This window comes from Castor canadensis, chromosome 14, assembly GCF_047511655.1.
Source record: "Castor canadensis chromosome 14, mCasCan1.hap1v2, whole genome shotgun sequence".
Taxonomy (NCBI): Eukaryota; Metazoa; Chordata; class Mammalia; order Rodentia; family Castoridae; genus Castor; species Castor canadensis.
In genome coordinates, this window is record NC_133399.1 from 1,998,002 (window position 1) to 2,055,434 (window position 57,433).

Consider the following 57,433-nt stretch of genomic DNA (forward strand, 5'->3'; position numbering starts at 1 on the left):
ACTGTTCTTTCATTTCTAAAATATGGTTTTGAAACCTGAGGCAGTGTGTAGGTTCAACTTCCAGCTGTCCACTCTCGCAACTTGGAAAGCAGTGGACAACAGCAGCTCTTTCCGAAGTTCACCCTCGGAGCCTCAGCAGAGGATGAAGTCTTCCTTCCTCATCCCCACTGTCTCTCCACCTTTTTTTAGGTACTCTCCCACCCTTTCTTTTTTACATGGCTTCTCCAGGGACCATTTCCCCAATTGCTGAACCTCTGCCCAACACCCACCTTCAATTTTGGTGAGTTTGCCCCTCCATTCGGGTGCCTCTTCAGCCCTACCCTGGACATACTACTGTGGGCCATGACAAAGTTCTAGCAGGGGGAGAGACTCCCTCCATATACCAACTGGGTAGATTCACCTGCTATTTTCTGGGGACACCTAAAAAATATCTATGCACATGCACAGATAGGGTAGGAGTTGGCAGTGGTGATGCTTCTGATACCTGATACATCTATCCTTCTGTTGAGTCTGAATACCTAAGGCAGATGAGTGAGTTGCCCACCCCCCATGGACAGAACCATGAGCCCTGCACCTAGAGAAGGAGTTATAAACCTGCATTCTTGCACCCTGAGGAGGAGATCCAGGGTCTCACAAATCTGCCCTGGGGCTGATATGCAAAAGGCTGTCAAGGTTGTTCTCCTCCCCCCCCCCCCCCCATAAGGGGCAAACAGACAAGCTCATCTAAGAGAGCTCACATGCAAAGACATGGCCAATAAAAAAAAACCCACCTAACCAATACCTTTACCCAGAGTTAAAGTGTCCATAAAAAGCCCAAACCTTCATCTGAGCAGGGAGTTACCGGCTTCTGGTCTCCACTACACTTCTCTATCTGTAGCATTTCCTTTCTCTCTAATAAATCCTACTTCATATACCGGCTTTGGCTCTTCATTCGGCGCCTCACAAGCCAGTTTCCTGGCCTGTGAAGGCAAGGACCCTCAACCCCAACCTGCAACAACTTGACACGGCAGATAACATTTGGTGATGCATGATGTGACATTTCCTCTGAACCAAGGTCAGTATAGGTTGTGCCAAACTGGAAAAGGCTGCCTAGGAAGTGACTGTGATTACCCAGCACTCCGGGCACTCCGGTGGAGTCTACTTTCCAGGAGAGCCCCCCACCACGGTCTAGCTACTGTGGACCTCTCAGGATGACCCTCTGTCTCTCTCTGTCTGTCTGTCTCTCTCTGGTTAAGGAGGGTTTCTTCCTTGGGAATCTGAGGGAAATCTCCAAGCCCTATACAGCTGTAAGGCAGGAAACCTGAGGGAACTCAGGTGCTGGCTGCAGATTTATACTGGACTGCCAACACTACCTGGGCAGATCCAGACTTCAGTGCACCAAGTGTTTTTTTTTTTTCCTCAAACTCTCTCTCTTTCAAGATCTGACCTGCTTAAAATGAGGTGCAAAAACAGATGGTAGAAAGGAAAGTTTCTCTTAAAGGTATAAAAGATGTTCTGGCCAGGGTACTCCTTGGTGTCACCAGAGGCTAGAGATGCAACTTCCTGACCTGACCTGAGGCTCCAAAGGCATCTAAGTGTCAGATCCCTCCATCCATGTCTGAGGTAAACAGACAACCAAATCTCTTATGCTTCCTTCATGGTTTCTGTGGCCCAAGAATGGAGGTCACACATTGCTTTCAGTGTTCCATTACTGCTGTTAGGCAGGATCCACCTGGACAGCTGTGGTTACCAATAATCTCTCATGCACTGAGCCTGGAAACACTTTTCCCCAGTTCTCAGCCTCTCCTTCCTCTTTCCCAAGCAGTTCAGGATAAATGGCCTCCCCCTTTTGTTCTAAACAGCAGTGAGCTTCCTAGAGCGAGTTTGGAAAATACACATGTTCTGCTCCCTCCCTGCTCCTGCCTTTTCCTTTATCTCTGTCTGCCTTCCCTCCCTGGGCTTACTGGGACCCTGGCCTCTCATGGGAAAAACACACAAACAAACTTGTACCATGGTACCTTATAACTTTCTTAAGTTATTCCCATGACTAGTTTGTCAGGCTTCTCAGTCCAAGGCAACTTTAAATCAGCTGCTAGGCACTGGCGGGGGCAGAAGTACTTACAAAAAAAAACTATGGCTGCCACCCTCATGCCCTAACTCCGCCCCCTCAAGGGGAGAAAGGAAAACAAACAGGCACACTAATGCACGGCGATGCCAGCCCCTGGGCACAGCAGAAACACCTGCATAGTTAAAAAAAATAATCCATAGAGAGGGCCCAACATACACTCAAAGCCACCCGCCACACAAGGCAGGCACTGGGACCTGCTGCCACTCCTCCTAAAAGGGATGAGAGAAAAAATAAATGCAGGCAGGCATGCATACACAGGAAGGGGAAAAGGCGACGGGCCACAGGATGGGGTCGCTCATCCCAGGCATGGAAGGTGGCAGCAGCATATTGCTCAAGCCCACTCCCAGCCCCACATTACACCTTGGGCCTGATTGACCCAGCCCTTTTAAGCTAATTGTTATCTCAAGGTTATAGTCTCAGAAACAGCAAAATGGGCATTACTATGGTCTCTAAACTTCTCATTTAAAATTTCCTATGCTTTTGGCCTCAGCATAAAAACTTTCTTTCCCTCCAGACATTAGCACTAGTCATCCCTTATGGTACTGTTATTGCTCCAGGATGTGCTCTAAATGCGCTTCTCTAACTTCACAGATGATATATTCCTTTGTTTAAATTGTAGGCTTTATTAAAGAGACTGCCTGCTGTTAGTTAAAGGCAGGATTCTAGAGCTTTTCTCACTGTGTCGGTCAGGTGACCTAACCCAACCAGTTCACATTCCTCAATCCTGGTCCCAGATGTGGGGAAAGTCATGAGACAGTGTCACCTGGTTTCATTAGTGAGGTCATTCCCAGTCAGGATGCTGATGAAAAGGGATGGAACCTGCCCATTTCAGTCTTCTGACCTCAGCATCCAAGCAGTCCTTGCTGGACTGTCTACTGAAACATTGGAAGGACCTTGACCCTATTCTTAAAAAAACAAACAAACAAAAAAAACTCCCAAAACCCCCCTCATCTTTCTTTGTACAGAGGCTTGGCCTCAGTATCCCTTCACAGGGTTCCTTAAATTACAATACGATACTCCAATTAGATCGTTTCTGTAAAAGGGAAAAAAAGTGCATCAAGGTACCCTACATACAACTCCTTCATCTCTGAGACCACCCAGAATGGCTCCACAATCGATATTTAGATATTCAAACACAGGCCATTCTTTGTAAGCCACAGGATAAACATGGGGAAGGAGTACCAGAAAAGCCCCTTATGAATGACAAGGCCACAACCCCTACTGCTCCATCCTCTGCCCTACCTGCTAAGCCACCCCAATACTCAGAACCTCCTAATGGGTGCTTCCCCCTTCAATAGGGAATGGTAGGAAGAGGGTGAATCAATGTCTCCTTCCAGCTATCAGATCATAGGGAGATTAAAAAGGGTCTGGGCAACTATACTGATGCCCCAGGCCAATACAGCCATGCCTTTATCTCTGTGATCCAAACCTTTGAATTGGCATGGAAGGATATTATGCTTCTACTAGACCAAACTCTTTCCTCATTAGACGAACAACGGGTTCTGGCCCAAGTCACTCAGGTTGGAAATGATTACCATTTACAGTGGGCCCCAATACCTGTGGTGCCTGAAAATGAGGAGATAAATGTGCCCATACCCACAGGGGCACAAGCAGAACAAAATGATGAGTGACGTCAATGCCACTTCATCCATCTGGTAATAGAAGGGCTAAAAAGAGCCAAAGTCAAACTTCTAAACTATTCCCAGGTGACTATAGTACAACAAGGCCTTGAAGAAAATGCCCTTACCATTCTACAGTGTCTTAAAGATGCTATCATAAAGCATACCACAGTGGACCCAGAATCACGGGTGGGAAAGGTTCTCAAAGATGAATTAATAGCACAGTCAGCCCCAGATATTCATAAAAAACAAAGTCTGTGGCTGAAGGAGAGAAATCATTGGACCAGTTAATGCATCTAGCCATGTCTGTATACTATAACTGGGACATTACTTTAAAAAAAAAAAAAGACAAGAAACACCATGATCTCATTGCCGCTCTCAGAGAGGGCCCAACCTGACTGGGGCTTGCATCCTGAGTTTGCTACCATTGTGGACAGGAGGAGCACTTCCGCAGAGAATGCACAAAAGGGGGACAACCCGGGAGACAGCCCGCCCCCTTCCAGAACCCTGCCCTCTCTGCAAGGGTAACCACTGGAGGTCTAAATGCCCCATCTCCAGATGGAAGGTGTGGTGCCACCTCCTATGGATTGATGGGTCCTGGGCCCTCCTATGCAGGCTCCACTTAACATCGATGTTGAAGAGCCTTGGGTAGCCATAATGGTAGAGAAGGGGAAGGTCATTTTCCTGCTAGACAGTGGAGCCTGTTTCTCTGTCTTACCTTTCTCTCCCAGTCCCCAGTCCAATGACAAGGTTATTGTTCAGGGCATATCTGGCAGGCCCCTAGAATGCTATTTTACCTGGCCTCTGGCCTGCTCTTGGGGAGACCTCTTCTTCTGTCATACTTTCCTCATAGTTACTGAATCTCCAGTGCTCCTGCTGGGACAGGATATCTCAACTAAAAGCTCAAATTTTCCTCCCCCCAGGTGACTGTCTCTGCTGCTCCCTCCTTCAGGACCAAATAGATCCCACAGGGTGGACTGATGGGATAGCTATAGGGCAAGCTAAAACATCCCTCCCTATTCAAATAAAACTCAAAACTCCCTCACAGTTTCCACACCAAAAACAGTATCCCCTCAAGTCTGAGGGAAGACAAGGCCTCTTACCTATCATAAATTCCTTTATAAAACAAGGGCTGCTAATTAGTTGCTCCAGCCCCTATAATACTCCTTTCTGTCCACAAGGGGCCAAACAATTGGAGATTGGTTCAAGACCTCTGGCTCATTAATGTAACAGTCATTCCCCTCCACCCAATTGTTCCCAATCACTACTCTGTTAGCTCAAATAACCTCAGCAGCCCAATATTACTCTGTACTAGATTTAAAGGATGCTTTCTTTTGTGTTCCTAAATCTTAAGTTTTCAATGTCCAAGAGTGCACTCAAAATTAATGTAATTGTTTTGTGTTTCATTGTGTAAGTTTTGTGTATGTGTATGATATGATTAATTTATTAGAGACAAAAATCTAATAGCTATGATATCAGTCTTATTAAAAATTAAGACTGACTCAAAACACTATTCCTAAAATTGACTCTTCAGCTATCAATCTACTCAAAAAGAGTCCTAAAAGAATGAAATGGGACACTCCTCAATCTGCCCCTAAAAGTTTTTTTTAAGAAAAGTAACTACTAATGAATGTACTTGTGGCCACTTATTGTTAATTCTTACATGGTCTTGAGTTCTTAAATCTATGCATGCTTAAACTGACATTTATGGCATGCCTAATTTAAAACTTTCTACATATGTACATATGTAGACATCTTTAGGATGATTATTATAAAATTAATGTAAAGAAATGCAAGGCTTCTGTTCTATCCCCCACCTCTTCTGCTGCCACTTTTAAGAAAAATCAATTTTTTAAAAAGTTACATCAATCAGTTCTAACTAAATTATAGGCATTATTTTATGGACAGTAACTTTAGTCTCTTTCATTTCATCATAAGTAATTTAATTTAAGTTCTATAATTAGATCTATTAACAATTGGTGTAAATTTAGAATTCTTATAAAAGTTATTTTAAAATATAAGTTACAAAATAAATGAGTAGAAAGACTATAGGTAGATGTTGAGTGTATTTTTTTGGGGGGGGATGTTTAAAGGAAATAACAAATGCTTTTTAATGAGAAAGGATTTTGTAAAATGTTTCTCTTAAACATTGTTCCAAATATGGAGAGGAGGGATAAGGACAAACGATTAAAGGGTTGAGAATAGTATATAAAGGTTCTGGGTAAATCTTTAAAATGTATAATAAAAGCTTCAGTGTGTAATAAAGTTAAAATTGACTATAAGAGTTGCCCAAAAGATTTTTTAGGGTCATGTCAAGCTCTGAGTAACATCTGCAAAAACCTGTTATAGGGAAAGATTTTATCAAAGAAATTACTTGTGTTTTCTATTAGTCTTGTCAAGCTTTAAGTACTACTAAGTCAGAGTTCATTTATGTATTTCCTCATTTGTCTTAAATGACCACCTTATAACTGTGTTGTGTCTATACTTTATCTAAATATGGTACAAATGTTTAAAAAGTTAAAAATGTCAATTTATGTAAAATGATGAGCTAAAGCTCTCTTTTATCCAAAAATGTTACATTTAACCTGCATCCTGACAGTCAGCTCCTGTTTGACTTCGAAGATCCCACAAGCCCTTCACAGCAACTAACTTGGACAGTTGTGCCACAAGGGTTTAGGGACAGCCCCCATCCTTTTTGGACAGGCCCTAACCAAAGACTTATTAGATTGGCACCACCCAGAGGCCACCCTTCTTCAATATGTTGATGACCTACTTCTGTGCAGAGCCACAGAGCCCCTTATCTGCAGGGCAACTGAGTCCCTTTTGAAAAGGCTTAATTATGCCTCCCAGAGGTCACCTACCATGGCGTGGTCTTAAAGGGACAGACTCGCTCCCTGAGTCATGAATGAATCGACCCAATCCTCCATTTTCCACTTCCCCAGACCATAAAGCAGCTTAGAGCTTTCTTGGGAGTTACAGGATCTTGCAGGATCTGAATCCCTAAATATGCAGCCCTTGCAAGGCCCCTATACCAGCTCCTAAAAGATGCTCAGCAAGGCTCTCAGTCCCCTTTAGAATGGGATCCTGAAAACACAAAGGCTTCTCAGGCCCTCAAACTGTCACTCCAAACTGCCCTGGCATTGAGCTTGCCTAACCAAGACTGTTTTCAACTGTATGTCTATAAAAAGGGGGGAGAGCCTTAGGAGTACTGACCCAGTCTGAGAGCCAATTCTACAGCCAGCTAAGCAAAGAAGTAGACACTGTGTCTAAAAGGTGGCCTGGGTGCCTAAGGGCCCTGGCAGCAACCTGCCTCTTGATCCCAGAGGCCCAAAAATTAACTCTTGGATGGCCCTTAACCATATATACGCCACATGATCTAGGGGTCTTCTAGCAGCTAAAGCAGGACTATGGTTATCAGACAACAGGCTACTTAAGTATCAATCCCAATTGTTAGACTGTCCAGATGTGAGCCTTTGGGTGTGCTGTGCCTTAAATCTGGCATCGCTCCTCCCAACTGAGGGGGAGCCACTCATGCATTCCTGTGAAGAAGTACTAGCCATATGTTATTCAGTTAGGCCCGACCTCCTTGACCAGCCACTCCTGGACCCTGACCTTGTCTTCATGGACAGAAGTTCATTCCTCTGGGAGGGAAATAGATGAGCAGGGGTGGCTGTGGTCTCTCTCACTGAAACCCTATGGGCTGAACCTCTGCCTCCTTCCACTAGTGCCCAACTGGCTGAGCTGATGGTTCTCACTAAGGCATTACAACAATCTGAGGGAAAAACTGCCAACATCTATACAGAGTCTAAATATGCTCTCCTGATCCTGCATGCTCATGCTGCCCTTTGGAAAGAGCAAGGATTGTTAACTAATGAAGGATCTCCTATCAAACATTCCAAGGAAATGTTCCACCTCTTAAAAAGCAGCTTTACTTCCAAAACAAATAGCAGTAATTCACTGCCCTGGACATCAGAGGTCAGAGGATCAGGTTGCTAAGGGAAACCAGAGAGCTGATATGGCAGCAAAGGAGGCCACTAGGAGACCTTGTGTTCAGGCCCCTGTCTTGTGGGAACAATCCCTCCTCCCTTCTGAATGCCTCTTGTACTCACCTGTCAAAGATTCACAGGTCTCAGAGAGAGGTTAAGGCTTAGATCATAGAGGATGGTGGATAACTCCTGAGGGCAAATTATTTCTCTCACAGAGTAGTCAATGGAAGGTCCTAAAAACCCTACATCAGACCTATCACTTGGGGGTCCATAAGACACTGTCTTTGGCAGGGAGACTATTTGAGGGAATAAAACTCGGAGATGCTCTCCAGGATATGATTAGAGGATGTGAAATCTGTCAGTGTAACAACCCTCATACACTGCTCTGCCTATCCCTGGAACTCAGAGGCAGGGGACATATCCAGGGAGGACTGGCAGCTTGACTTCACCCTCCTACCAGGGGTCCCAACCTTTAGATTTTTCCTGGTTCTGGTGTATACTTTACTGGATGGGTTGAAGCAGTCCCCTGCTCCTCTGAAAAGGCCTGAGAAGTAATTTAGGTGCTAATTAGTGAGATTAACCCTAGATTCTGACTCCCTCAGACTCTCCAAAGTGAAAATGGGCTGCCCTTCCAAGCCAAAGTCACTCAAGGAGTCTCTAAGGCTTTGGGAGTCAAATATCATCTCCACTGTGCCTGGAGACCCCAATCCTCAGGGAAGCTTGAGCAAGCCAATGGATTACTCAAGAGACACCTGTCTAAGTTGGCTCAGAAAACTCACCTTCCCTGGCAAAACTTACTACCTCTAGCCTTAATCCAACTCAGAAACCTCCCAAATAAAATGGGCCTTACTCCCTTTGAGGCCTTGTATGGAAGACTCTTTCCCCAAAAAGATTTCATTTTAGACCCTGAAGTAACAAACCTGGTCTCTCATATCACACACCTAGCCAGGTTTCAGCAGGTTCTCTCTGAAGTAGGGAGGGAGGAGACTCAAGGCCTCTGCCCAGCTGCCTGTGGTCCTTATCAAACTTCCCCATAACTTCCAAGGTCTCTCTGAGCCCCCTTGGGAAGGGCCACACCTGGTCTTGTTATCTACCCCCACAGGAATTCAGGTTGCTGGGTTAGACTTCTGGATTCATATCTCCCGAGCCAAACGCTGGACACCAGAGCCTGATGCACTCACCCCGGAGCCACACCCTGCTCCACCAGCCTGCTCCTGTGAGCCAGTGGAAGACCTCAAATATCTTTTCAAAAGAATCACCTCGAACTCGTAAACTATGCCTTCACTTCATCCCTTTTCATGGGCTGTTTTTATTCTTGTCCCTTTCCTTCTGAGTGTTGGCTTGTGGGCAACTTTTGCCCCTGAATGGGTATGGCCCCAAGGAGTAGCCTTGAGTGATGGGCATCTCATCCTGTGTACCCTGCTCTTTGTGCTCTCCTTCCTCTTATAGTCTGTGCTCTGGCTGCGGGTCCCCCTCCCTGCCCTCATGACTGCAGTTACTATAATGATGCACCGGTTGTTCCTACAGCAACCTTCACTGTTTAAAAGATGACAGGCATTAGGCACAGGTTTTGCTGGCATGTATGGTTCCACCAAATGCCTAGGAAGAGCAGGCCAATGGGTTTGTTGGGCACAGGAGGGACAGAGAAAAAAAATCAAAAACCAAAGAAAGTATAAAAACAAAAGTTGAAATACTTACTGACATGTCACAGTAAACTATGTGTGGCAGAGACATCCACTTCTCACTCCCCCTCCCAGAAAAAATTACAACCCCCACAGCCTCAGCCACACATGGATCTAAATTCCCAGCTGTTCAGGTTACTCAACTCTGCCCATCATCTTTTAAACTCTACAAACCCCTCTTTAGCTGAGGATTGTTGGCTTTGTCTCTCTCCAAGCCTTCCGCAGGTATTGGCAACCCCATGGACTCACTTGAGGTCTCACTAGGTAATAAACTAAACCCTCCCTTAACAAAAGCTAATATTACCCATATAAAAGTATCCCTTCCTTCCCCTCAGTGCCTCCAAAGCTGTATTACAGGGGTCAATTACACTGGAGAAAATTTCCAAAAACTTTTGCATCAATATCACGCAGTCAACAAATAATGCTGTGTTTATTTTCTCCTGGAACTTATTTTGTTTGTGGAATTGCAGCCTACACTTGCCTACCTCCTGGCTGGAAGGGAACCTGTACTAAGGCTCTCTTAACCCCACAGCTGATACTGTCCTTGGTAACCAATCCCTTCCTATTCCTCTAGAGGCATACACTCAGTCAAAAAGAGCAATCCAAATCATTCCCCTACTGATAGCTATGGGGATCACAGCTGGAATACGTACTGGCACTGGGGGCATTTCTTTGTTAATCTATATCAAAAGCTGTCAACAGAATTTAATAATGACATAGAACAGGTCACTCAGTCCATAGAGGCTTTACAAAACCAGGTAGATTCACTTGTGTCAATAGTGCTCCAAAACAGGCATGCACTTGACCTATTAACTGTTGAAAAGGGTGGAATGTGCTTTTTCCTAAATGAGGAATGTTGCTTTTATGCTACCAAATCTGGGGTGGTCAGAGACATGGCCCGACAGTTAAAAGGACGTGTTACAAGAAAGGAGACAAGAACTACCCAATTCATGGTCCTTTTGGGACAACATGTGGAGCTGGTCTCCTTGGGCACTACCCCTGGCTGGTCCTTTTTTTATGCGCCTTCTGATACTCGTATTTGGCCTTGTATAATAAGATTAATATCTCAACAGGTCCAGCAGATCAAACTCCAGCTTTTAGTCAAGGAGTACTCACCTCTGCCTGTACATGAGCCCTCCAACCTATTCTATCAGGGGCCCCTAGAGACTACATCGGTCAATCCAAGAGAAGTTCCACCTTCCCCACACCCCATCTCTCCAACAGCAGTTGGTTGCTTGTCTCAGAGGGGGAACTTGTTGGGTCTGGATACCTAAGGCAGATGAGTAAGTAGCCCATTCCCCACAGACAGCCCCATGAGCTCTGCACCCTGAGGAGGAGATACAGGGTCCCACAAATCTGCCACAGGGCTGATAAACAAAATGCTGTCAAGGTTGTTCCCCACCCCACCTCAATAAGAGGCAAACAGACCAGCTCATCTTAGAGAGCCCACAGGCAAATACATGGCCAATAAAAAGAAAAAAAAAAAAAACCCACCTAACTGATACCCTAACCCAGAGTTAAAGCATCCATAAAAAGCCCTGGCCTTCACCTGAGCAGGGAGTTACCAGCTTCTGGTCTCCACTACACTTCTCTAGGTGTAGGCTTTCCTTTCTCTCTAATAAATCCTACTTTATATGCTGGCTTTGCTTCATCATTCAGCCACCTCATGAGCCAGTTCCCTAGATTGTGAAGGCAAGGACCCTTGATCCCAGGCCACAACACCTCGACACTGGCAGGTAACATTACCAAGTAGGGCCATGCAAGGACCTACCCACCACCTCTCAATCTCAGTCTATGTCCCACAGGAATTGTCCCAGTATTGGACATTAAGTCCCATGGAAATTGTCTCAATTTGGATCCTTGGACCCACTGGAACTATCTTGATTTCTGACCCTCTATTTCCAATCCACAAAATGGCTCAAAATCATCCAAGGCCCTAAGGGGCCGTCCACTGGCATGTCTCATTCAAAGCCTTCAGGCTCTGGAGTTCACAAAGAGCATTAAACCCAAATGGCTAATTTTATATTGTAAGATGATTTGTTCCCTATATAACTTAGACAATAATAACCATTGGCCCAAACAGGCCACTGTCTATTTCCAAATTCATCACAATCTCACAAACTTCAAATGATGTGGGACATGGTCTGAGGTTTCCCTATATCCAGTTCTGTTCATCTATGCTCCAGTGTCTCCCTTTCTCTGTTCTTAACAAAAATCCTCCCACCTCCCCGTTTTTCTGTCTTCCATTGAAAACCGCCTTCTCTGACTTTCGCACATCCTTACGTCATCCTTTCCTCTTTCCTCATCTCACAAGATTAAAAAAAGTGTTTAACTTTGAAACTCTCCTCTCTAAATCTTTCTCAGCCATGATGGAGATTAATTTTATCTCCACCCCTCCCACTCTACAGCCTCCTCCTGTGTCTTTTCCCAGACTGGCCATCTGTGTGAGGACAACAGAAAGAAATGCCAAGGAGAAATAGAAAGAAAATCCTGGTCAAGTCACTCTGTCATTTCTCTGGCCTCATGAGTGACTGACATGGTCCCAGCACTGCAACATGGAATCAATTGCAAATCTAAATGACATGTGGCTGATGATGGGAGCTACTTTTCTGTCCTGACCTCCTGGTCTTCCACCTAAAACAAAGCCTCTAAATGTGACTAAACACATTAACAGTTTTTCTCCTTTAACTCTTGCTTTGGAGAAGGGCTGATTTACCACTGCAAATATGTCTAGACCAGGAGAGGGAACAGGCCATGTGCAGGTTGCTGCAGGTGATGACCCTGGGGTGGTCTGTTCATTCTTTTTATCAAGGCACCATATGGTCTGGATTATGGACCCACACCCTCAGCCTCACTTGCACACAGGCTGGGGTGAACAAAGTCAGAGTTTCAATTCTATGTCTAAAAATGCCCCGTGTATTTGAATTTAAAATCTCAGTTTCCTAGGTTATGGCATTTGCTGACAAGCAAAACGACAACCTTCCTGAGTTCTGCTATGGATTCAATAAAGGCATTGGGACTTTTTTTTACCAGGCCCCTTACCTAAGATTAACTCTTCAGGAGTTAATTCATTTTACCTTTTCCATGCTTCCTAGCACCAGTTTCAATGGAGATGTAATCCTTTTTACCACAACTGTCTGCCCCTTTTTCAGCCTGTTATACAAATTCTAATTTAAAAGTTTTTACTATGAAATAAGGAGGTGGATTTGTGCATCCTATATCCTTTGTCCTTGCAAGTATATGGGATGCCAACCCTAGACAAGACTAGGATCCCTAAATTTACTTTAAAGGTTTGCCTACTAACAAAGCTACTGTAGCCCAAGGTAAACTACTATTAGAGATTATTAAAAACATCCTGAAGTTGTAAATGTAAAGCCTTCAATATCTTTGAGTGCATTCAGAATTAATGTAATTGTTTTGTGTGCCATTGGGTGAATTTTCGTATGTTTGTTGTATGATTAACCTATTAGATACAAAAATCAGATAGTTATGGCAACAGTCTTATTGGAGACTGAGATTGACTCAAAACACTTTTCCTAGAATTGATTCTTGCTTTAGCTATCAAACTGCCCAAAATGAGTCCTAAAAGAACAGCTTGGGACACATCTCAGTTTGCTCCTACAAATTTAAAAATAACTGATCATTGTACTTGTGGCCACTTAGTTAATTTTTCCATGTTCTTTAGCTGTATGTGTGGTTAAATTGACATTTATGGCATGCCGAATTTAAAACTTTCCTGCATATGTATGTGTTTGTACATCTTTAGGATGATTCCTATTATAGGGTTAATGCCAAGAAATGAAAGCCTTCTGTTCTCCTCTCTCCCCCACCTCTTCTGCTGCCACTTGTAAGAAAAACCAGTTTTTCAAAGTTTTATGTCAATTAGGTCTAAGTAAAATACTGGCAATATTTTGTGGACACTAACCTCAATCTGTTTCATTTGTCATGAGTGTAATTTACATTCAGTTCTTTTATAGTTAGATCCATTAAAAACTGTCTTTAACTTATTATGGATAAAACAGTTTAAATTGCCTTTCTTCATGGGTCTGCATAGTAAAAACATAAAGATAATTGGAAAAAAGAGTTTTATTTAAATTTAAAATGCTTATAAAAGTCATTTTAAAAATACAAGTTACAAAGCCAAAAAGCAAGAAGTTGAAAGGATATAGAAAGGTGTTGAGCATGTATTCTGGGGGAAATTTGAAGGAAAAAGCCAGTAAAGTTGACTGTAATCTAAGAGTTGCCTAAATGCTTTTCCAGGGTCATGTTAAACTAAACTTGATTCTCTATGTCCCTAAAATAACAATGCTGTCTGAATATTGTTCTGCCCTGAGTAAGATCTGTAAACAATGGTTATACAGAAAGGTGTTTTCAGTGTAAATACTTGTGTTTCCTGTTGATCTTGTGAAGCTTTTAAACACTACTAAATCAGAGATCATTTAAGTATTTGCTCAGGTGAAGGTCCTTTAATTGACCACCTCATATCTCTGTACTGTGTCTAGACTTTATCTAAACATTGCAGAAACATTTGCAAAGTTAAAAGTGTCAGTTAATCTGAAAGGACCAGCTAAATCTCTCTTTTATCCAATAGTATAACACTTCAATTTAGGCTTATAAAATGGTTATTGAAACTTTTGACAGTTGTGCTGTTTGTAATCGGTAACACTGAGAAAAATTCTGCCTTTTGCGCAATGGTGCTCTTTCAAGACTGGCATATATTTGTCTTAGCCAAAGAAGCATTACTGTGTATATATAAAATGTACTTGTGTATTAGAAAATAAGGCTATTTGGCATCACAGGCATTGTCCCCCTAAGAGATCCAAAATTAATGATAGTAGACTTTTGCAAACTTGTATTCATATTTTCCTAATAGTAAAAAGGAACATTTAGTGCTGTTGTTTTAATGCTGTCAATCACAATTATTTTCCTAAAAATGATGTCTGCAATGGAAATAACTAAATGTTCTCACAATTGCCAAACTACTTTTCAGTACTTTAACTGTGGCTCTTCTAAGTCTTCTCAATTGCAGTCTGGGTCCATCTTTGGAGCACTTGCAATTAAACCCCTAAAAGGATTCTATCAAGTACCTCTTTTTCAGTGGACTTAGCTGACTCCATAGGTGAACACCCTCCAGATAACAATTCTGGAACCTCTCCCAGAACAGGGACTGAGATGGTGACCAATCATGTCACATCATGGTTGGAACCTTGTGCTAAGCATGCCTTTGTCCCCTGCCCCCAGTTCTTTTGTGTACTTGAACATACAGCCAGTGTCTGTACCAAATTCCCTTGGTTTTTCCTTCTCATGCTGATTGCCATTGGCCCATATGCATTTCACTGTATGTGTCACTTTATCTCTCAAAGCCTACATTCCTTCACCAAGGTTGCCTCCCAAAACCTAGTACAAAGAATGCTGTTTTTATGTCAATGCTGCTTTATTTCAACCACACCATGATCATTCATGATGCCACTAAGAGACTTCAGGAACATGCTGCCAATGTTCAACAACAAACAATGCACACCTGGGAACAGTGCTGTTCCTGGGCTAAGTGGATACCATGCATCTTCAGTCAGCTGGGACTCCTTATTTTTTCTCATTGAGACCTTGTCTCTTCAAACGCTTTTTCACTTTATTTCCCTGAGGCTCCAGGCTTTTGTCCACAATAAACCTTGTGCTGGCATTAGAGCCATCTCCCTGCCTATCCATTCTGCACAATTCTTTCATTTCTACCTCATCCAATTTCCAATTTTCTACCATTGTTTTCTTTGCCTAATTTAAGTTCATTGCTTCTATCTTTTTTTTTCTATCATCATTAGAGAACTCTGGTTAACAATTTACACAATTCAGACACTGATGACTTATTCTGTGAATTTTATATACTGTTTTTTTTCTCTTCAGGCTGCATAATATTAATCATTTCTGTTCATGCTGATTCTTGGTCTTCCTTCTCCAGTTCACAAAGGAATACCTATAGTGATGATTTCATTGAACTTGTTTCACATACATCTTCATTTTGTTGGTTTTTTGTTGTTGTTGTTTTGTTTTTTTGCTGTATCCAGGGCTTGAACTCAGGATCTACACATTGAGCCACTCCACTAGCCCTTTTTAAGTTAGATATTTTAGAGATAGTGTCTTATGAACTGTTTGCCCCAGATGACTTTAAACTGTGACCCTCCTGATCTCTGCCTCATGAGTACCTATGATTACTGGCATGAACCACCAGTGCCAGGCACATATTCATAATGTCTATATAATCCTTTTGATAATTGGTAACTCTATAGATATTATCTTCTTCATTCATTGGTTTCACATTTTCCTGTTTGTATGTCATAGTTTCCTACAACCTTTTGATTCTACCTTAGACATTTTCCAGAAGATCTTTGTAAAATGAGTCCATGGCCTGAGATTTTTCACAAATTGATGTTCTGCATTGAAGAGCCACATGTCTCTGTATCTCCACATTTCCTTTTATTTCTTATCATTGTTTGTGGAATGCGCAGGTCAATCTTAGTGATACATGTGTTAGGTGTGAACTGAGTTCTTGTTCAAAATCAAAGAATGACTGGCTCAACAGTGAGCAGGTGCAAACCCACAGTTATTTATTAATGAAAGAAAGGGTAAAGACTCTACAAGGGAAGGACTGGAGGAAAGTGATCCAGGATATAGCAGGTGGACTGGTTAAGGGTATTTATACTACTTTTTGGGCAAGTTGAGGGGTTGAAACTCCAGGAGTCTTTCTGTCAGGTGGATGTTTGCATGGGTCTTCTTGACAGGTGGATTTTGAAAAACTCTTACATGGGTTTGGTAAGAAAGATTTGGCACTAAGGACATCCTTTTGAGGCCACTCCCTCCTACCTTTCTGTATCTGATTATTAAAGATGCATGTTGCCATGCCAACCCTTGGGTGATTTTTCAAGGTGTCCCTTCTCTATTCTCTGTTGTCTCTAAACGTTGTCTGTTTTGTGCAGAAAAGCCTAGCCTTTTCTGGCTAACATTGATGTGTGCTTCAGTCCCCACCCTACATATCTCAGGCTAACTCCTGAATCACATGTGATTCTCTTTATATAGTGCTGAGGTAGTGATATTAGAGTTTATTTGCCACTTCCCCTTGAAGTTTTGGTTGTAGAAATTTCCACAGTGATGACTTTGGGAAGTAGATTTTTCTCCCAGACAGAACTTGTGCAAAAATTTAAAATTTCAAAATGTATAATCATCCCCACCAAACAACCAGTGTCAAAAGTTGGAAGGATTCTTTGAATGTCACTGGGACATCCTGGTAGGGTTTTTATAGGTGAAACTAGTAAATTTGTAGATTCTGCTAAAGCCAGCCCTATGGAGATTTTGGCTTTCAAACTTGACTACTCTGACCTTTGTTCTTACAGATTTCTGGTGAAGGAAGTTAATGCTTCTCTGGAGTGCCTCTCTTACCTTCAGTTTTGACACAATGCATTGTCCATTCATCATAATTCTTGGAGTCTGGAAGTGTTGATTTTAAGTTTCTTATCTTTTTTCTTCTGTGTTTGGGGCTGTCTCCCTCTGTGTCCTTCTATGGAGAAATCTGAAGAAGTATGTGATTCAATCTTGGTCATAATGAACATGTAATCCCCTCACTGCCCCTTCCCTTCATGGACAATGTGGAGAGCAGCCTATCAAAGGCTATGAGCAGCCCAGAGTCAGCCTCACCACACCTTTGAGTATTTGTATAATTTGTGCTTCCCTACCAGTGGCCCAAATGGGAAATTTCCTCTATCACCTTCATATCTCATCAGTCTACCACCACATGGTGCTCTGCCCTTTATGTTATTTGAGGCCTTTTCCCTATGGCTAGACCAGCACTCACTAGATCAGCAACTGACCCTTGCTGGGAGTTCCCAGAGATAGAAAAATGCAGGGCCCTTTCAGTGCTAAGGTTCCAGACTCAGGAGCTTATCAAAATGGCCTCCCACCACTGCACCTTGAGAAAACCTAGCAGAAGAGAGAAGTTTCCTAGTGCCAGCCTGTTATGCAGAGTGTGTGTGTGTTTAGACTCTATGCTGAGAGCAGTGTTCATTGTGGTTCTTGAGTTTCTTGCTTCCTTCATTTCAACCCATCCCTGTGTTATACACTCAGGCTTTCTTTCTCTCCAAGAGCACACTATGTATATATTGTGATGTTCATATATTTGTATTTTCTGTTCCTAGCTACTCAGGATGCAGAGATCATGCGAATTGTGGTTCAAAGCCAGCCTAGGCAAATAGTTTGTGAGACCCTATCTTGAAAAAAACCATCACAAAAAAGGGCTGGTGGAGTGGCTCAAGGTGTAGGCAATGAATTCAAGTCCAAATACCAAAAAAAAAAAAAAAAAATCAGTAAATAAATAAGAACAGGGAGACTACAAATTATGTCAATATCAAACAGTGACTTCAAATCCAAAATGATGACTAGATATATGATGATATTTCAGATGGCATAGAAAAACTATCAAGAAAGTTGAATCAATAATGACAAGCAGTCAATGCAACCATGTTGCTGGAAACATGGTAAGCCAGAAATATTATCAAAAATGGTGAAAGTTGTTTCAAGATATTCTGAATCATGGACAAGTATAAAGCAGATACCTAGACATACTGTAATTAGAAAGGCTTGCTTTATATATTTATATATTTATTTATTTATATATTCTATTAAACCTCATATAGTATACCCTACCCTTGACCATTAACAGAAGCCCTTTTTGCCTTACTACTGGTAAGTAATCTAGTAATATTATTTCACTCTCCCTCAATAACTCCTGTCTTTAGATTTAGTAAACAATGAACTAAAAACATATGAGTGGGTACAAGGTGCTGTGTAAGAATGAACATGTCAAGACCAGTACATATCTACAATCAAAAAGGATTATGATATGGCAGTTTTATTTATCATCCAATTTTTTTGAAAGTATATACATATTTTCAATTAATTGGACCCAATTAATTGAAACTCCAGAGGTGAGTTAAAGTGAAGGGTTAAGGAATGGAAACTGTAGTGCATTAAGAGGATGAATGTCTGTGATTGGTCAACTCCTTCCTAGTCCATTATTGGGGACTACACCATCCTAGTCTATGGGTGGGGAGAAGACTCACAGAACTCTCCAAATTAAAAAAATTGGACGAACTCATAACTTAGCATTTACAGAGCAGGGGCTCAACTTCTTGAACCACATCTGCAGTCTATTTTATCTGATTCTTCTGGAGGTTGGGTCCATACGTGAAACAACTAAATTACTTTTTTTGGCAAGGTATTTTTATTTTCTTGGATGCTAATGATTAGGTTGAAACATGAGGTTTGAGAAATCCCTGGACATCTGCTTTACTCCAGCTTCCAGAGTTTGACCATCAGCCCAACATCAACTACCTGTGTCCTAGCCTACCTGAGTCTCCCCTCCTTAACAGACATGATGCATTTTCCCCAAGTCATATTGAGTCTAGAATTCTCTGAGCAAGCCTCTTGTCCCATTTTCAGGAGGAGTAAGCAAGAAGGTCACAGTGAGTATGAAAAGAGGAAGGCGCTGGGTACAGAGGGCAAGGACAAGTTCTGCTGAATGTAATTATCTGACAAAGTAAAATATACCTCCAACAAAGGAAGCCTGATTGGCAAGGGCTGCTGGAGTCTGTCATTTTCATCTCACCAGTTAAGCACCTCATCCCTCTTCACCTTCCCATCACTCAAGGGCTTGGGGGTGGGCCCTGTTTCCATTGGCCAATCAGAGTCGCTGTTCAATCGTCTGCACCTCCCGTCCAATGAGGAGCGACGGTGTTAGGCGATTCACGTTGCCTTCCTCATTATCGCCATATTTGCCATACGCCTGCTGGAGGGACATTGCTCAGGCTACACAGCTCAGGCAGCTGTGTGAAATCTTCTGACTGCAGGACCATAGGGACGTCACCTGGTCGCGTCAGAAGCGGGAAATGGTGAGAGGGGGCTGGGCATCTGCAGTGCGGGTGGAGGGAATTTTGGATCCAGAAGCTGCCGTGGTTTGGGGTCCTGTCCCTTCCGGAGTCTGCGCCCTGGTCTCGTGGTCGGGGCCTTAGGTCCGCTGCAGCCTGGAGGGTGCTAGTGAGCCTAAAGCCTTGCACCCTGTCCTAAACATAGCATACCTGTGTCAGCCTGAAGCTTCGTATTTTTTGTCACTTGTAGCATCCCTTTGTCCACCTGTCTTCCTCACTTAAGTCACAATGACGTGCACTTTAGATGTCACTTTAGACATAATCATCTCATGATGCTTTTTGTGTGACCGTTCTTTCATACCTGCATACAAGATATCTTCCTAAATTGAACCCATTGAAGTTGAGAAAAGAAAAGACCTTTGATCTGACAGATCGTAAAATATTTCTATGCCAAGAAAACCATGAGGCCGTCGATTTTGGCTGTCTGAGGATGAAAGAGAGCAGGGTACTGGGAGGACATAGAAGAGAGGGTTTGCAGATTGATAGGGTTAATTGAAGACAGGGCTTTATACCTGGGGGCCTGAAAGGATAAGAAACATTTCCAATCAATAATGCAATTGCAGTTCTACCAGAGGTGAGAGCTTGATCAAATATAAGGAGGCGTGCTGAGTATGGAGAGAAGACATCCTCAAAATATGAGCTAGAGATGCCCCACAAAGGGCCTGCCAACCCACACAGGATGTTTAGTCTTTGAGCAGGACCAGATGGGCAAAACACTGAGGCATCTTGTCGGGTGAAATTGAAAGTGGTGTCTTTCACTCCATGCCCCTGATGTCCTTGAAGCTCCATTCTGGGCTTGGTATGGACATGAGGAGATGGGGGAGGGAATTTATCTCTGTTTTCAATAATATGTTTCCTCAGCTCAGCAGAAATCTGGAGGAAACCTTTGACGTTTTTTGTTATTTTTATTTTAATTTGTCTTCTAGTTTCATTTACTTATTTTTCTTGCTCCATTTTTTTATGATTCTGCAATTTGAATTCAGGGCTTCATTCTTAGGAGACAGGTGTTGTACCAATTCAGTGACTTTCAGCCTGACTGCATATTTGTAATCTTTTTTTTTTTAAATCTTTTTCACATCATTAACCTTTTTTGCTGTCTTCAATCTTATTCTTTTTCATCTATAACATCCCCATTTATTTATTATTTCATTGTTCTTATTATTTTTAATTTCACTGTCTATTGTACTTTTTATTTTTCTGGTACTGGTGTTTCGACTCAGACCCTGCACCTTGAGCCACTGTACCAGCCATTTCTTGTGATGGACTTTTTTTTTGAGATATGGTCTTCTGAGCTACTTCCCCAGGCTATCTGTAAACTGCAGCCCTCTGATTTCTGCCTCCTGAGTACCTAGGATTACATGTGTGAGCCATTGGTCCACAGCTGTATTGTACATTTTTGCACAATATATTGCTACTGTATTGTTTTTTTTTAATAGCATTTTTTTTGGTGCATGCTTTAGTTTTTTTTTTTTTTTTTTTTGGCAGCTGTGTGGTTTGAACTCAGGGGTACTCTTCCATGTGAACCACTCTGTCAGATCTCTTTTTTAAAGGGTTTTTTCAACAAGCATCACCCAAACTATTTGCCCTGGGATAATTTCAAACTTTAATCATTCTGACTCTGTCTCCTGAGTATCTAAGATGAGAGGCTTTTTTCACTGATGTCCAGGTGCCAAAAACTTTTAAGAGATGCCAAGGCCCTTTCAATTGAAAATATGCTCAGATTCTTCACTTTAGACTGAGCCACCACCCCAATGCAGAGGACCACTCTTATCACTCATTTGCCTTTGGCCATCACATACTGCTCTAATCTTTCCATTCCAACAGGTTCCCAAGGGTTCAAAAGTCTTTGCCAGGTTCCAGTGGCTTGCACATGTAACCCTAGCTACTCAGAAGGCAGAGATCAGGAGAAGTGTAGTCAAATAAAGTGTCAACCCTACTCAAAAATAGCCTAATGGAAAAAGGGCTAGCAGAATGGCTCAAATGGTAGAGCATCTGTCCAATAAGCATGACACCTGATTTCCAACCCTAATACTTTCCCCCCTTGAAAAAATGTCTTGAAGCCTAAAGCACAGCCTTCTCTCTGCCCTGTTCCCTGCTGCTCTACTTTGTACCAAAGATAACAGGGCCCCTTGTGATACCTTCCTTCACTTATAGTAAAGTTTCTGGATGCATCCATGTGATCTGCCTGGTTTCTTCCCCATAGGACATGAAGATTCTGGGTGTTTTTATCAGTAACCTCATGGGATGACAACAGCAGGTCTTTCCTCCTGGTCCAGTAAGTCCTCAACTGACCTGGTGTGGGAACAACTCTTTCTCTGAGATCATAGGTTGTGCCCTTGGGAGAATGAATGTGGAATTCTCTCAGTGTATTTCTGGCCTCATTGCCTGGTGGAAAAAGCAGGGTCTGCTTGGAAAAGTGGGTTTTGCTTTACTGTCATGAACCCCCAAGCTGGGGAGTGTAGGAACCAGGGAGGAGGCCTCATCAGCTGAGAGCTGTGTGTAGAACCTGTTATGTTTGCCTGACACTGCCATGTGGGAGACACTTCTCATGTTATTTAGATCCCAGTTGAAGGCTCCAAACCAGTAACCAGTGAGAAGTGTTGGAGGGCGGAATCTGTGATAAATTATAAATCAGAGACTTGTACAGGGAGGACACGCTGCTTAACACAGGAAATGCCTTTTTGGCTCTGCAGTTTTGTGGATCACATTGAAAGCAGTTCTTCGTGACTTTGTCTCCTGTTCTGACCTGTGCATGGCACGAGGTTAGTGGGTAGAACTCAAGTTACCACAGAAACCTCTAATGGTTAGTTTGTGACCAGCGTCCCCAGTCCTGGGAGGATGAGGAGGATCCTACACATCCAGGTCTCCACTCCTCAGCTCTGGGATCTGTGTCTTGAGTTCCTGTTGGTGCCACTTTACATTCTTTCTTCTCTGCCCTGGTGCGGGTGGGGACCTGGCAGATGCCCAACCCTGGTGTCTTGTCCTCTACATTGGCGTGAAGTGGCCAAAGCTGAGAGCCCCCTCAGGGCAATTCTGCACCTGAGCCCTGTGACTTCTCAGCAGGCAGTGGACAGGAGGCCATGGCTTCCTGTCCTGGAGGAGCTGTGGTCCTTGTGGGTCCCTGCTTTCTCCAGTACCCTCAGGGAACAGCTGACTGCCCCAAGTATTCTAAATGATTGGAAGCAGGGTGTCAAATCCAGGGTCAGGGCTCAAGCCCAGTGTTTCCTTGGCCTGTAATCAAACCCTGAATTTATAGCTATCTTCACATTGTCCAACTCATTGGAAAGGCTGCGCACATGTCTTTGGGGTTCATGGAAATGGGAGAATTTGGGAAGGTGTTGAGAGTTTGTGGTTTTTTTCCCTGTCTGACTTAAATGCTGGTGTTTCTGGTCTGTATCTTGACAGCATGTTCAAAAATTAAATACAGATGCTGGCAAGACCTGAGCTTATTGTAGGAGGGATTTAAGGAGCAACTGGAAAGTCTACAGGTGTCTCAAGTGTGAAGTAGAGTAGAGCTGTGCTTTCTAGGGTGCAGCAATCAGTGTTAGAAATGAGATGGAAGAGGAGCGGTAAAATAGGCTCCAAAACCCTCTCCTGTACCAGAGATTCTTTCTCCTAAGGTGAGACTATTTGAGGTGACAATAAAGGATGGGTTGGTGTGATCAGGTCAGGCCTGGAGAAAGAAGACAATTTCATTAGGAAATTTTGCTTAATAAGTGTTCTGTTTCAGCTCTTTGAGTAAGCTAATGAATTTGATACTGAATGTGGAAAAATAGAAAGTGCTTCCTAGTAGTCCTTTTTATAAAAACGGACATTTCTTAACTTCATAGGTGTGTAATTGTTTGTAGTATTTCTGTATTGTGTTTTTAATGTCCATGTGATTAATGGAGAGACATCACTTTTGTTAGTTATATCAATAATTTTTTGTTGCCTTCTCTGGTAGTTTGACTTACAGAATTTTATTTAATAATACTGATGATCTTTTCAAAGAACCAGCTTTTCATTTTGTTGATTATATCTCTAGATTTCTTGTTTGTAATTTCATTATGTCTTTTATAGTGGATATTAGCCTGAGCTTCACTGAATATCATCTTGATCTTGTCTGTGTGGCATTATTAAGTCAAAAGCTAGAACTTGGGGTTGATTTCTTTCTTTCTGTTGTATGCATTTATTGCTTTACACTTATCCTTAAGAGCTTATACATATCAGAAATGATGCTAGCATATATTTTTATAGCAAGAGAGAGGCTAAAGCAGGTAGGAATGGAAGTTTGTTTTCAAGCTATAACATATGACAGAACTCTGTTTCTAAAACAAAAAGAAACACACACAAAGACCACACCCATTGTAACTTATCCTTCATGCACTATTAATAAAAAATATTTAAAAAATAAAAATACAAAACAGAAGAACCCCACCCACATCACCAAAAATATGTTCATTCATTTCCATGCACTTTGAAAAACTTAATGTCCTCTCGCTTCCCTTTGATACATCTGTCATTTAACATTTTATAATTTAATTAAGTCTGTGGAGGATTTCCAACTGTTTTTCTGCTATTGATTTGAAGTCCTATTGCAGTTTGACTTGAAATCATCCCTTATGTGATTTCAGTTCCTTTAGGTTAGTGTATTTTGGGTGGGAACATGGTCTTGGATCTGATGTGGGGAATATGGCATGTCATCTTGAAGGATGTGTACTCTGGGATAAAATATTCTGCATTATCACAACCACAAGATGTGTGAAAAGAACAAACTTTACTAAAAGAATGCATGAACAAATAAAAATTAGGAAAGAAATAAGCATTAATAAGACAGTTAACATTTAGATGAATCAGGGAGAAAGAAAATATCTGGGCCTGGTGTCACTTGCCTCTTAATTCAGGTCTAGGGTGATTGAGATAGGTGACTCATGAGTTTGAGGGTGATCCAGGTAATAGAGTGAATTTGAAAACAGCTCTGGATATATAGCAAGACTCCGCCCCTAAGCTGGAAAAAAAAAAAAGCTTGTTTGTGAAACTCATGTTAGCTACATTCAGAGTTCAATTTCTAGAACAAACGGTTGGAATGCAATATCATATAAGAATTTTGTAAAGAATTTTGATCATGTTGCTTTAGTAGTGTCAAATGCCATTGATGTGGACTTGTATTTTCTGTGTAAATGTTCAATTGTGATAGTCAAAACATGAAGTAAAAATTAGCAGAATACTAAGAGACTAGAATCCTCAGCAATGATTACACATGTGTAAGAAGAGGCTGACTACATGAAGAAAATGCCCCAAACAGTGGCATCACATTCAAAGTGATGTACACATATAATGAAACTTCAGATGGCGTAGAAAAACTGTCAAGAAAGTTGAATCAATAATGACAACCAGTCAATGAATCCTATTGCTGGAAATCATGGCAAGCCAGAAATATTGTCAAAAGTAGTGGAAGATTTTTCAAGGTATTCTGAATTATATTATTATAGAGAAGTATTAAGGAGGCTTCTAAAAAGATTGTAATAAGGGCTTGGCTTATCCACTTATTATTTCCTTCAGTTAAACTTCAGTGAACTCAAGGAATTGAAACTGCAGTGATGTTATAATGAAGGATTAAGTAATGAAAGCTGCAGTACATTAAGAGGGTTAATGTCTATGGGTGGTCAATATTCTCCTTGTGTAAGTGGGGACTACACTGTCCTATTCTATTTGTGGGGTAGAAGGCTAAAAGAACCCTCAATAAAAAAAAAATCACATGATAAATAAAACTATGCCCTATCATAATCCTTTTTTACTGTGGGTATATAGTGGTCTTGATAATGTATATTGCATTCACTGGTATAATTTTAAGAAATTGGTTATTAAATCTAAAGATAGAGTTACTGTGTTAGAGAGGAATAATATTACTAGATCAGTTGTCAATAGTAAGACATACAGGGCTTCTTATGGTCAGAGCCTTCAGAATACTATATGATAAATATGGGTTTAATGGGTTACTAAGTGTCATATCAACAGAGAATTATTAAGTGTATGGACTAAATCCTATAGGTATTTATTTATTCATTTATTGTAGTAAATTCCAAGTTGGGACCTGAATGTACATAGGTGTGAAAACATGAAGACACAGGATATAGCAAGGATGTTTTTAAAATTTTTATTTTATTCAGATGTGCATATAAATCCTATAGGTTTTAATGCTACAGCATTTCCAAGGAAGTCTGTAGAATTAGAACCATAAACAATCCGTAGAGTTGTAGGATTGATTGATGTGATATTTAATGTTGATCCGACAATGAAATCCATGAGCCGCTGGCCTCAATGATGATACCTGTTCATTGAATGGATAATTCCATTGGTGAGATAATTCCATTGTTATAGAAAAACAGTATTGCTTTCTATAACTACCATGGTAACTAGTGGGTTCAGGTACCTTAGGGTATGACATGGGCTTCCAGTTTAATATCAAAACTCAGTAACTACTACTGCAACTCAAAATGAAATGTCTGTACCTATGTGGATGGATTGTTGTGTAATAGGGTGTGTATTAGTGACATAATAGCCCTAGTAGACCTAGTAAGCAAAATAAAAGGTAAATTCATATGAAAGACAAAGACCTTTGTTCTTTTTTTCAGGGCAGGGGTATGGGTTTTGAACTCAGGGCTTCCCTTGCAAAGAAGGTGCTCTACCACTTGAGACACATCTCAAGTCTATTTTTCTCTAGTCCATGTTTGTCCTTCTACTCACTTCCCGTGTGTGCTCATAACTCATTGTTTACTCTTTCTAAGATGTTTTCAGTGGCAGGAGGCAGGCTAGAAAGGAGAGAAACTGCAGAGACCACCCAGTGGATCTTCCTTGCCCTCTATCTGCAGGCTCAAGTCTGCTGTCCATGTAGACTCATTGTCCTCATCCCTCTAGTCTCCACTGTAGGTTACTCATGCACATCAAACCAGCACTGATAATTCAATATGGACAAAAGCGACAATCACATTTTTGAATGAAGAACCAGCAATCTCTGATGCATCCTTCATGTATACATACAGTAGGAAGGAAATTTAGCCAAATACCTCATGTTGACTTAAGAAACATAAATAATTATCTTTTTAAATGACACTCTATCTCCTACTGTGACTTGCACATGGTGCCACTGTAGTGAGTAGAACTTCAGTCACCACAGAAGACCAAAATGCTGAATTTGTATCTGGCATCCCAGACCCTAGGAGGATAAGGTTAGAAGTGGCCTGAAAAGGTTTGTACAGACCTGGGTCTCCCTAGTACAGTGCTGCAGTTTATCTCCTGAGTTGCTGCAAATACAGCTTTGTACTTAATCTTCTCTGCTCTGGGGTGGGTCTGTCAGATGTGTGAACTCTGGTATCCTGTGCTCTGTGTTCAGTGACATGGCCCAGGCCCAGGCTCCTGTTCGGACTCCTCAGGACCTGAGCTCCAGGTCTCCCCAGCCTTCAGTGTGTGGGAGGTGTCATCCATTATGCTGGGGCATTGCTGATTGCCTGAATAAGCTAAGTGGTTAGAATCCAGTCTCACTCCAGGGCCACATCCGCAGTCCACTTCTTAAACTGAAGCTGTCTTCACATTGCCAAACTCACTGGAAAGGCTGTGAGTGTGCATGTGGGGCTCATGGTGAAGGGGAGGTGTTGGAAAGGTGTTGAAGGTTTGAGGATTTTTCCCTTTGTGACATAGTTGGAGTTGTCTGAATAATATGCTAAAAATTAATTTCAGATGGATGCAGGACCTGACGTTATTGAAATCGCAGTAGCAGGACAGCAGCAACTCTGAGGTCTGCAGGGTTTCAAGGGTGAGGTAGAGCAGGGCTGTGCTTTCTAGTGAGGAGCATACTGTAGAGGACAACTATCAGTGAGGAAGGACAACAGAAGGGGCATCATAAGCTCCTGATCAGAGATCCTTTCCCCTGAGCTGAGACTGTCTTTCAGGTGACCATAAAGAAGGGGTTTTTGTGGTGCGCCTCAGGTTGAGGGCGTGTCATAGACTTCAGGAGTGTAAGAAGGAGATAAAGTTGAGAAAAGTTTGCTTATTAAGTGTTCTGTTTCTTCTGACCAATTATGGTAATGTTTTTGAGGCAGAAATTGGCAATATCAAAAGTGTGAGCCTTACCTTGTTTTAGGTTTACTGAGGAAAGACATCTAAGTGTATTGGGAGCATGAAGTACAGTGTTCTTCCATCAGCAGTGTTTTCTAGGAATACATTGCTTTGATAAGATTTCAGCTGTTTGTATTTTCTTTTTTTGTGGTACTGTGGTTGAACTCAGTGTTGCACACTTGCTAGGTAGGCCATGTACCACTTGAGCCTCTGCACCAGGAAGTTGTTTGCATTTTCATTAAGGAAGTTGGTCTTGTCATAATGTACCATGTGACAATTGAGAAAGCCTCTGAAGTACAGTGGGAAAACCAGACACATTTGGTTCTGTCTGGTAGAACACAGTTTTTATTAACTTGAGGGTTTATTTGGGTGTGGAGCTGGCATGATAGCTACAGCTTCTCTTGTAGTTAATAATTGTGCTTCCTGTTGGTATGTTCTTACATTTTTTGTTTGGGTGTCCTTGCATCAAACCACCAGCCCTTTTTGGTGAAGGGTTTTTTTAAGATTCAGTCTCACAAACCATTTGCTCGGGCTGGCTTCAAACCATGATCCTCCTGATCTCTGCCTCCTGAGTGGCTAAGATTACAGCAGTGATCCACTGGGGCCCAGCTTGTTCTTGCTTTCTTGGGTGGTAATGGGTAGATTGAGGGACCAGGTGTGAGTGATACAAACATAATGTGACAACATCAAGCCTTTTGTCCTATTCTATTGAAGTCTCAGTTGCCCTGTCATAGATATTGGTCCTTGTGAAATCAGGGGCTATATCCTTAGATGCTGAGTGTGGAATATTCTGATCAGACTCTAGGGCCCATTTCCAAGTGAGAGACATAGAATTCTTTTGGAAAAGCCAGGTGCAGGTTCTGCGTAAATACAATACATCCCCATGCTGGGGAACATAAGGTCGAGGGAGGAGGGCTGGTCTGCTAAGGGCTATTCCTGAAATCACTTACTGGTCCTGGCACTCTACCAGGTGGAGTATCACTTCTCCTGTCACACAGATCTAAGGTGACAGGGCCCAGGTTCAATAGCCAGTGAAGAGTGCTGGAGGAAAGAATTGTATAGACTGACCAATCACAATCTGGTGGGAGGAGGGACCACCATCTAATCCTTGACTTTCTGGTTCCCATATTTTCTGAATCACTGAGATTTCTTCTGATATGGACTCTGTGGGACTCAATCTCACTCCCCTGTTATCTGCGCGCTTAGCTAGGGTGGTGGTCAGAATCTCAATAACCTTAAAAGCTGAAAGTAGTGTTTGTGACCAGTGTCCCCAGTCTCAGGAGGATGAGGAAGTTGGAACCTGCCTGAAGCAGTGGTAAGGGACCTTGGCCCTCCCACCACAGCACTGGAATCTGGGGTCTTAGCTGCCTGTCATGCCTTGTTCACTGGATCTTCTCTGTAGGGTGTGGAACTTAGTAGATGGGCAGAACCCTGTCATCCTGTCTTCTAACTTTCAGTAACCTGATCCATCCTGGAGTCCTGGGTGCTCTTCCCAGATGAGGTGATGATGGGAAGGTGGCAGGTTCCTATCAGAAGAAGCTGTGGTCCTTGGTGTCCCCGCTCCTTCCAAACTCATCAGGGTAAAACTGATGGCTGTGAATTACATAAAAAGTTAGACTCAGTGTCTTCAATCCACAAACACATCCCAGACATATGTTGTTTAGGGTTCTAGTAAATCCCTAAATTTATAGAGAGCTCACATTGTACACTTCACTGCAGTGGTGGTTCATTTGCAGTTGGGTTTCAAATGGTAGTGGAGAGATTGAAGACTTTTGTTAAGTTTGCAGTTGTTTGCATTTTCATTCATAAAATCTAAGAGAAAGACAACTTTGGGTACCTGCTGCTACCCGAATGCTTTTGTGAATTAGTGGGTATTTAGTCAAAAATTTAAAATTTAATTACTGTATCACTTTCTGGTGTTCATGTGATCACAACTTTTGAGATCTTTGTAACTTAATTATATGAAGAAACATAAACTTTTGACATTAAAGGTGATGTACAACAACAGACAAAAGACATAGGAAATTATTCCGTGAAATAATCTTAGGATAATTCTGAAACACATGGAAAGATCTGCACATATGTGCACAGGAGGTATATAGATGCCCTGGTAGATGTGAATAAAAAGGGTCTGTACACACGTTACTACAGTTGATGGCTACCACCTCAATCCTTTCCCTACTTTTTCCATCTTATCAATTAAACAGAGTTCTTCCATTTTTGCCTCTTTGAAATTTGAAGAAGTATAACAGCTATTGCACACAAAGGCCTTCTAGGTGCTGTCTTTGAGTGTATTTCACAATCATATGTGGTATTGAACTAAACTATTTTCACTTTTGTTTCAGTGGTCAGGGTTTTGGGATCTTTTCTAGATGTCTTCTCCAGGGTGTGGAGAAAGTTCTGATTACATTCATAGTACATCCAGTAGGTATTAGAAACAATTTCAAAACTTTATTTCACAATTAAAATTAGAGAAATGTCAGTGGAGATTGTATCAATTGCCACTCCACTCAAACATTACACTTTTCTTATGCATTTGGAATTTGAATCCTTATTTTACTCAGCTAATTCCTAAATCATGGACATAGATCTGCATTTGTATGTGGTGTTTTATGTGGAATAGACATGTGCATTTCTCAATCACGTTCTCATTCATTAGTATATGCAGTACACTAATCCTTTTGTTTGGCTCATATTGCAAATATTTAGCCTTATTGTTTTCCTTTTGCCAGTCTAAAGTATTAACATTCCACATTCATTTTGCATGTTCATTTGTTAGAGAATTTCAAAATGCTCTTCTTTTTGGGTTACTTTCAGACAGAGTCTTCATTCATAGCTCTTGAACTGGAAATGTATCCTGGGATCACATTGAACATATGCTATTCCTACCTTAGTTTTGCAAATGCTTGTATGACAGACATGTGACACCATGACTTCAAAAGTATTCAGATTTTATCTTTCGTATTTCCCATGCAATTGGATCATTGTCCATGACATTGGTAAATACAATGTGTGTTTTCAAGGAGATAGTGGGTTCCAGATTTTGTGATTTTAGCCACCGTTGTATGATGTGTCTTCTGTCATGAGTCAATTTTCTCTTACTTTAAAGCCAATGAAATATTGGTTCTCTTTCCTGTGAGGCCTATTTGCTAATCTCTTTCTTGTAATATGGTGTCCTTGATAATGTAGTTTGAGCATTGTTTATTAATATTAGACAGTAGGTCACTTCATGTTCTTTCCTTTCCTCTCTCCCGTCCGTCTTCATTATTACTCATTTTTGGCAGTGGTTCTTGAAATGTAGATTATTCTAGTGTTTAACCTGTGGTCCTGGTGGGATTACAAGATTAGGCCTTCAGAAGTTGTTCAAGAGATCATTTTCTTATTCCAGTCAATTTAAATTGCTGTTTCAATTCATGACCCCTATTATACTTTGGAAAGTAGTTTTTTTTTTCATGAGTTTTAAGGTGTATTTTGGAAATTCCAGAATTGTGTACATCTAGTTTGAAGTAATGACTTGTTGAAATCCATCTGTTTCTAGGGGCACATGCCATATTTCTCCTTGCCACATTATGCTTTTACATGATAAAGCAAAAACTAATTTTATTTGATCCTTCATGAGTCTTATTTAGCATTAAATTTGGGTTACTCTGTAAGAAACCAGGTAGAAACTTCCACGTGTCCTCTCTTCAAACGTCACCAAGGGAGAGCTCAATTTAAAAAAAAAAATTGATAGATATATTAAATATTTGTCATACCAATTATTATTCACAAGGAGTGCATTGCAGGTTGTCTTACTATAGACTACCTATGGTGAACATTGCCAAAATGTGCAAATAATCATAAATAGTGTATACAGAATAGGACATTGTTGAAATAAATTGCTTCAGGACACTCTTCTTTTTTTACAGTTTACATTTAGTTTGTTGAGGTTCATCCCATTAGCACTTCTACAATAACAGTAGACAAGAAACTTTTACTCATGCATTTATATTATTCAGGCAGTCTCTTTTCACCTGATATTATCTAATGGGGACTACATAGAAGGAATTTATTAGTAGATTGCTACAATCCAGTGTATAACATGTAATTTTTGTGACCATGATGTGCTTTGAATTCAACAGATAGGTTCAGTGAGATGTCAGAATTAGTATGAAGTTTCTGTGAGTGTACATGGAGAGTGAGAGTGTGATAAAAATAAAATGCATTGAATATGTGGAGACCACATCACCATGTGAATTTATTACACAAAAATTGTTTCCACTCACAACTTTTCTCACAAATGTGTGTGGGATATTTTAGGAGCCCCTGACCATTGAGGATGTTGCTGTGATCTTCACCCTGGAAGAATGGGGCTTTTTGGATGCTTCCCAAAAGAAGCTCTACAGGGAAGTGATGCTGGAAACCTACAGCAACCTGTACTGCATAGGTAAATGTGGCATCATTACCTTATTCAAAGTATGCACTACTGTATTGGCTGATTGGTGGTGTTGCCTCATTGGGTGCTTAAAAAGGGACAGTAATGGTCATATACATGCCAGATCATATTATACTATGAAAATAGCTGAGGTCTCAAATTGTTTTTTCGTTTTGATTAAATACTAATGATTTCTCTGTGTCTGTATCTCACAAACAAAAGAAGAAAATGTAAATATTGAAGAGGACTTCAGGAATCCCAGAAGAAATATGAGGTAATTTGTACCCATAAAGAAAACAGTGAACATCAGAAGTGGCATGACAAGAAGTTTGAAAACCAAGGAAATGAGACCCAAATTTCCAGTTGTAAATTGCTGAAATCAGTGAAAATTTTCTCTAAGATTGGAGAAATAAGTTAAGCATCAAGGATCAGAAAATTTAAAAGTTTATATGTGCCATTTTGTCCTAAGACATCACAATAGTCCAATTGCTCAATGTACAAAAATAACCCCTCTCTTTGCACAAACTTATTTAACTATGTTATGTCAAATTCCATCAGAGTGGGAATATCATGTTCCCTGGCCTAGACTGGCATGTTTTTCACCCTATCTCCTCATGTTCATTCTTGTATTTAATAATTGAACATGCTTTTGATGCAAGACATCTAAATAAACACTTTCAGCGTATTTCACTGTGGTAAAACTCATTCAGTGTTGTTAAACACCTAACATGGCAATACTATTATGGAAACACATATGAACACCACTGTTTTGATAATAGTTGTCCTCAAGTGTGTTCATAAGTCCTTCCAGTAATGAACACCATCACCTCTCTTAATAAATTATCAATAGGATAACAAGGGTATCTTTCTCTTTTTTATAGACCTGAAGTGTTAGAGAGACTGCATGAACATATGCAACCTATTCAATGTGGAGAATCCTTTCAACAGACTCCAGAGAACATTGTAGGCAAGGGAACTCTAATTAAAAAAACACCATGTAAAAGCTATATGTATAATGCTTATGAGAAAAACTTCACTGATTGCAAGGCTCTTGTAGTCCATGAGAAGAGGCACAATATAGTGAAGTCTCATGGATGTAAGCAATGTGGAAAAGCTTTCATTCAATATGCTACCCTTCATATTCATCAAACAACTCACATTACAGAGAAACCCTATGGATGTAAGCAATGTGGGAAAGCCTTTAGTCATACCAGTTACCTTCAGAAACATAGAAGAACTCACACTGGAGAGAAACCCTATAGATGTAAGCAATGTGGGAAAGCCTACACTACTTCCACTAACCTTCGCACTCATGAACGAACTCACACTGGAGAGAGACCCTATGCATGTAAGCAATGTGGGAAAGCCTTTACTTGTTCTAGTACCCTTCGTACACATGAAAGGACTCACACTGGAGAGAAACCCTATGCATGTAAGCAATGTGGGAAAGCCTTTACTCATTCCACTAACCTTAAAATACATGAAAGAACTCACACTGGAGAGAAACCCTATGCATGTAAACAATGTGGGAATGCATACACTTCTTCCATTGCACTTCATAGTCATGAAAAAACTCACACTGGAGAGAAACCCTATGCATGTAAGCAATGTGGGAAAGCCTTTGCTAATTCTGGTCACCTTCAGAGACATAGAAGAATTCACACTGGAGAGAAACCCTATGCATGTAAGCAATGTGGGAAAGCCTTTACTCATTCCAGTCACCTTAAACTACATGGAAGAACTCACAATGGGGAGAAACCCTATGGGTGTAAGCAGTGTGGGAAAGCCTTTGCTCATTCCAGTCGCCTTAAAATACATAGAAGAACTCACACTGGAGAGAAACCCTATGCATGTAAGCAATGTGGGAAAGCCTACACTTGTTCCACTACTCTTCGTGTTCATGAAAGAACTCATACTGGAGAGAAACCGTATAGATGTGAGCAATGTGGGAAAGCCTTTACTCGTTCCAGTCCCCTTCAGAAACATAGAAGAACTCACACTGGAAAGAATCTGTATGGATGTAAGGAATGAGGGAAAGCCTTTACTCATTCCAGTCACCTTTAAATACATGAGCGAACTCACAGTGGAGGGAAACCCTATGGATGTAAGCAATGTGGATAGGTGTTTACTCATTCTGGTAACCTTCAGGTACATGACAGAACTCACACTGGAGAGAAACCCTATGGATGTCAGCAGTGTGGGAAAGCCTTCACTCATTCCAGTCACCTTTGAAGCCCTGGAAGAACTCACACTGGAGAGAAATCTTATGGATGTAACCAATGTGGGGAGTGTTCACATGCCCCACTACCTTTAAAAGATAAGAAGGAACTTACACTAGAGAGAAAAGCTGTGGATATGAGCAATTTCCAGTGACATTAACAAATGTGAACTCACTCTGCAGAGAAACTATGAGTGCAAGGAATGAGAAACAACCTACACTGCGTCGAGTATCCTTCATACTCATCAAAAAACTCACCCAGAATAAACCCAGTGGAAGTAAATAATGTGGAAAGCCCTCCTTAGTTCTAGTACCTTTCTTGAACCTGAAAGAACTGATGATGTAAATAAACACTAGAGACATAACAAATGTGCTAAAGCATTCACATATGTCAGTTTTTTTGAAAGACATGAATGACATCAGAAACTTTATCAATGTAAACAATGTGGGAATCCTTTCACCTTTTACAATAATCTCCTTTGAAATGACACAATTCACATTAGATTTCAATGCTGTACATGTGCATAATCTGGCTAAGGCTAGCCTTGACACATTCCAGTGCTGCTCCAAAACAGAAAATTAACAATAGAGAATAGGACTGGATGGGATGTGTGGCTTCAAGGAGGATTCCTTTCAAGCAATATGGAAAGTCTTCACTCATTTCCATGACCTCAAACATGAATATCCTCATACTGGAGAGAAAATCTATATGTGTAAGCATAATGAAGCTGTCTGTATTCAGTTCACTATCAAACAAATGAAATACTACGATCTATGACAAACCTTACAAGTATAACATATATGGGAATGTCTTCTTTCAATTCCACTACCAAGAAATATATGCAAGGTATCATATTGGAGCATAACTCTATGTATTGAAGTAATGAGGGAAGGCTTCACTTATCCTGTTTCCTTTTAGCAACATGAAGGTACTCCACTCTTGCACTCATGAGACTGCTAACTTTTGTTAGCAATAACATGCCATGTTACCTGCTTTCCTCCAAAGACATGATGAAAAATGATATGAAGAGAAAGCTTGCCTTAACGTTTTGTGTGTGCAGGGAAGGGACTCCACCCTCAAGCCACACAACACATCCAATCCATTTTCTCTTAATTATTTTGGAACAAGGGCCTGGGCACAATTTGCCTAGTATGACCTCCAACCATGAATTGTCTTTCATTAGACTTGGTTGTAAATTTTTGATGCTTTATAAGTAACCATGTAGAAGCTTCCTAATATCTATTGGTACAGTCACAGGAGATGTGCTCAGTTCCTTTTTTCTCATGAAAGAACTCGAGACAATCCTTATGGATATGGGAAATGTGGAAAAGCATTCACATACTCCTACTGGCTTTATGGGACTCATACAGGAGAGAACTTCTATGGATATAAGTAATGTGGGAAAATTTTTTTTACTCCAGTGATTTTAAGAAACATGAACAAACTTATATTAGATAGTAAATATAGGAAAGCAAGATGGGAAAGTCTTCACTTACTCTCATACCATTAAACCATGAAAGTCCACACTGCAGAGAAAACCTATATCTTTCATCATCGTGAAAGTGCCACTCACCTTTACAATAACTCACAGTCACAAACCTTACATATGTAAGCCGTGTTGAGATGTCTTCATTATCAGAATATATATGAAAGATATCACACTGGTAAGTTCAAACCCCTGTATCACAAAAAAAATATAGTGTGGTGCAGGCCAGGCTTGTAACAACAGCAGCAAAAGGATCCCAGTGTCAGTGCCTCATACCTGTATTCCTAGATAATTAAAAGGCATAGATTAGGAGGATTGCAATTCAAATCCACCTCCAGCAAAATTGTTCATGAAACAAAATGTTAAAAGAACCCATCACCAAAAATTTCTGGTGGGCTGGCTCAAGCACTAAGAGTGCCTTGCTAGGAAGTGTGATTCTGTAAGATCAAACACTAGTCCTGCCCACCCCCCTAAAAAATAGAATTCCCTTAGTTTTCTTCCAATCCCTTTGCATATTCATACATGCATGTGAGAGGGGCAAATATACAAACATACATGTGGATTTCAATGTTCTATTGGGAGGCAGTAATGTGGGCAGATGTCTGAAATCATCACTTCTCATGAGACTCACAGAAAATGACCACATGACAAAAGTCCAAATATAACCAGTTCTTGGGATCACTTTAAATTTCCATAGGGCAGGAAGTGAAGTTATAGAGTAAGTCACATGCAGCCCTCAACGCTTTTATTCATGTACATGAGAATTGCCTAAAATATGTCTTCTGGACAGGTTTCATGTTCCAAGTGCTAAAGCACTTACAAGTATGCATAGGGTCCTAAATTCATCCCCAAATGGTGAAAAAGAAATAGGAAACTGCAACATGTGGTTCTTCTAGCAGTTGGGATCACTTTATAGGCTGAGCTCACAATTTTATAATAAATTAGCTTCCATGTTGCTTTTCTAGCTCTAATCTCCTATTACAATGTTTCTTGGCATTAAGTAGAACTTTGAGCCCCTGCTATAGAGCCTGCTATTTGTAAATCCACCATACCAACCTTAGTTTCATGATTTTCCAAAATATTGAGCTCAAGCACCACAGGGGCCAGATTTTCTGCATCCTTCAGCCCCTTCCACAGGGATTGCTATTTTTAGATCCACAGTAGCAACCTTAGCTTCATGATTTTCCAAACTCACTCTATCAGCCCATTAACAACTGCACATAAGGAAAATGATGAATGACAGTAACTGTATAGAGGATGGCAGGGAGGGCCATCCTCTATACAGTTCCTGTTCCTGCACCTGGATAATGTTATTTCACAGTGGACAGAAGGCCTGGAGTGTGGCTCAAGGGGTAGAGTGCCTGCCTACCAAGTGCAAGGCCTGAATTCAAATGCCAGCATAACAAAAAAGTGGATGAAGTGACTCCCAGCTACTGTGGAGGCTCTGGCCAAAAGATGACCAGTTGAGTTCCAGCTAGGGCCACTTAGTGAGATCCCATCTCAAAATATAAAGCCTAAGCAACGTAGCTCACCACTATATAACTCACCTAGCCATTATGAGGCATTGGGGTCAATTTATAATAATACACATATACAAACATTAACATATGAATCGAAATAGAGAAAGTGTAGTGACATAAGCTGCAAATCTACATTGCAAAGTGTAGGAAAATGAAATATAAGTAACAGGAAGAATATATTTGATATCCTAGCCATGAAAACAAAATGGAATGTAGAGAAAGTAAAAGTAAAATGAGAAGGCAGAGCTGGGAACTTGTGGTCCACATCTATAATCCTAGCTACTGAGGAGAATCATACATTGAAACTACACTCATACAACAGGGCTACATCAAAAAGTGCCCAAGACAAAAAAGGGTCATGGAATGACTCAAGTGGAAGCATGCCTGTCTCAAGTCTGAGGCAGAGAAAACCAAAGAAGATAAAGATGTAATGAAAGTTTAAAACCACAAAAACATACAACCATTGAAAATATTTACAAATATACTAGAATTCCATGTATATCCATTATCCCTTTAATTTTGAATTATCTAAATACATGAAGTAAAACACATGGTAGATTAAAAACCAAGACCCTATCTTGTGTTTAAGAAAGGCACCTTCATAAAAACCTTAGTGTGCCTGTGCACTGGTGACTTATACCTCTGGGCTACTAAGGACACAGAGATCATGAAGAACTTGATTTAAACCAGCCCAGGGCAAATAGTTCACAAGTCCTTGTCTCAAAAATACTGAACACAAAAAAGGCCTAGCAGAGGGGCTCAAGCTGTACAGCACCTGCATAGCAAGCATGAGGCCCCATGTTCAAACCCTACTAACGCCATAAATAAATTTTAAAAAGACCTAGTGTGGACTGTGTGAAGTAATTGGTGTAAGGACTAAAAGTTTCATTTCCATAGGAGAAATAATTCCCAGAGAGCCGTATGTTGATAATATGTAACAAATTGCAAGATGGCAAAAGTTTTTCAGACTGCCGGAAAATCATCAATCAACAGTTTCATTTGAGCTGTGTGCCTCTGTCTGTTATTTGTAATTCTAACTTCTAGACCATTTTGGGCAAATAATTCTTTATCTCCAAAATAACCCAAGAAAAATACACTGTAGGTGTGGCTCAAGCAGAAGAGTCACTGCTTTGCCACCATGAAGCCTTGAGTTCAAATCCAAGTCCCATCAAATAAAAAATTCATTTAAACACTTCAACACACCAGGAGGTGAACCATGAAGAAAGCAAAAATCAGGGAAGGGAAAGGTTAACTTTAAATTTCATCTACCAACAGGATTAAATTATTGTTGAGTATCATCTTTTTGTGATCGAGAGGAATAGTCACAAAGATTTGCAGCTTTCTGTGCAATAGCATGAACATCTGTAGATACCAGGATCTGGAGTTCCCTGAGGAGTGTGATGTTGCAGAGTCATTGAAAACAGATGAACCAAATGTGCATTAGTTGAGTTCTCTCCTTCCTGAGCCACCAATGCCTAGCTGCAAAAAAAATTTTAATAGCTTCAAAGTCTTTTTTGAACTGCAAATATGCTGATTGTTCAGAACTTTTACTGAACCAGCGAACTAAACTGCCTAAACTTTGACCCTCCCACAGGTTACCAGGGATTTAAAAGTTGTTTCCTAGCCTACAGTGGTTTACACAGGTAATTAATCCAGCAACCCATGAGGCAGAGATCAGGAGGATTGCAGTTTGTGGACCTTAACTTGAAAGTATCCTACAGAAAAAAAAATTGTTGGCCAGATGGCTCAAATTGTAAAGCATCTGAATTGCCCCGGAGAGAAAGTCTTGAAACTGAAAGTTCAGTACTCTCTCTGCCCTCCTTGTTGCTCCTCTATCTTGAGCAGAGGATCACATGGCTCTTTGCTTATAATAAATTTCCTTGATACGTATGTGTTTCTTCTAGAAAAATAGTGCCAGTGTGTGCTGCTCACCTAATATGGCAGAGAAATACATTATTCAGGGAATAAAAATGAGGTGTGTTTTAGGGAAGATACACCTCATCTATCTGAAATAATTCTTGAATATTTTATTATCAACTGAACACAACACACCTGTATGACAGAATTGAATGAATGTTAATGTCTGGAGGCCTGAAGAAAATGTTTCTGAGCTTGCTAAACTTAGGAAATGAAACATGTTGCATGATTTCACTACTGGGGGACTTTGGTCACCTGCTGCCTGCAGGATGGGGCTGGGCCATGAGCCAAGAACCCAGCTGTGGCTCTAGGCCCTGTGAGGTGACTTCATTCCACCCTGCAGCCCTTGCTGGGAGGTTCTTCCCCTAATCCATGTCTCTCAGGTTGAGTTGACAGTGGGGTGGCCATGTGAGACTCCTATTTTTCAGATTGTGTTGGGTTGGGGTCCTGTCATGCTGGTTTCCCTTGGGATCCTTGATGTTCAAAGAAAATATAGCTAAAATATTTGATTTATCCCCCCAGGAAATGTTTCTTAGCATCATCCATAAATCCCTGAATTTCCACAAATACAGCCTTGTCAGGTCATTGGAAGTGTGGATACAGGTGTGGATGTTGGTGGCTTCTGAGTGCAGGGAACACTTTTTGTCCTTCCTGACTTAACTGTCAATTGTCCACAGGTTGTTTCTAGACATTGTTTCTAAGGAAATGCTGATTAACTTAACATACTTTACCAATGAAATACTTTACCAAAAATGCACATACGGACTTTTGGCTATAATTAACATTCACCTTCTAGATGTGGAGATAACAGCAAAGAGCCCTCCCTCACTGTTCCAGTGACTAACTTCAGGAAGACACTAGCCCCAAGGAGTGGATTAATAAAGCTCAGTCTTCCTAAATTCTAACAAAAGGACATTTACTTTTGCATTATAAACTACTTCCAACATACTGTAGCTCACATTGTATTTCATCAGGTAGGAAAGAGGATGGAATAATGGTTGCTGTGGTGAGATTCGGCTAAGAAGGAGGAAGTCTCTGATGAAGGACTTATCAGGGAGTTAAGATGCCTGAGTATCATGGCTTGTCTGTTGATAAGCAATCACATGCTAGACTGCTAATACTAGCAAAATACCTGTGACATACAGTAGGGTATTGCTGACCTAAAAACTTGGAGCCCACCAAAAATTAACAGCCTCAGTCTGACCATCCAAAGCCAAAAACTACCCCCAACTCAGCATGTAGGACAAGTTTATGACATGAGATAAATTTATGAGAGGTTTTCTTTGGCATACTGGGATTTGAACACAGGGCCTCATGTTTAGGAAAGTGCTCTGCCAGGTGAATCAATCCACAAGCCTGTTTTCTGTTGGATCTCATGAAGCTGGTTTCAAACTGCAGTCATTGATCTCTGCCACCTGAGTACTTATTGTTAACCAGAAAAAAGCCATGTTGGACTGAAATACATGCAGAGATGGATGAAGAGACAGATGTTACAATGAATGAGGCACAGAGATGGCTCAATACATCAGTGCATGGTTTATCGGGAGGAAGAATCGTGTGGAGGAGATCTGCAGCAAGAGATATGGTGCCCACAGGTGCTTTCAGAGATAAGGGTAGATAAGTTAGTGGTTGAAATCCCAGGGAGGAGGGAGATCCAAGAAGAATCCAAGGATTGTGGCTTTGCAGGAATATCCTACATCTGGCTTCTGACATTCCTGAGATAATAGGGTCATTCTATGAGGCTGGGTGAGAAATTTCTAGGGAATAGCTAAAGGTGAATATTTTTTATTCTTTAGGGCTGGGTGGAGAGTTTCCACTAAGCCACCTGTAATGAGGAAGTCCTAATGTGGCTGCCCAATATTCACTCTAACAACTAGTATTATAGACTTCTGCCACCAGCATGCTGTTCATTCTATAATAGTTGAAAACATAAACAAGTTTTCCAGGAATGACCATTCCCATTTGTAATGACCATAATAAGTGCTTGAGTTCTCAGAACCCCAGTACAATATTCCTACTTGAGTTTTACCACCCTTCTGCTATTGCACCTTTTATTTTCTTTTGCTTTGCTTTGCATAAGTAAACCTGCTCAACCATCCTATTACAGAAGCAGCAGCCCTTCCCTGTATTCAGTTGCCTACTTCTCTGTCCAAATAAACCTCTTCCTTATTTTATTTTTTTTTTCTTGGTGAATTCTTTTACCGAGAAGTACCACCAAACATCCCCAGCTCTCTCCTTATATGTGCTATATTTTATGTAGAAATTCAACCATATGTGCTCTCTGCTGAAGAAATTCTTCTATATTCCTTTTTTTAAGGAAGTAATTTGGCTACCTTTTTTTTCCCATTTGTGGTGCCTATCAACCAGAAGGCATGGTTTGTGTACATAACTGACTGTTTACTCTGAGTTGCCCTGTTCTCAGAACAGTTAAGACATAAAGCTCTACATCTGCTTGTACTAGTTTCCAGCACCTAGAAAGTTTGATTGTGGGATCGGGAAGTCCTTTGAGGAGATGCAGTGACAAACATTGGAAGCTGTGACATCCTTAATGCTCAAGGCTATGACTTCATTCAATTTTACTTCCACAAATTATCACTTGCAACTGTTCATTCCCCCTTCCCAGATCTCAGAGATCTTTCCTACTGATGGCCCAAGTGGGAAGAGATTTCCTCTATCCCTTGGCCATCTGACGAGTTTCCCACCACATGGAGCTCTTCATTTAATCTTACTGAAGTCCTTCATCCTTGACCATTACTCCAGACCTGCACTCACTAAGTTAGCATCTGATATTGCTGGAGTTTCCTAAGGCAGGAAAATGCAGCAAACTTTCACTTCCAAAATGTTCTCCCACTACTGTACTTCAAAGGAATATGAAGAAGAGCAAAATTTCACAGAGCCAATTTGTTATGCAGACTAAAGATGTCCTTAGACTAAATTTTTTGTATATTGAGACCAGTGTTTGTTATTCCTGAGGCTCTTATTTCTTTCCTCTTGGACCCTATCTGATGCCACACAGGAAAGCTCTTTCCCTTTCAGTGCACATTATGACATGCAGGTGTTTTACATATTTTTGTCTATTTTCTATGAAGCTGCAGTGCATGTTTTCTGAAGTTCTTCCTTTTCTGTAAGTCTGTCTTCTGTCACCTTAAGTATTCCATGCTTAAGCTTTCTCTTCCTCTGCTGATCAGATTTTCTAATTTGTAGATGATTCTGTTGACAACTGAATATTCAATGTCTTCCCACCCTCACCCACCATGAAACATTCCTGCTGAGCAGGTTCTGCCTCTATGTCTCATAGATACTGTGGAAAGGCTGATGCCACTAGTCTACCACTTTTGCATTTATTAATGACTGTTGTGTAGTTACTCCTTTCTTTCAGTATTATAGTCTTGTTCCTTTTTTTCCCTATTTGTATGCTTTTTTTTCTTTATAATTGGTGCCTGTATTAAAGGTTTTTTTTTTTTTTGCAGTTACCACAAGTTATAAAGTCTTATGGTTATGTTACAATTTTAGCAAACAAAAACAACTGTAATTGCATAGAAATTTTCTGTGCTTTTTTCCCTTCCCATTCCACATTTAATACTTTCATGTTATACCTAAGATTTGAACTGAAAAACTGTGAGATTCATAAGTTCTTTTTAGATGAAACTGCTTAAATCTGTCTTTCTGTATGCCTGACCTTCAGAGATCTGTAATCCTATTGATATGTTGTCTGATTCCTGGATTCTATGGTTGCGAGAATGAACACTTTCCAGAAATCAGCCACAAGGTACTATGAGATAAAATCACAGAAATGACAGGAACACCCTTGTGGGTCTCCTTTCAAGTGCTCAGCAGCTTCCCACTGTCACTACTTCAGTAGCTGTTCTCAGCAGCTCTAGGATGGCAAGTGGGCAGAAACCACCAAGGGGAAATTCATTGTTCTCTGTTTGCAGGTCCAAGACTGACTTCAGCTTACAGTCATTGGCCTCAGCCCTGTACTATCTATTGCACATTATATGTGGTCATCACACCAACACTGATGACTTTTTTTGGTGGTGTGTGAGGTTAGATATTCATGCCTCCAAAGCATGAATGAAGCTTTGCTTCTTTAGCCACAGTCCCAGTGCATTTTCCTCTGGGGTCTCTGTAACTTATTTGCCTATCTTGGCCTCAAGTTGTAATTGTCCTGATTTCAGCATCCCAAGTAGGAAGCATTACTTATATGAGCCACCAGCACACAGCCCAAGCTGATCATTTAATGCAGAGAAAAGTCACAGCTGCTGCAGTGGTTTGGTCTTGGATGTGCTATAGTAGTTGCCTGAAACTTAGTCTAATGCAATCATAGAATGACAGTCACAGGCAACAGGGTATGGAAAAGAGCAGTGTTTTATTTAAGGAGAGAGGAAAGAGTAGTAAATCTGTATTCTTGGGAGTGGCTTCAGAAAGGCAAAGCTCATGAGACTCATTACATAGTGGTTGTTATAAGGATGTTATTTCCTAATGAAGATAAACTGCTTGTGTCTTTGTATTACTGATCCATTTGCCATCAGCAGCCAATGTGTTTCATGGTTGCACCATGCTTACCGCTCTTTCCCTATCCCATGGACCTTAGGTCTGGCATACTGGCTGGACATCAAGCATGGAATAGCTTACATATCAATTTTATTTTCATCTTTACATATTTTTAGATAAGGCAATCAAATGTTAAGTCTTCTTATACCCACTGGTTCATTGGATCCCTGACCTTCATTATGTTTGTCACTAGATCCACAGGCTTGATCACAGAGGAGACCTAGCTGGCTAAGGGATATAGCTGGAATCGGGTATGTGTTCCTGGCCCTCTGCCAGGAAGAGGATTCCTTCTCTCCCTTTACTCATGCTGGATCACAAGCCAATAGAAGTGCTGCAGGGAGTAAATTGTAGGGAGAGACCAATCAGAGGCCATTAGGAAGAGGCCCCACTGCTTAACACAGAAAATGTATTTCCTGGTGCCACATTTTCTGCATCAACCTGTGCTTTTGAGATCCATCTCTGTGACTCAGTTTCTCACTGTACTATGCTTGTGTCACTTGATTTGGGAGAAACAGGTAACCACAGAAGCAGGAAATGGTGAGTTTGTGGTGTGCATCCTAAGACTAGGTTGGAACAGGGGATTTATACCAGCCTTAGTGGCTGTGATGGAAATGAACCTCATCGTCACAGCTCTGAACTCTGCCACCTAAATGATTGCTGGTGCTGCTTGTCACTTGGTCTTCTCTTTTCCAGGGTTGGTGCTGATGGATCATCCTCCTGTTGTCTGCCTCCTGAGTAGCTAGGACTACAGGCATGGGGCACCCAATGCAACTGATAATAATTGTTTTCTTGATTTCTAGATATTACTGTCATAACAGTTTTGGACAATGCTTATGTGTTTTTCCAATATTATACTTACCTCTTAACTTATTCAGAATGCATTTCTTCAGACAGAAACTCCAAATGTTAAATTAGGAAAGGTGATGCAAACCCTGAATTAGGCATTGCTATGCTTAGGGAGGAGGGTCAAAAATTCAGTGCCAACGTGAGAGAAATAGAAGCAGAGATAAATACTCAATGCATGGAAATGTGGCACAGGGAAGAAGAGATGGCAGTACATGTTGAAAATCCCAGCTAGCTGGGAGACTGACATAAGAGGTTGGGAGATTCAGGCAAACCATCGATAGCATGGGTGCCCCCATAAAGTCCACATTGCATCCTTTCACTGGCATGCTTTCACTTTAGACAGGGCATAACCTGACCTCTAAACAGTAAGTGATAAATATAGTCCTTGAGGTTTTTTACCCATGCACATTAGTCTAAAATATGTCTTCTGTGCTTTCAGTGTCACCCAAGAAGCAAGGTCACCTGCTTAGCAAGAATAAGCCACTCGGTTCAAACACGAGTACTGCAAAAAACAAAATATGTCCACAAGATTTTTCTCACATGTTAGTGTGCTTACTAAATAAGCACATAGTCCCAAATTTGCCCCTCAATGGAGAAAAAGAATGTGGAATCTAAAACATTTCTTTCTTCTAGCCATTGGGCTCTGCTACCAGTTTGTAGGCTGACCTCCCAAATCAGAAACAAACTCTAGCTTCTCTTTCACTTCTCTGGCTCCCTTCTCCTGCTAAATTTTCCTGGCCTTAATTAGAGTGTTCAGCCCCAGACATAGTACCTGCTATTTCTAAAACCATCATAGCAGGCATAGTATCATGATTTGCCAAAATACTGACCTCTGCCACCACAGATTCTAACTCCAAACTTTCTTCCCTCCTGGGTTAAAAATTTGAATATTTATTGTTGTAACTGCCAAACTTGCCATAGCTTCCACCACCACCAAAATTGCTTCTGTCATTACCATATCCATTGTAGCCATCTGCATCGCCACCATATTAACCAACATGGTAACTGCCACCAAAGCCACCATGTCCACTGAACTTTCCTCCTTGTACAAAATTTTCATTTCCAACCGAATCACCTCCATGACCACCATCAATGTTTTCAGAAACACCCCAATCTGTTTGGCTGCATAAAGAGTTAAGTAAATATAAGTTGATTTGACAGGATTACCTTTTATCAGAGTTCAGACCATTCCTGAAATCATATCTCTGTTATTTATTTATTTTAGCAGTAATGGGGTTTGAATCCAGGGCCTCTACTTCTTACATAGGCATTCTCTCATTCCAGCCAGGCCCTCAAGACCTTTTGTGCTGTTTTAGTGATTTTTCAGATAGGGTCTCCCAGTTTTCCCATGGCTGCCTCAGACTATGATCCTCCCAAGGGTGCCTCCCATGTAGCTACAATTATAGGAACATACAACCAGGGAAAGTTATTGACTGACATGTTGGTGTCACTAATTTTTCCCCAGGCTGGTCTCAAACCATGGTCCTCCCCATCTCCTTCTGAGTAGATGGGATTACAGACATGAGCCACCACAGCAACCAAGCAGAAAATGGGCTATTTTTGCACAACAATTTTATCCTTGGTGTCACAGTGAACAGAGGTTACAAAAACTAAGCCCCCTTTTTTGCATTAAATCAGGGAGTATGACTTCAGTCAGTTCAATTTTGCCATACTTCACAAAATCATTTTTAAGTGACACTCGTCTGTGTCTTCTTTAATGCCAAAACAAAGAATTATTTAACTTTTTTTTTTCTGGTGCAACTGGGGTTGAACTTAGGTGGTTTTGCTAGGAAGGTGGCCTACCATTTGAGCCACTCCACCAGCCTGCAATATCCTTTCTTTTTTCACATTTGTAATCATATATAAATGTCCCAAAAGAAAAATTTAGCAGTATACTGTGTACTTGCAACCGTTGATAAGGAAGAAGATGAATGAGCACAAGTACATGTAGGATGGTATAGAGGACTGTGGAGCATTCCAAGATTCCTACATTGTCCCCAAACCTGGACAATATTTGACTGGCTAAAATGCTGGGGGTCTGGTTTAAGGGTAGAATATCAGCCTAGCAAGTGCTAGACCTGAGTTCAAATGCCAGGACCACAAAAAAGTGGATGAAGGATATTGTAGAGGTACACGCTTGAAATTCCAAGTACTGAGGAGGCTGTGGCACAAAGATCATGAGTTGGACACCTGCCTGTGCCACTGAGTGTGATCCTACATCAAAGAAAAAGGTTTTGGGAACATATCTCAGCAATGGAAAGCTTCTCTAGCAGGCACCAGGCCTTGGGCTCAATCACCAGTAATATACACATACAAACACACACACAGGAATTAAAAGAGGAAAGTGTATTGGCATAAGCTGCAAATGTACATTGCAAAGTGTAGGAAAAGGGAAAGTAAAAATGGAAAAAGTATATTTGGCAGTTTAGACAAAATGGAATACAGAGGAAGTACTAGAAAATGAGAAAGTAGAGATACTGGAAAAATTTTTTTAGAATTACATATCTGTTTAATTATTAAATATTTTTGTTTGGGAGAACATCAAGAGAGTGAACATAGTAGTAACAAATGACCTAAAAAAAGGTTAAAAACTGGAAAAGTTTTTAAACAACAAAAACATGTATAACAAATAGAAGTGTTTACAGAATTCATCTATGTCAATTATCCCTTTAAACTTGAATTATCTAAAAACACCAAATGGAAGACACAGTAGATTAAAAACCAAGAACAGGGTTGGTGACATGGCTCAAATGGTAGATCATCTGCCTAGCAAGCATGAGGCCTTGAGTTCAAGCCCCAGTACCACACACAAAAAACCCAACTTTCTGTTGTGTTCAAGAAAGCCATTTTAAATAGAAAGACATTAGCATGGAGGGTGTGGAGTGGTGTGCAAAGGTTTAAAATTTTGATTTCCGTGGGAGGAATAATTTCAAGAGAAACATGGGGTGACATCATAAGTATAGTTAACAATTTATTGTACTCCTGAAAATGACTAAGGGACTAGATATTAAGTATTATCACTGTCATATATGAGAATGTGAGGTAATGCACATTGTATTATGTCCATTTAGCCATTCAACAATCTATGCATATTTCAAGCACTATGCATATAATAAATTTATATGTTTTTGTGCTATACAAACACTTTATGTATAACATAAACAGAAATGTACCAGCAGATTCAATGTAAAAACATGTACACACAACACCAATCTAAGCTAAGTTGGTACCAGACATTGCTGCTTCAAGAGACTAGACTGTAATGCTACTCTCTTACAGGCTGAGATCAGGAAGGTCTTGGTTTGAGGCCAGTGTGGCCAAATAGTTCTCTAGTCCCCATCTGCAAAAGAACCAGATTAAAATGAACTGCAGGTGTGGCTCAAGTGGTAAAGAACCTGGGCTGCAAGCACAAAACCCTAAGTTCAAACCCCAATTCAACCAAGAAAAAATTTAATTTGAACATTTCAGCACACCAGTAAGTGACAGATCAAGGGAGGAAATCAGTAATGATTAAGTTTAACTCAAAACCTCATAACCCAACTGGATTCAATTGTTGTCATAGAATTTAGTCCAAAGCTGCAGAGTAACAATATTTTCATGAGCGGATGGTTTATTCACAAACGTATACCACGTTTGGAATTATAGCATGCACCTGAATTAATGTAAACTTATAGAAAGCAACATCTGGGATTAGCGGAGGAGTGTTGACCCTGTGATGCTGCAAAGTAATTGAAAACAGTTTGGTCATTGCCAGTGGCTCATGCCTGTAATCCTAGTTACTCAGGAGGTAGAGATAAGGAGGATCATGGCTTGAAGCCAGCTCAGAAAATACTTTGCCAGTCCCTATCTTGCAAAAAACCCATCACAAAAATGAGCTGGTAGGTGGCACAAAGTGTAGGGCCTGAGCTCAAATCCGAGTACTGCAAAAGAAAAAGTAAGAAACAGATGAATCATATGTGCATGGAGTTTGTTGTTCTGTCCTTTCTGAGGTTGTAACTCTGGTTGTCATCGGACTGTTTTTTCCACAGTGTTTGGATTTGACATGGATAGATATCCTGGAGGAACATCAAACAATCTATATATGGAGAAAATCAATGGATGTCAGTCATTTTTTTCAGTACAGAGGTTTGAAATCAGGACGTATACCATTAGTCACTCATCAATTCCATTTTGTGAAAGGTTTTTCTTCAGGATAGGGTCTTGTGAACTATTTGCCTAGTCTGGCTTCTCACCCTTATGCTCCTGATCTCTGCCTCCTGAGTAGCCAGGATTATACGCATGAGCCACAGGTGCCTGGGTAATGGGTGATTTTTTTTTTTTGGCAGTACTGGAGTTGGAACTCCAGGCCTCATGCTTGTTAGGCAGGTGTTCAACCACTTTGGCCACACCACCAGCCCAATGTCAGTCTTTTGCAAAGCAACATTTAAGTACATTTATGCATTTACAGTTACTTAAAGTCACCTTAAGAAGTCCAAACTGAGACTTTTCTCTGATCAATTTTTTTTCTGTTCAAGGGAGAGGTGTATTTTTATTTTGATAGAAGGAGGGGCTAGAAGGGCTTGATGGATTCCAAGAGTCAAATCCTTATGTTGCTGTTATCATCACTAGGTATTGATGTACTTTTGGACTCCCTTTCAAGAATCACTCTAGTCCTCATATAATAGGTGATAAAACTGTGCTGAAAAGCATCAATTCCTTGAAGAATTAACTAAAGGCAAGAGAAAAGCATGCACTCCATTTTTGTATCTGTCTTTTCTCTAAGCCTTTCCCTCTGCAGTCAACTTTCTACCACCTTGGAAGAAGGACAGAAATAACTCGTAACATCTTCATAACAAGGGACATAAACTGTCCCCAACAGTAGACCTTCCTCAGGGTGGACCACAGCCTGTTGACAATAAATCCAGATAAAAACTCTGGAACATCTCCCAGAACAAGGACAGACATAATGACCAACCAGAACACACCTGTGACTGGGACTGTTTATGCATATCTTTGTCCCCCAGTTCTTTGTCTACTTAAATCTGTAACTCATGTCTGCGCCATAAAGATGGCTGAAGATTGGCTAGGTGCTCATTCTGCCTCTTCGCATGGCTTCCATGAGTTCAAACCCCAGTATGGAAAAAAAAAAGATGGGGAATCATGATCATACAAAGCAAATACATGCCTTATCTGGCATCTTCAGTGTAGCCAATGTCATAGGTCGTAGTTCTAAACTTACAGATCTCTACAGTCTGGGCTGTCCTCATTTAATGGGGATTTACGTCAGGGCTTTATGGTTGGTAGTGAGTCCCAAAGTATTTGCCCAGGCTGGTCCTACTGTTCTCTGCCTCCTGAGTAGCTAAGATAACAGGCTTAAGCCACCAGCGTCCACCTATTGGGATCACTATTTCCGTCCAATGATTTTACATGCTATTAGGCATTGATTCTCCATGCTACACTTTGTAGCTAGTTTTTTTCACTAGTGAGATGTGTTGTGAGATTTGGAGAATTGTATATATCCAATCAGATTTTGTGACTTGTTTAATCCAATACATATCTACAGACATGTGCTGCACTTCTTGGTTCATTAAGCATTCACATGCTAAAGTGACATCTAGTTTTAGCTGAGTTATCCTTAATGAGTCTTATTTAGTGTTTTATTTGCATTGGTCAGTAAGAAACCAGGTAGGAGGTTCCAAATGCTATAACTTGGTGCAATCACAGAAGAGTTGCTCAATTCCCCATGAAACAAAATTTTGAAAAGAAGTATTAAACATACTTTGTCATAGCAACACTTTATTTAACACTGGGAATGTATTTTAGGTTTTAATCCTGTAGGCCCCCTCTAATGAACATTACAGAAATGTGCAAATAATCACGGATGCCACAGGAATAAATTCTTCACTTGCAATAGGATATTGTTGGCACAAATTGATTTAGAACACTCTCCCCTTTCTACAGTTAAATTGTAGAGGCTCATCCCAACAGCAGTTCTGAGATACCTGTAGATATGGACCTTTTTCCCATGGATTTGTGACATTGTTTCACCTCTGGACATGGGATATGCTTCTTATGGGAGGTGAGTACTAGGATTTGCTTTCTTCTAATCCATTCCTCCCTGTCCTCAGGCCCTGTGTCCCTTCCCCATCAGTGTGTTGACCCGAGCATGCAGTGGCAGATGCTGCGATGCACTTTCTTAATCCAGCCCCATGTGGCATGAGTTATGTGGGGCCTATGTGCACCCATGAACCACTGTGGCTGCATTCTGATAGGCACGCTGCTGGGAGGGGTGGAATTACAGAGGTGGCCAATGACTCAGGGTACAAGTCAAGCTTCTGGGCCAGGTGGAGAGGGAGTCAGGACTGCCCATGAGGCCTTACGTTATCATCCTTGGTGGCCTTCCTCAGGCTGCCATGCATCTGCACCCTTACTTCCCCTCCCCCTCCTCCCTTCTCTCTGCTCCCTTTCTAATTCCCAAGCCCAGGCAGCTAATCTTGTTGTTTTATTATAATCTTTTAGAAAATGTATTGTTTCATTTTACGTGTTGTTTTTGGTATCAGCTTCTTCACCCAACATATACCAGCTCTGATGTTTGAATACTTGTGTTGTCATTCAGGGTCAGCATTCCATTTAGGAACCCTCATGCAGGGTTGCAAGAGACTGACCCTTCAGAGAATGGTAAGAAGTCAGGGGACCCCGCAGCTTGTTCATGCATTGACATCTGCAGGAAGCTTTTTTAGGTAGGCAAGGTCTAGAGGACCTGCCACTGAGACTTCTGGGAGATAAGGGGGATGCCCCAATGATCTTGGAATTGGTTGCAGTCTCTACCAAAGGACAACTTTCCTCCTTCCCTTTTCCTCTCTCTCTCACTCTCCACCAGCCAGCAGAGGGAAATCCATTCCAGAGCCCTTGTGCTGGGGTGGAGGGATGAATGGATTCTCTACCTTCTCTCCCCTCTCCCTCTGCCCACCAGCCAGTATAGGGAAAGCCAACATATTCAATTGATTGTATCCTTAAGTACTGGGAGATGCTTTGATCCTACTAACCAAAAATACGTTGACTAGTTCTCTTCATAGCCCTTTTGAAATTATTTACTATTTTTACATCCTGCCAAATCCTAAGGTATTATTCTGATAAGACTAAAATAAACAAAATTTGGCCTAAGTAAAAATTCCTTAAATAGTTCTAATACTGCTAGTGTCTTCTATGTGTATGTAAATGTTATATATCATTTACAAAGTTAAAAATGTATACATGTAAACAGGTATAGTTCTCTTATCTAAGGTACATTCTATCTCAGAAGGTTTTTGACATTTCTGCTCTTTATAGCAAATGCTAAAGTTCTGCCATTTAGGCCTGACATCTGTCTGTTAGAAAAACATTGGCATATCTAACATCTATCTGTTCATCAGATAAGCATTGGTTTAACTGACATTGGCTATATCCCCTCTGGTGGGGATTAATTAAGCCCCACCTATGAGACATTTTTAAATAAATCTAATTGTTGCTTAACTGGCTAGAAAGTTCACATTGGCACTGACTTCTGATCTGTTTGATGTGTTACTTGCCCTCTGTTGGACCAAATCTGACTTTCTGGACTTTCAGGGAAAAGCTGCTCTGCTCTGAGAGCCTGCATACCTTCCAGTTGTGGATGTCCCACCCCTAAGACCCTCCTTTCATGTCCTCCCTCAATCTGCAGTTCATTTTTGAAACATATTGTGTAGATACAGGGCAAGGACAATATCAATTATGCCACAGAAGGCAACAACTTCAAACGCTCCACTTCTACACCAAATTCATGTGCATCCACCTTGCACTCACTTGGGCAATGCAGGGATGTCTGTAAATTTAGGGATTTATTATGAAAGTACTTGCGCTGGGGACTGGCTCTGGATTTAAGACCTTCTTTCAAAATTTAGGTGATTTTGTTCAATCAGATCTGCCTAGAGATTGGTCAGAGCAGCGACCCCTTGTGTCAAAGCCCATTCTGCACTGGAGCCCATGATCTCATGCCCTGTCCTTAGATAGGCATCCAGAGATTGGAGGATGCCATGGCTTGCACTGTATGTCAACGCGTGTCCACACAGGATTTACCCACCCCAGAACAAATATAGGAAGGTGCTGGAATCTAGTATAAGCACATGGTGAGTTTTGCTTATGCCTCTATGTTATGAGAACCATGACAACTCCGAATAAACAGAGTCAGTTTTCCACACAAAGCACACCTGGTTGATAGGTAAACACCACAATTTTTCTTTTTTTTTATTATTCATTTGGGCATATAAGGTTTGGGTCATTTCTACCCCTTGCCCCCACCCCCTCCCTTACCACCCACTCTGCCCCCTCCCTCTCCCCCCCCAATACCCAGCAGAAACTATTTTGCCCTTATCTCTAATTTTGTTGTAGAGAGAGTATAAGCAATAATAGGAAGGAACAAGGGGCTTTGCTGTTTGATATAAGGATAGCTATACAGGGCTTTGACTCACATTGATTTCCTGTGCATGTGTGTTACCTTCTAGGTTAATTCTTTTTGATCTAACCTTTTCTCTAGTTCCTGGTCCCCTTTTCTGATTGGCCTCAGTTGCTTTTAAGGTATCTGCTTTAGCTTCTCTGTGTTAAGGACAACAAATGCTAGCTAGATTTTTAGGTGTCTTACCTATCCTCACCCCTCCCTTGTGTGCTCTAGCTTTTATCATGTGCTCAAAGTCCAATCCCCTTGTTGTGTTTGCCTTTGATCTAATGTCCACATATGAGGGAGAACATATGATTTTTGGTCTTTTGGGCCAGGCTAACCTCGCTCAGAATGATGTTCTCCAATTCCATCCATTTACCAGCAAATGATAACATTTCGTTCTTCTTCATGGCTGCATAAAATTCCATTGTGTATAGATACCATATTTTCTTAATCCACTCATCAGTGGTGGGGCATCTTGGCTGTTTCCATAACTTGGCTATTGTGAATAGTGCCACAATAAACATGGATGTGCAGGTGCCTCTGGAGTAACCTGTGTCACAGTCTTTTGGGTATATCCCCAAGAGTGGTATTGCTAGATCATCTGGTAGATCAATGTCTAGCTTTTTAAGTAGCCTCCAAATTTTTTTCCAGAGTGGTTGTACTAGTTTACATTCCCACTAACAGTGTTAGAAGGTTCCTTTTTCCCCGCATCCTCGCCAAAACCTGTTGTTGGTGGTGTTGCTGATGATGGCTATTCTAACAGGGGTAAGGTGGAATCTTAGTGTGGTTGTAATTTGCATTTCCATTATTGCTAGAGATGGTGAGCATTTTTTCATGTGTTTTTTGGCCATTAGAATTTCTTCTTTTGAGAAAGTTCTGTTTAGTTCACTTGCCCATTTCCTTATTGGTTCATTAGTTTTGGGAGAATTTAGTTTTTTAAGTTCCCTGTATATTCTGGTTATCAGTCCTTTGTCTGATGTGTAGCTGGCAAATATTTTCTCTTACTCGGTGGGTGTTCTCTTCAGTTTAGAGACCATTTCTTTTGATGAACTTTTTAGTTTTATGAGGTCCCATTTATCTATGCTATCTCTTAGATGCTGTGCTACTGGGGTTTCGTTGAGAAAGTTCTTACCTATACCTACTAACTCCAGAGTCTTTCCTACTCTTTCCTGTATTAACTTTAGAGTTTGTGGTCTGATATTAAGAACCTTGATCCATTTTTAGTTAATCTTGGTATAGGGTGATATACATGGATCTAGTTTCAGTTTTTTGCAGACTGCTAACCAGTTTTCCAAGCAGTTTTTGTTGAATAGGCTGCTATTTCTCCATCATATATTTTTAGCTCCTTTGTCAAAGACAAGTTGGTTATAGTTGTCTGGCTTCATATCTGGGTTCTCTATTCTGTTCCACTGGTCTTCATGTCTGTTTTTGTGCCAGTACCATGCTGTTTTTATTGTTATTGCTTTGTAATATAGTTTGAAGTCAGGTATTGTGATTCCTCCAGCATTGTTCTTTTGACTGAGTATTGCCTTGGCTATTCGTAGCCTCTTGTGTTTCCATATAAATTTCACGGTAGGTTTTTCAATCTCTTTAATGAATGTCATTGGAATTTTGATGGGAATTGGATTAAACATGTAGATTACTTTTGGGAGTATTGACATTTTTATAATGTTGATTCTACCAATCCATGAGCATGGGAGATCTCTCCACTTTCTATAGTCTTCCTCAATCTCTTTCTTCAGAAGTTTATAGTTTTCCTTGTAGAGGTCATTCACATCTTTTCTTAGGATTACTCCTAGATATTTGATTTTTCTTGAGGGTATTGTAAATGGAATTATTTTCATACATTCCTTTTCAGTTTGCTCATTGTTAGTGTATAGAAATTCTAATGATTTTTCTATGTTGATTTTATATCCTGCTATTGATGATGTCTACAAGCTTCTGAGTAGAGTTTTTTGGGTCTTTAAGTTAAAGGATCATAAAAACAAGAGCACACAAGGGAGGGGTGAGGATAGGTAAGACACCTAAAAAATTAGCTAGCATTTGTTGCCCTCAATGCAGAGAAACTAAAGCAGATACCTTAAAAGCAACTGAGGCCAATAGGAAAAGGGGACCAGGAACTAGAGAAAAGGTTAGATCAAAAAGAATTAACCTAGAAGGTAACACCCACGCACAGGAAATCAATGTGAGTCAGTGCCCTGTATAGCTATCCTTATCTAAACTAGCAAAAACCCTTGTTCCTTCCTATTATTGCTTATACTCTCTCTATAAGAAAATTAGAAATAAGGGCAAAATAGTTTCTGCTGGGTATTGAAGGGGGTGTGAGGGAGGGGTCGGAGTGGGTGCTAAGGGAGGGGGTAGGGGCAGGGGGGAGAAATGAACCAAGCCTTGTATGCACATATGAATAATAAAAGAAAAAGGAAAAAAAAGATACAGGATCATGTCATCTCCAAATAGGGATATTTTGACAGTTTCTTTACCTATTTGTATTCCTTTTATTCCTTCTTCTTGTGTAATTGCTCTGGCTAGGAATTGCAGTACTATGTTGAATACGAGTGGAGATAGTGGGCATCCTTGTCTGGTTCCTGATTTTAGAGGGAATGGTTTCAGTTTTTCTCCATTTAGTATAATGCTGGCTGTAAGTTTGTCATATACAGCTTTTATAATGTTGAGGTACTTTCCTTCTATTCCTAGTTTTCTTAGAGCCTTTATCATGAAATGGTGTTGGATCTTATCACAGGCTTTTTCTGCATCTATTGAGATGTTCAAGTGGTTTTTGTCTTTGCTTCTGTTAATGTGGTTTATTACGTTTATTGATTTTCTTATGTTGAACCACCCCTGCATTCCTGGGATGAAGCCTACTTTGTCGTGGTGAATAATCTTTTTGATGTGTTGTTGAATTTGGTTTCCCATTATTTTGTTGAGGTTTTTTGCATTAATGTTCATTAAGGAGATTGGCCTATAGTTCTCCTATTTGGAGGTGTCTTTGCCTGGTTTTGGGATAAGTGTAATACTGGCTTCATAAAATGTGTTAGGCAATTTTTCTTCCCTTTCTATTTCATGGAACAGTTCAAGGAGGGTTGGTATCAGTTCTTCTTTAAAGGTCTGATAGAATTCAGCAGAGAATCCATCAGGTCCTGGGCTTTTCTTTTTGGGGAGACTCTTGATTGCTGCTTCAATTTCATTTTGTGTTATAGATCTACTCAGGTGATTAATTTCCTCTTGGTTCAGTTTTGGATGATCATATGTATCTAGAAGTCTGTCCATGTCTTTAAGATTTTCAAATTTATTTGAATATAGGTTCTCAAAGTAGTCTCTGATGATTTCCTGAACTTCCATGGTGTTTGTTGTTATCTCCCCTTTTACATTCCTGATTCTACTAATTTGGGTTTTTTCTTTCCTCATTTTAGTCAGGTTTGCCAGGGGTATGTTCATGTTCTTTATTTTTTTCAAAGACCCAACTTTTTGTTTCATTAACTCTTTGTATGGTTTTTTGGTTTCTCTTTCGTTGATTTCAGTTCTCATTTTTATTATTTCTCTCCTTCTATTTGTTTTGGGATTTGCTTGTTCTTGTTTTTCTAGGAGTTTGAGATGTATCATTAGGTCATTGATTTGGGATCTTTCAGTCTTTGTAATATATGCACTCATGGCTATAAACTTTCCTCTCAGGACTGCCTTTGCTGTGTCCCATAGGTTCTGGTAGGTCATGTTTTCATTTTCATTGACTTCCAGGAACTTTTTAATTTCCTGTTTTATTTCATCGATGATTGTTCATTAAGTAATGCATTATTTAGTTTCCAGCTGTTTACATTTTTTTTGTCTTTACTTTTGTTGTTGAGTTCCACTTTTACTGCATTGTGATCAGATAGTATGTACGGTATAATTTCTATTTTCTTATATTTGCTGAGGCTTGCTTTGTGCCCTAGGATGTGATCTATTTTGTACAAGGTTCCATGGGCTGCTGAGAAGAATGTATATTGTGTAGACGTTGGATGAAATGTTCTGTAGACATCAAGTAGGCCCACTTGATCTATTGCATATTTTAGATCTTGGATTTCTTTATTGATTTTTTTGTTTGGATGACCTATCTATTGATGATAATGGGGTGTTAAAGTCTCCCACAACCACTGTGTTGGCATTAATATATGCTTTTAGGTCTTTCAGGGTATGTTTGATGAAATTAGATGCGTTGACATTGGGTGCATACTGGTTGATGATTATGATTTCCTTTTTGTCTATTTCCCCTTTTATTAGTATGGAATGTCCTTCTTTATCTCATTTGATCAATGTAGGTTTGAAGTCTACTTTGTCAGAGATAAGTATTGCTACTCCTGCCTGTTTTTGGGGGCCATTGGCTTGGTAAATCTTCTTTCAGCCTTTCATCCTAAGACTATGCTTATTTCTGTCGGTGAGATGGTCTCCTGTAAGCAACAAATTGTTGGATCTTCCTTTTTTATCCATTTCATCAAGCAGTGCCTTTGATATGTGAATTAAGTCCGATAACATTAAGCATTAGTACTGATAGGTATGTGGTGATTCCTGTCATTTAGTTGTTTTAGTTGTTTGAAGGTTTTATTGTGTGTACCT

The 57,433-nt window shown here is 40.7% G+C and overlaps 1 pseudogene; it reads left to right on the forward strand.

Annotated features, from left to right (window-relative positions):
* Positions 1–5,736: 5,736 nt before the first annotated feature.
* On the forward strand, positions 5,737–37,936 carry LOC109697191 (uncharacterized; annotated as a pseudogene).
* Positions 37,937–57,433: the final 19,497 nt, after the last annotated feature.